Genomic DNA, 72089 nt, shown 5'->3' on the forward strand with positions numbered 1-72089 from the left:
ATGAAATAAAAAAATTAATAGTAATAATAATAATAATAATAATCCGAGGCACGACAATCCATTAAGGAGAATGACCCACCAGTCGGCTGCTGGCCTCACGTCCACATCTCTAAGCAGAGATGGACAATCATCCAACTAGAATGAAGATGATCTCCCCAGGTGTTATGGCTGGCTTTCGCAACCGGATTTCGCTACCTATCGTAGCTCCCCAAGTGCATCACGATGCTGGGTGGACACCGGTCCCATACACTGGACGAAATTAGACAAATTAGAAACACTTAAGTGACCAGAACTTAAATGCATGTTGTAGATTGTATTTTATATCTCTTTTAACAGTGTAAATCACACGCTATATGTTTTACGTAGAATACATCTTTCCCCACACCCAGTATGGACATCTGTTCCGGGATCTTCGGTGAAAGAAAAAGTCGCAGAACTTCAAAACCAATAAATTTCTGGCATGGAACTGGGTGCTTCTCTTCTTTCCAACATAATAAATGAATTTAGATTTAGGATCATTAACGCCTCATATTACACAGGATGTAACGAAGAAAGTAAAAACTTCAGGTATGGATTAGAGTGTGCACAACCGGTTACGGAAAATAGAAATTGTAAAGGCCTATTGCTATTGAACGCCTGGCGCTGTAGTCAGTATGCAAAGCACTTCCGTCTCGCAGAGTGTCTCAATATTCGGTTTAACGAATATTCGAGTTGTTTCTCACACTTTGCGGGTGGACGGCAAAGACAGACGCGGTGTGCGCTACGTCCATTAAGGTGCATCTACGCTGTTCAACTTATATTTCAGCTTTACGCATTCAAACAATGCATCCAAGATTGATATTTAATATATAGGCCTATACTTAGTGAAGATGACGTTCAAAACGGCAAACCATACAGACACAAAATCTACATGTAAGTTATCTTAATTGAACGAACGTTTCAATATTGATTCTTTCAATATTCTTGTCAGATAGCATGCGTACGCGCAAGGAAAATTGAACCGTGTAGCTGCAGCTTTAGGCCTATCTATATGTATTTATTTTGTATTGTACACGGCCATAAAATATACTAATACTAACAAGACTATAAACCATGGCCGAATTCTGATGTCATCAGTAGTTAGATTGTGAACAAACGTAACTGGTGTGACCACGCTCAATGACACCATCTCCCTTTGCTACGGGTACGAGGACGCCGAAGTTGCGTTTAAAATTAGCCGTGACTCGCGGCCTCTTTCAGTTGTATCTCGGCATCGATAATAGTTATAGATATTTACCCCCACTCATTTGATTTCCAATTGCGATTATTGTAATGTTCCAAAGTACATATATTTCCGTGCAGGAATTCTGCGTTATCATATGATGAAGGGTGGGTGGAACGGAGAAAAATTCTCTCTGGCACCGGGACTCGAACCCGGGTTTTTAACTCTACGTGCTGACGCTTTATCCACTAAGCCACACCGGATTCCTGTTCCGATGCCGGATTGAATCCTCTTAGTTTAAGTTCCACCTCTTAGTTTCCCTTTAGTAGTCAACCCTCATGCACTGTGTCACAGATGTGTGACAGTGGCACAATGCCCAACACACTATGTGCAGAGGTGCACTCATTACGAGTGACTAAGTGGCCAGGATCAGACGAAATGAGCGCCGTCTAAATCACTAAGGGTGCTATTCATAGACATTTCGCTACCCCGGGCTACGAGCGTGCTAAACAGGATTCATATCATATCATATCTCTGTTACTGGTTTATGAATACGAAAAACGTTAGTTCGCTGATCATCTACAGAAAGCCCGCGCTATTAATGTCTATGAATACGGCCCTAAGTGATTATTTACGCATATCATATTATTGTAATGTACAGAAATACATATGATATTTCCGTGCAGGAATTCTGCGTTTTCATATGATGAAGGAAGGGTGGAGCGGAGAAACAGGTATCCGGTGTGGCTTAGTGAATAAAGCATCAGCACGTCAAGCTGAAAACCCGGGTTCGAGTCCCGGTGCCGGGGAGAATTTTTCTCCCTTCCACCCATCCTTCATCATATTCTAATTGCGAGCTCTGCAATATTAAAATGATAATAGAATGTACGATACACTTTGAGTAAACCATAGTGAAAAATTTGTTGTGATGTGGGGCTAATCTCGGAGTGTCACTTCATATGAAGAAAAAACATATTACATGCCTTACATTGTTCAATTTTCTTATTATAGATCCATACCCTCTAGTTTTAAACCAAAACCAAAGTGAAACATTCAAATCAACACAACACGAGTTTCTTTCTCGAAACCAGTGGCGTAACCCACGTGCCGGTGTATCGCCGATACAGCGCAGATTTTTTTGTACATATTTTGCGTTTGTAAAATGTAATTACTTGTATGGCCTCTGAAGTCATAGGTTAACAGTTTTAATGGGTAAGGAAGCATTCTTATTGAATTTGGTATTCCCATGAAACTAGTTCGATTAATTAAAATGTGTCTCAATAAAATTTATGGGAGAGTCCGTATAGGCCAGCTTCTGTCTGATGCTTTTCCAATTCACTGCGTACTAAAGCAAGGAGATGCACTATTAACTTTACATTTTAACTTTGCTCTAGAGTCTAGAGTACGCCGTTAGAAAAGTTCAGGGTAATAGAGAGGGTTTGGAATTGAACGGGTTACATCAGCTGCTTGCCTATACGGATGACGTGAATATGTTAGGAGAAAATCCACAAACGATTAGGGAAAACAGGAAAATTTTACTTGAAGCAAGTAAAGACATAGGTTTGGAAGTAAATCCCGAAAATAAAAATATATGATTATGTCTCGTGACCAGAAAATTGTACGAAGTAAAAATATAAACATTGGAAATTTATCCTTTGAAGAGACGGAAAAATTCAAATATCTTGGAGCAACAATAACAAACATAAATGACACTCGCGAGGAAATTAAACGCAAAAAAAATATGGGAAATGCCTGTTATTATTCGGTTGAGAAGCTTTTATCATCTAGTCTGTTGTCAAAAAATATGAAAGTTAGAATTTATAAAATATATTACCTGCTGGCCTGTATGGTTGTGAAACTTTGATTCTTACTTTGAGAGAGGAACAGAGATTAAGGGTGTTTGAGAATAAGGTTCTTAGGAAAATATTTGGGGCGAAGTGGGATGAAGTTACAGGAGAATGGAGAAAGTTAGGCTACATAAGTCAGAACTGCACGCATTGTAATCTTCACCTGACATAATTAGAAACATTAAATCCAGACGTTTGAGATGGGCTGGGCATGTAACACGTATGGGCGAATCCAGAAATGCATATAGAGTGTCAGTTGGGAGGCCAGAGGGGGAAAAAGACCTTTGGGGAGACCGAGATGTAGATGGGAGGATAATATTAAAATGGATTTGAGGGATGTGGGATGTGATGATAGAGGCTGGATTAATCTTGCACAGGATAGGGACCAATGGCGGGCTTATGTGAGGGCAGCAATGAACCTGCGGGTTCCTTAAAAGCCATTTGTAAGTAAGTAAGACAACGGAAAGACGCAGGTAGAGTTCCGTGTTTTCATTACATCGGCAATAGTGTGATTTGTTGTGGTCGGCAACAATTTGCGACCGCCTTTTACCCTCCACACATATCGTGTATTCAATATGATAGGAGGCTGAGAGACCCCTCATCCTGGAAGTTTGTGAAAGAAAGAAAATTCGCTACCACACGGAATTGACATCGGAACCTTCCAGTCTAGGTATAGGGCGCAAACAGTTTCTCTAGTAATCTGAGACACCCTTCGGTCGCCTATATAGTACTTAGGGAAATAAAGAATTAAGTCTGAAATAAATGAGACTTAACTTACAGTATATCAGCGCGAAGAATTTTAACACGAAAAATATAAGTAAATCTTATGTTCTCTTACACAGCAGAAACATTCCGTATGTGTTATCTGAATTTATTTTTAAGTGATATCTTTTTTTCATACCGGTACGCTTTTTTTTTAAAGAGAATAAGAAAAGGGAAGCTTAATTGTTGTGTCATATTGACTGGAGAAACATAAGCAAGTATCATTGTAAATGTAATTCTTGTGTGTTATCTGAATTAATTTTGTGATATTTTTTTCTCATACGCTTTTTTTTAAGAAGAATAAGAAAAGAGAAGCTTAATTGTTGTGTCATGTGGACTGGAGAAACATAAGCAAGTATCATTGCAAATGTAATTCTTCTGTGTTATCTGAATTAATTTTGTCATTATATAGCAAGTAAAGCGGTAGGGTTGGAAGTAAATCCCGAAAAGACTAAGTATATGATTATGTCTCGTGACCAGAATATTGTACGAAATGGAAATATAAAAATTGGAGATTTATCTTTCGAAGAGGTGGAAAAATTAAAATATCTTGGAGCAACAGTAACAAATATAAATGACATTCGAGAGGAAATTAAAAACGCAGAATAAATATGGGAAATGCGTGTTATTATGCGGTTGAGAAGCTTTTGTCATCTAGTCTTCTGTCAAAAAATCTGAAAGTTAGAATTTATAAAACAGTTATATTACCGGTTGTTCTGTATGGTTGTGAAACTTGGACTCTGACTTTGAGAGAGAAACAGAGATTAAGGGTGTTTGAGAATAAGGTTCTTAGGAAAATATTTGGGGCTAAGAGGGATGAAGTTACAGGAGAATGGAGAAAGTTACACAACGCAGAGCTGCACGCATTGTATTCTTCACCTGACATAATTAGGAACATAAAATCCAGACGTTTGAGATGGGCAGGACGTGTAGCACGTATGGGCGAATCCAGAAATGCATATAGAGTGTTAGTTGGGAGGCCGGAGGGAAAAAGACCTTTGGGGAGGCCGAGACGTAGATGGGAAGATAATATTAAAATGGATTTGAGGGAGGTGGGATATGATGGTAGAGACTGGATTAATCTTGCTCAGGATAGGGACCAATGGCGAGCTTATTTGAGGGTGGCAATGAACCTCCGGGTTCCTTAAAAGCCAGTAAGTAAGTAAGTAAATAAGTAAGTAAGTATGGCATTTTATTCCTGGCTCCATGTTATAAACAATACATTTGAACCGAACAATTGTACATTCTAAAATTCATTTGCAGAACGAAAAGTTACATTTGCTGGGATTAAATTTCTGGACATTAAAATTACAAAACTGAAATTCTTTCAATACTTTACTATCATAATACACTGCTCTCTTATATTCACTTAGCATATTGGAAATTAAATCAATGACTTTCCTAAAACACGCTACGAAATATTTCATATAAAACAATTTTTATCTGGAAGAGGAAGCAAAAGCAAGTAAAATGTGTTACATTTTGTTGTTCGAAATGTTTCAAAGAATAACCCACTAAAATTAACGACATCACTTAGACTACTGTTCAACCTGTATATACCTATTCATTCATTCATTCATAGTGTTCTGTCTCAGGGCAGGTCTTTCACTGAAAACCAAATATTCTCCAGTCTTTCTTATTTTTTGTCTTCCTCTTAGTCTCCGCATATGGTCCATATATCGTAATGTCGTCTGTTATTAATGCCTTCTTCTGCCCCGAACTCGTCTCCTGTTCATCATTTCTTTCAGTGTATCCTTCAGTAGGCAATTTCTTCTCAGCCATTGACCCAGCCAATTCCTCTTTCTCTTCCTGATAAGTTTCAGCATCATTCTTTCTTTACCCGCTGTTTCCAACACAGCTTCCTTTCTTGTATATACTTATATACTGTATACATACTGTCTGAATAGCAGTTTACTATTATTAGTAAATACTAACTTACTGTCCACACCCATGGAGAAACGGTTAGCGCGTCTGGCCGCGAAATCAGCTGGCCCGGGTTCGATTCCCGGTTGGGGCAAGTTACCTGGTTGAGGTTTTTCCGGGGTTTTCTCTCAGCCGAATGTGAGCAAATGCTTGGTAACTTTCGGTGCTGGACCCCGGACTCATTTCATCAGCATTATCACCATCTCATTCAGACGCTAAATAACATAAGACGTTGATAAAGCGTCGTAAAATAACCTACTAAAATAAATAAAAAGATATCCTACCTGTATATTTTACCTACGTAAAAATGATTATTTGATTTTCATAGTAGAATTCGAGGCGTAGCTCGATGAATTATGCGATTATTTCTAACTAAAATGGTATTGGCCTAGGGTCCTAGGCCAATTCCATGTGAACAAAATCTTTCTAACAACTTGCGATTAGAATAAAATAAGGTACACATGTGGGTAATAAGTATAAAACAAGACAGACACTGTAAATCATGTTTTATTTAACGACGCTCTCAACTGCCGACTTTATATCAGAGTCGCCGGTGTGCAGGAATTTTGTCCCGTAGGAGTTAATTTATATGCCAGTAAATGTACTGACATAAACCTGTCGCATTTAAGCACACTTAAATGCCACCGACCTGGACCGAGATCGAATCCGCAACCTCGGGCACAGAAGGCCAGAACTACTGGCTGCGCTTCCAGGCCGACAAGGCAGATGTTAAGATATGCGTTTAAAATAAGGACACATACAGAAAACACGAGGAGAAACAGGAAGAAAATGTCTTAGTGATGAGTTCAAAATGCTAAGTAATCAGTAGGTCTGAAAAAAGCGTTGGTCATAGGCTAAATCAGGGATGCAAAACAATTGAAGCGGTGGACCATTTTATATTTACTTTATCTGTTTATTTAAAAAAGCAAGATATATGAAATGTAAACTCTAATTATTTTATTTAATCTCATCTTTAAGTTTACACATTATACCAGGATCACTTTTCTTTTTTCTGCATTGTTGTGCAGTATGTTATTCATATTTCTTCAAGTGGCTGCTTAAACACCTGCAGAGTTCTCACACATCAGTACAGGCTGTTACAAAAAACATTATAGTGCTTAAATTCCTCAAATGAGATATAGAAATTCTTATACATTCAGAAATTTAAAATGAATATTATAGTCCAGATACATGGTCTGAAGACATTAATTCGTAAATTTAAACACAGAAACTTAATCATAAACAAAAGTAAGAAAAATCTTTTGAATTCAATATTTTCTAACGTTAATAGAAAAAGAAAATAGTTCGGGCAAGTTTGGGGGGGCAGTACTCACCCACGCCCACCCATAACTCCACCTATGCTGAACCAGGTCTATTATTGAGGATAGTCGGATGTTCACTCTCTCTGCTCCTTACAAACAGTAGAGACATACGATAACGCGACGCAATTTGTAAACAATGTATATAGAAATTATTTACTACCCTGATATCAATATTTTTTTCAGCCTTAGTAATCAGTAATCATGCAGTGTGGAACCAGTTAAAGCTTTAATAAAAAATACAATGAACGAAATCGATAAGTGATAAGGATGCAGAAGAAATAATAATAGTTGATGTAAGATATACCATAATTTTAAGACATATATAAAAATTACAAGAAAACCAAAACGGTGCTAGAGCTTTCAGTAAACCTGAGCATAATGATAGTTATCATTAATAATAACTGACACTAACTTTCCATGATACGAACTTTAAACAGTGTAACACAGTAACAACTGTATTAAAAATAACTGAGAACTCTAATCTGACCTTGCGGGTAAGGGGAAATCTAAATTTAAAAAAATCTGATCTAGTAACAGACAAGAATATAATGAGTTCAACATTTCATACTAAGAATAGTCGATAATAAAATTAATATTTCTAGAAAAGATGATGTTGGAAATATATGGTCATGTCTTTTAGTTCACTACTTTGTTATATACTGTAAAAATTAAGAATAACGTCGTTCTTCCTGCAATAACTCCTATGTGACATATTTATCGATTTTCAGATTTTTGCTCTATTAAATAAATTGAATAGTGATACAGCAAGTAATAAATATAATTACATATAGGAGATTTTATTTTTTTCGAAAATGTAAGAATTCACATTCTCTTATGTACCACTGCCATAGAACAAGATTTTTTTCTTTTTTTACAAGATTATAATAATGACGTGGATCAGGTAAAATGAGTAAAACCGTGTGAAGGTGTTAAGTGTTTTAAATAGGAATGTTAGTATAGGGATTTTAATAATAGTTAAAATTTAAGAACGATATTTTGATACATTAAAAGACGATATATATACATTTATGTTAGCAAGATTAGAATCCTTGAAGGAACATAAGTGAGGATCGAACAGATGGTAAATGTTTAAGATCAATAAGGAGAAATTGACTGTATGGAGTTAAGTTAACAAGGATAGTAGATGAGGTATTAATTTAATAGGCTGTCGGGATTTCATAATAATTGTAAATGTAATAGAAAGTTATAGTGAAACCCGAATACACAAGTTGTGGTACACCACAGCTAATATACAAATGTTGATGACAATAAATCTATCTATCTATCTATCTATCTATCTATCTATCTATCTATCTATCTATCTATCTATCTATCTATCTATCTATCTGTCTGTCTGTCTGTCTGTCTGTCTGTCTGTCTGTCTGTCTGTCTGTCTGTCTGTCTGTCTGTCTGTCTGTCTGTCTGTCTGTCTGTCTGTCTGTCTGTCTGTCTGTCTGTCTGTCTGTCTGCCTGCCTGCCTGCCTGCCTGCCTGCCTGCCTGCCTGCCTGCCTGCCTGCCTGCCTATCTGTGTCTGTCTCTCCATCTGTCTGTCTGTCTATCTATATCTATCTATCTATCTATCTATCTATCTATCTATCTATCTATCTATCTATCTATCTATCTATCTATCTATCTATCTATCTATCTATCTATCTATCTATCTATCTATCTATCTATCTATCTATCTATCTATCTATCTATCTATCTATCCATCTATCCATCCATCCATCCATCCATCCATCCATCCATCCATCCATCCATCCATCCATCCATCCATCCATCCATCCATCCATCCATCCATCCATCCATCCATCCATCCATCCATCCATCCATCCATCCATCCATCCATCCATCCATCTATCTATCTATCTATCTATCTATCTATCTATCTATCTATCTATCTATCTATCTATCTATCTATCTATCTATCTATCACTGCCATAGAACGAATAAATGTGTTTTTCTTCCTACTGAAAAATGTTATATTTTGCACATAGCAGTTACTGGAGGAACAACGACGATAAAATTGTTACAACCAATTTCGAGTAAACTGCTGTTTTGTTGATTTGTGTTTTTACTTTCTCACTACATGAAATATAAAGAGAAAGCATTGTAATTTTTTTTTTTCATGATGTAACATCGAAAAATTGGTATATCATTTGGCTGACCGCTCAGTTTATGATCAGCGATCTCACCATACTTAATCATTTTCTTTATATGAAATTAAGAACACTATTGTTTCTTCCAAACATTTTTTTAATGTATTGCGTAGAATAAACTGTTAAATAAGGCTGTGAAATTACTGACTATTGAATCGATTTGCTGAGAGAAATAAATTATTATGTTTTTTTATTTTTTTATTTCTGCTTCTTTTAATTCTGAATGTTGTAAGTTGTAAAGCCCTCTTGTGAGGAAGAGGTCAGAAACTTCCGGTCAGTTGCTTGTTAAAAGACTGAAAGCTGTTTTCTTGTAAAAACATTTTTCTACGCGAGATACTGAACAAAAGTTTTAAATGATTATCTTTGTGTAAAAGTCTTAAAGATTTAAAATAAGGAAGGAGGTATTTGTTAACGAAATCCTGTCACTATCAGGATCTGAATTCTTTCATTTTTTGTTAAGAACATCTTGTTTCATGCTGATTTCATCAATGAAACTACTCTCATAACAAGGATTAACGAAATATATCAAGACTGCCTCCGTGGTCTGGTGGTCAGCATGCTGGCTTCCAGACCTGAAGGTCTCGGGTTCGATTCCTGGGGTCGGCTGTTGGGGCATTCTCCTTGAAGAAGAAAAGCTTCCTGGGTGTCATAGTGTCTGGAAAGTGTGTTTGCGAGTGTGCCGGATTATTAATTAACCAGCGTTCGAATAAAAACTACAATATATGAGGATTCAAAGGAGAGGGGCAGAAAACAAGAGCGTAACAGACCACTCGGCCTAATATTTGTTAGCATGATGATGATAATAATGATATGAGAATTGTCGCTGGGCAGAAACCAGAACACATGCTTCAGCTTCACAATATTGATAAGTAATGTCATTTATGAGCTCAACTAGAAAACACTAACAGATACTAGAGAGTTAACATTGGGCTTAAAAAATGAATCAACAATAAAGTTGTTTTATTATAACAATAACCGTAATCATAATGTTTCTGCATAAAACAAAACTATTGCATAAAGAATGAACTCTTTCAAATGATAGTAAAAGTATTATCAATGACGTCATAACTCGCACAACATTAGTCGAAATATATTTTGTCTCCATTAAAATATTCGTTTCTAAATACAAGGTTAGACATGTCTAAATTTTAGTCCGAAATCCTCTCATTGTATAATTACGAGTATTTACAATTTTATTATGCGTTGCTCTTGAAAATCTAGCATATATTTTACATGTATCGTATATATCGTATTTTGTAAGTACCAAGACATTACAAATGATTGTAATATGGAATATCTATTTTATGTAAATTTGCGCGAAAATTAATTACTTTACGTTCACTCAAACTGTACACATCATAAAATAAGTCCTTTGTCTTAATTATGGGATTATAAAGGACGCCTTTTAAGTGTGAATCATAAAACGAAAGTTCAATCTATTATAGGGCTGTATATTAAATGCTTTCACTTCTTTCAATAACAGTCAAGAAAATGACTTCTAAGTAATAATATGCAATTCAAGATGCAAAGGAATTGAATTCTTACAAGCTGCATAAAACGTATGAGAAAGCATGTGTCACCTTCTTCACTCCAGTTAAAATAATCTTTTTATTTAGTCAAATAGAGTCATTCTTGAACGAATTCATACCTATGTACTGAGTATAACAAAGTTCGCCCAATTGTTTAAGAGAAATTGCCGTTTTTAGACAGACGGTTTGCCACAAAAACTTAATATATATGATGAATGCTGCTGTTGACGAAATTTATTTGTGACAACGTTGAAATTTTTCGTATGCTTGGTGAAAAAAATAAAGCAAACAATAGAAGAAAGTTGAAAGACTAAAAAGAACTGTTGTAAGTATATGAATCCTAAAAAAGTCATTTGTCATAGTATCACAAATCTCTCGTAAAAAATGTAGTCAGGCTCTAATGGTATTCAGTTATGAAGAACACTTCGGTTACCATGGAAACTTGCCTCATGTCCTTAGGCTCTTTGAGGAGAAAATTAAGTAAGAATGCATGTATAGATAGAGGGAATTCTTATAAGGAGATATGGTCATCAAGATGGGATCTGTAACTAGTTCTGAAACGTTTGAGAAATCAAACCTCAATACGCCGTCGAAGAGTCCAAAATGTACATCGCAAAGAGCACATATTTGTTAGCACCTGTAGTATATATGAAGCAAATTCATCTCACGTGCCATCTAACACAAACAATACATTGAGTCATCATCAGTGAGTAATTCGCCTGAACACGTGTAGTCGATCACTTCTAAGAAGTAGGTGACTTGTCAGGAATTTTGCAGGAACATTGGAATGTAATGTAAACACATGTTACACAATATGTCCGGAACTCTTTTACATTTATATTTTACAACTTATTAATTTTATTTCACTATTCTTATCACTTTAATAGTTTACATTCAAAGGTACAATATCACATTTCGTAATTGGTTTACATTGTTACAGAGTGCTTTGTCTTAAGAGGTAGTTGGTGACGTAAGATTATTCTGTCTTGAAAATAAACCACTGTGAACTTCAAGGAATAAATACTTTACCTTATGTGTCGTGATAAGACATGTGAGCATTCTCATCCATATTTGTACACCATTGTCCAAAATGCAGATTGTTTTATTCATCAAATAGGCTGGCCTTGTACGAAGTGTAAGTAAAATTACCACCAAATTATATGCAAATAGGAAATGAACCTGCTTGCGCCATGAGGAACAAAGAGGTGAAGCTTTCAAGTGTACCTTATCACGGCAGGAGGAGGTGGCAAATATTTACCATAATGCACCTCCGTCATTACCAAAAGGAAGTACCTCGTCCCTGCTAGAAGTTAAGTGCCGATTCTGCCATCTGTGGTCAGTCGCTGCACAGACTGAGTTGAGTGATTTTAAGAAGAGGTGGCGTAGCTTGTTTTCAAGTGCATGCAAAAATAGTTTAAATTGTTTGCGGTGAACCTTAATAAATAAGCTACTTCTTCATGTAGGCCTATGAACTACTTACAGTTTCTCACCTGAAATTTATGTATATGTGACTTATTTTTCGTACCTTCGGTCGTTCGAAACATCCTGTTTCATTCAATGAGTGCAATATGATAGCTGACGAGCTCATAATATTCGGGAATTTGGGAGGCAAATGTAGTGGATAAAATGGAACACAATTAGAGAATATATTTCTACTTAATTTGTTGATTTTTGGAATGACTTGCCTGGGCTATTTAAGGATATGTTCTATACGGAAATTAAGATCGTTTGATATCAACAAAATTTCAAATCGTTGGTTATCAAGGTACTTTAGTTATCTTCATACTTATCGTTTAACCAGTGATATATTCAATAATCTTGAGTGAAAATGTACTGTATTCCGTTGGGTTTTAATGTTTTTGTCACAACTGTTAAAGAAGTGAACCAAATGAACCCGAGGTGAACGATGTTTTTGTTTAATGGTCCCAACTTCCGTTAGCATTTAAACAAAATGAGCGAGAAGTTACGTATCTTTGTTCAAAGATCCCAACTTCTGTTACAATGTTTAAACAAAATGAACCAAGGTTAGGCATCTATGTATGTTCAAAGATCCTAACTTTTGTTACCATGTTGAAACAAAAGGAACCAAGGTTAGGGATCTATGTATGTTCAAAGATCCTAACTTCTGTTACCAGGTTTAAACAAAACGAACCAAGGTAAGGGATCTATGTATGATCAAAGATCCTAACTTTTGTTACCATGTTTAAACAAAATGAACAAGGAAGGAGCTTTGTTTAAAAATTCTAGCATCTGTCACCACGTTTAAACAAAATGAAACACAAGTTAGGAATCTATGTTTAAAGGTCCTAACTTTCGTTGTCATGTATAAACAAAATAAACCAGAAGTTAGGTATCTTAAAGAATTCTCATTGATGTTACTATGTTTCACCTCAATAAGACAGAGACTGGGAATGATTATTAAAATATCTTCATTTCCGTTACTATGTTTAATTCGAATTTGGGTATTTTTTAAGTATATACATTCCCATTATTATGTTGTAAACGAATCACTAGGGATTATTTTAGTAAATCCGTATTTCTATTGAAATATTGCAATCAATTGAATCAGAGTTTGGAGATTATTGCTAGTGGGTCTATATTACTATAAAATATGTTTCCATTAAATTCGCCAGTTTGTCGGGAGTTTTTTTTTTTCTTTTTTTCATCAGCTCTTGTTGCTCATCACAATTATTGCCCCCCTAATGCAGATTCCTCCATAATTTTAACGCCTAGTAGAAAGCAATGGGGTACAGTAGAAGAGGCTGCTGAGTGTACTGGATGCTGTTAGGCTGCACGCGCACGTAGTTAACGGGGTAGCTCCTTGCCATGGGAATGACGCCGTACTTGGTGCCTCCCCTGGAGGGTCCCACCGCCACTGGCACGTGGGCGGGGTGATAAATATGCTTGTCGGTGCCCTCGTCGGAGGGGTTTCCTTCCTGTTGACCGGGTCCCTCCGGTCCGGGCCCCAGTACTGCGTCTGGGGGCACTCCTGCGATGGCCGTGGCGATGGGGCGAGCGATGGCAAGTCCGCCGGGGCCCACTACCGCCGTGCCGGTGGGTTTCGAAGCGGCTACGCCCCCAATGCCCGCGATGGCGAGGCCCACCGGCCGCACTTCTGCTACAGACGCAGCTGCAAGGAGAATGACTCATCAGGAATTCATAAAGTGTACTCGGGGACAAAAACAAGCAGTGGCTTTAAAATGACAGTTCTGCTGTCGCCAGCTCGGGGAGAAAAGCGGCTATATACACTCAGTTTTCAGATTGTATAAGAATTTAAAAATCTCTTATGAAAGTGAAAACTCTGGGCCTCATAAGTACACAGCTTTAACTATTATGAAATGTTAAGGGGTTATACAAAATCTCTCTCAACAAACCTTGTATTCTAAGACTACTACTACTACTACTACTACTACTACTACTACTACTACTACTACTACTAACTACTACTAACTACTACTCATCTCTGTATTCCTCATCTTTCACTGTTGCTACCTCTCGTCACTGGAACTCTCTGCCGCCTGAAGTCAAGGGTTGCCGAACATTGAAATCTTTCAAATCCAAGTTAGAAAATTATCTTATGAAGAGTTGCCAAACTAACTTACTATTATTTTTACTATTATTATTATTATTATTATTATTATTATTACCAATAATTGTCTTATTTTTTATACTTTATGCCTCATTTATTTTGACCTGCTGTTCACATTTTATTATGCTTTTTCCTTTCTTTCTGTATGTTATATATTATGTCTGATTTCTACTTATTTGTTTACATTATATTATTATCTTATTCAATTCTGTGTGTAAAATTGTAGTGTACTTTGTAAGTTTGTACTGTTTTTTATAACATAGTTTTACTCCTGGTTGAGTGTTAGAGACGGCCGTATGGCCTTAACTCAGCCAGGTTAAATAAACCATTATTATTATTGTTATTATTATTACTAACTACTACTACTATTACTACTACTACTACTACTACTACTACTACTACTACTACTACTACTACAACTACTGCTATTGCTGCTGATGCTGCTGCTGCATACACTACACTTACTGAAAAGGCTACCTATGTCGTCACAGAGTTTGTTCTCTTCATTGCGACAACTGTCATTGTCATAACCAGGGATAGGGATTTGGAGTATTATAACAAATGGTGAAACGTAGTATAGATATTCGTAGCTCAGTGACTGTCAAGCGAGCTGCATGGACGAGTACAGTTCACTTCATACAAACTTACACGCAATGTTCTGTAAACGTATTGCAGAATAAACATATGGAATAGTTTAATGACATATAGTGGCCTACATACATACTCTGCATTTCATTTTGTACTACATGTGTTTTTCGTGGCAACGCACAAGACACCAATAAACAACATTACAAATATACATAATTAAATATCAACCTCTGCGTCCTCGCGTGTCAATGGAAATGTGATGGTTGATAGAGAGTTGTCTTCTGTATGGAACTCGCCTCTGAATATGTGTGTTTTTCTGTCAGGAGCGTGTTAAATTAAAACCTTTATTTACAATACCATGAAATATGATAATATGTATACAACTTATACTACAGTATTTATAATATATGCAATATACCTCAATATTTGCAACATACTAGCCTAATACAGTATCATTAAATGTTGAACAAAATGTAGAACCAAACGAAATGGCATTTTCAATTAATGTTATGTTTTGTTGATGAAACAATTATTCCTGCTGTGCCTTGTTATAATAAATTGTAAATATCATTTTCAAAATACAATTTTGCTCTGTTGCAAGGAAGGAAATTTTTTAACATGGAAAAACTCCGCTCTACATCTGCAGAAACAATTGGAGAGTACTTGAAACAAGACACGTCAATTAAGTTCACATGCTGAATGACGTTATTGGGACACGCCTTTGTTAGTACATCTGAAATCCGACCTAGAATACTGTACCCATAATTTTTAATCAAAACTCTGTTCATTTTTTCACCAACACGTTTTCCTACTTCACCTACTTCTATTGCACTCAGTTTATTTACAATAGTCCTCACAATATTTATTTTCTCAACTAGTTCTACTCCTGACTATTCTAATCGAACAATGGCATCCGGTAAATATAAAAAATTTGACTTAATATCCCTGACTTCCTTTTAGATTGTTTCATCATTTAGCAGTTCCTGGTGTATTTGAATCGCAGCCGCGTCATCGGGATCGAAAGACTGGACCACTTTCTCCACAGATTGGAGGTGATGTGCGTAATAATTGCAAGCTTCTAACCATGACCCCCATCTCTTAAGAACTGGACATGGGGAAAGCGATAATTTGGGGAATTGTTTCCTGAATTTTGATACTCGATCTGAGCTTTTACAAATATAGTCTTTCAATTTTGTATTGTTAGTTGGTTTCACTTTCGGCTTTGCACCCGCACTTCACTTCTCTGAACTACAAACCTGCATGTTGAAGTTCTTATGCGACAACTGTCCCGTTCACCTGCTGTTGACGTGCAGAGATCTGCGAGTATGTCAAGGAGGGGAGGACTTGGTATAAAGGGTTGTAAACAAGTGACTGTGTAGATGCCAATACTAGCTTTTACTGCTCCAAATTCCGTTCCCTAGTCATAACATTTATAATAAACAAGATTATAATACAAAATTTTGCATAGGTCTACTGGACCATTACCGAATTTGTAACGTAAGTAATAAGTTGAGACCTAGTCACTTGGATTCGTTAGAACAGATACTTGGGGCCTTAATCCAGATATGTTCCAAGATTTACAGTATTCCGATCGCTCTTATTTTCGGAAAAAAATCACAAAATATTTTCGATCAACTGACACGTTGCTCACTGGAACTAGCTGCAGCTGACACGTAAGCTGGTGGAAAATGATCTCACGTTTCTAAATGTACTGTATCTAATATAATCAGTCATTTACTAGCTATTATTAAAAGCATGATCATTATTGAAAGAGTAAAACTTTTCGATTTTTGTTTATTTTTAAGCTAAGATGGTGCAACGCGATGGTACAGTGGAAGCACTGTGGCGTAGAATAATATTGATTTGGTTTTGTAGTAATAAATCAAAATTATCAAATGAAATTTCCATTATTTATTAAAAATTTCTTACTGCGAAAAAATAATTATCAAGATAAAATAATTAAAATCACACAAAATCTTCCCAGACGTAGGCCTATAACATTTTATATGTACCAATTTAAAAAAATAATAAATTATCCGAAAGATTATAACGTCGTCTTGATATCTTAGAAGCCCCAACTCGAATTCCAGCTAGTCCAAATAAAATGTTAGACTAATCTTTAAACATTTGTACTTAACTAATAATTTTCTAATACCAGTATTGTTTTTTATCACGGAATAATTTATGAAAATGTATTCCTAAATTATAGCGACGCAAACTTTGGGAACAAATTATAATACTGTACTATGTTCTTCTTCATACTCCAAATTGAGACAAGTGTATAGCCCGATTCATAATTCAGGTGTTTGCAAGACAAAACCATTTTCAATTTTTCCTTCTTAAAACTCAATGCAAATGTCCTGAGCTATTAGGTGTCCAATATTCTTATAGGGAGTCTTACCCTATGAAAAAATCTTTGGTAAATGTTGTGGTTGGTGCACTTAAATATTTTGATGTAGAAGTTTGGCCTAGTTCGCATAAGCGCTTCTCAGTGTAAGACTGGAAAGTGTAAAAACTTAGGCTAACACTCCATGGGGAACACTCAGAATTGTTTCTATAACGATTTCACTGTAAGAGATGATACTAGCAATCTACGGGCGCTATTCATAGACATTTCGCTAGCCCGCGCTACGAGCGTGCTAAACTAGCCCCGGTTATCGACTGATTACTTGTAGGGGATTCATATCATATATCATATATCATATCATATCATATCATATCATATCATATCATATCATATCATATCATATCATATCATATCATATCATATACAGAGTGTAACAAAAGTTTCTGTAACAGTATGTTAAAATTATTCTCTCTTATAATTCCCATTTTCTCAGGAACCATGACCAAATTTTATGGTGTAGGAGTTGGTACTACTTGATTGTGGTGTGATGCAAACCTTTATGGATAATTTGGCTGCAAATGTGATATTTACCATCAAATATTTGAAGAAAAACTAAAATTTCCACTGTACCAGAAACTTTTGTTACACTATGTATATCATATCATATCATATCATATCATATCATATCATATCATATCATATCATATCATATCATATCATATCATATCATATCATATCATATCATATCATATCATATCATATCATATCATATATCGCTAACATTGGTTTATGAATACGAAAAACGTTAGTTCGCTGATCATCCACCGGAAGCCCGCGCTAAGAATGTCTATAAATACGGCCCTACAAGTTTAAATCTCTGCTTAGATGGAATTTATTTAAAACTGTTTTTCATTTTAGTACTTTATTTCTTTGCGTCTACTGTGTAAAAACATCCTCAACTAAGGCTGGATTGTGAAGCCATGTTATGAGTTCAAGTCCCGCAAATGTTACGGATGTTTGTGATGTTTTTCCGTTTTCATTATCCACAGTCATTTAAGGTTGTAATTTTCATTGTAAGGCCTTACGGCACGCTGTGTAAAAGCATATTGGTCCTAGTTTTATAATTCGTTTTCTGTTTTATTCATCAGAGGACCCTGCAGTCAGATGAAGTGCTATCCTAGACTAGGGGTATCTCCAGTTGCTTGAGATCTTAGCCGTAGACATCAGTCAGCAAAATAAGGAATTGGTGGAACGAGTTGTAATTGTTAGTTATTTTACATACAGTCTTGTCATTCAAGAGGAGAGTGCCATAAATCTATGACATGGCATTCTCAACTTCACTTTTTCCTTTCGAAGGAAGTCGTGTTAAGATTGTATCAACATTTGAAAATTAATACATCCGGCCGCATTTGAACTCTAGAACTGCGGAACCTACTGTAGTAAGAAGCATGCTAATACTATTTAGACTACACAAGACGATATAAAAGTTCTTTCTTCATATTTTATAAATAGGCCGTAATATTTTTAATGATGCTTCTAAATTTAATTTCAGTGTTAATTTTCTGAAAATGAAACTTCTAATTTTTTTGCTATCTTTACTGTATATAGCTTTCGTGCCCTAAGTCCCACGATTCAGTATTCATTCTTTCTGTAGTTAAGCGCAATGTAACATAATTCTGAGAAAACCAATGCATCAAGACATTTATTCTCAATGTAGATAGAAACTTTTTGTTCCCACATGAGATGTAGCCACGTTTTTCTTCTTTTATCTTCGTAAATGAATATATCAAATCCTGTTTTGGTCTTGTAGAAGCTGGTAATCGAGTGTGATGTATTGGATTTGATGTTGATTTAGCAGCATAAGGTTAATCCGAAGCAAGGACACTTTTCAAATTCCTTAAACTTTGTTACAGTCAGTTTTACTTGTCACTTGTTTAATTTCAGTTACTTTCCTAACATTTGTTTTAAATTAACAAGTCATACCTTCTATACAACTGATGAATTGTTTATGCTTGTAAATTGAATTATTCTACTTGATACTGAGTTATTTGGTATTGATGGAATTGGTGAAGGCGAGATAAGGCCTAGGATTCACCGCGGTTTGCCCGACTGTGACGTACTTTTGGGTGGTGGCTGAATCGTAACGCTGTCCTCGCCGCCTTCTTCATCCCTGGGCTTCAGGGCTGGGGACAGTCCCAGGGTGGGATGGTACACCAGCACGTTGCCCTCTGCTCCCCCGTAGTAGGGAAGGTTCAACAGTTCGGTGTCGGCGGGGCTAGCTCTGTGCTCTGGTCTGTCAACAGAAATTAATCAGTGCTACATGACAACCCAAGAGTGATGGTGAAAAGGAAGGAGACAGACTGGAGTGGAATGGAAACGTGGACAATTAATAAGTCATCAGGCGCTTTTAACAAAAGATGGAGAAGAGTTGGCTAATGGCTTAAGGAAGGACGAAACTTGCAAGTAGAAGGTTGGGAAGACAGCACACAGTAGAAATAAATAAGAAAAAAAGTTTTAGAGTGGGGGAAAAATCGATAGATGCATTACCTTTATATATTAGGTACTGTCTTTACGTAGAACTAGGTGAGGATGCGATCACACGAGGGAAATATTAGGATAAGAAGAGGAATACAGGGAGAACAAAGAGAATGAAAGTAGAACAATGGATATACTAGGAGAACAAGGGGAATATAAGGAGAATAAAGGGAATATAACGAGAACAAGGGGAACACTGAAAGAATAAGCATACAAGCAGAACAAGGAGAATGCTAGAAGAACAATAATTGGAATACTAACACAACAAAGGCAATGTAAGGAGAACAAGGGGAATGTAAGGAGAATAAGACGAATGTAAAGAGAACAAGAGGAATAAAAGAGAACAATTAAAATACTAGTAGAACAAAGGGGATACCAGTAAAATAAGAGCAACGCAAGGCGAACAAGGGGAAGACAAAGAGAACAAGGGAAATTCAAGAAGGACGAGTGGAATTCATGGAGAAGAGAGCGAAGACAAGGAAAAGAGGAGATGTGGAGAATGTGGGAAATACAAGGTTAAAAATGGGAATACAAGAACAAGGATAAAAGTGCAAATACTATGAGAATAAGGAAATATGAGGAGAAACAGGGGAACAATAGAAGAAAAGGGGGAATACAAGCAGAAGAAGATGGATACATAGAAAACAGAGGGAAAATATTTTGATGAGACAACTCTCAAGTTATACCCCATATCCAGTACGAAGTAAAGACATTTATATGTCGAAATATTAAGGAACTGAATAATGGGAGATGAGAAGAAAGGAGGATTAAGAAGAGGAGGTAAGAGGACTATCAAAGAGTAGCGTAAGGTAGAGAAGAATACGAGGAAAATGATCAGAACGAAGAAGTGAAAAATGAAGAAGGCGAGAACAATATAGAGGAAGAGTAGAAGAATGGAAAGAGAAATGAAAGCAGCGGAAAAGAGGAAAACGAAACGGCAGAGAAAGAATGAAAATGAAAGAGAGATTGAAGAGAAATAATGGTGATAAGGACAAAGAGAAAGACGATAAACTAGGACGTAGAGAAAAGGTATGAATGAGGGTGAAAATAACAGAAGAGACGGCAGAATGCGGGAGAAAAAAGAAAGGTTTAGTAAGAATGGTTAATAGGGGAACAGGGAGAAAGGTAATAAACGCAGGAGAATATACAGAGTGTAACAGGACCTCACCGACAAACTTTGAGGAATGGTAGATCACACAGAGTCATTTTCTTAAAGAACATATGCTCGATGACACATCCTTCATGAGTTATTTCATCCTTTTTAGAAGCGCAATCCGCATCACGTATGTTGCATAACTGTGCGCCTTGAGTCCTTATCATCTCTGTTACACTTCTGTAGTTTGTTATTGGTCTGTCTGGTGCATCTTCAATCCGTCTCACCATCCAACAATCCAACACAATCTGCCATGCTTAACAGAGTTGTGTGATGAATGTTACCAAGGTGTCAAAAATGTTATGAGGTACTGTAACAGGGTATGTAATTTTAAGAGCTGTTGTAAATTGTCAGAACATACATGGAAAATTAAATTTAATTTCTGTAAATAATACTGGACATCTAACTTTTGGATGCGTAGTTTCTAAAGGACGTGTCATCGAGCATATCGTCATTGTTCATGCAATAACTCCTATGTGATATATTTATCGATTTTCAGATTTTCGCTCTATTAAATAACTTAAATAGTGATACAGCAAATAATAAAATCTCCTATATATAATTATATTTCTTTCTTTCGAAAATGTAAGAATTCACAATCTCCTATGCGCTACTGCCATAGAAGAATAAATATGTTTTTTCTTCCTACTGAAAAAAGTCATATTTTGCACATAGGAGTTATTGCAGGAACAACGACGATATGTTTCTCAACAAAAAATGATCCTCGCTGTGTGACCTATCATTTCTCAAAGTTTGTAGGTAAGATCCTGTTACACCCTGTATAAGGGGAGGGGGAATGTATGAGAGGAATAATAAAAAGTGAAGAGTGACAAGAAATTGACTTGAATGAAAAGGAAAAAGGGAGAGTATAATGTATGAAGGAAAAAAGTGGAAGGAAGGCAAAAATGTGGAAAATAAACATGAGGAGAGGAATGAACATGGAGAAGATAAACATGAAAGGACAAGAGGAGTGATGAATTGCAGGCATAGAGATTAACAAATAAGAGAAAAAACTGAATGTCTTGACACAAATAAAATTCAGTTGTTTGTCGATGGAGATGTGGTAGATTGGTAATGAGGAAAATTGAAGTATCCAATGAAACCTTTCCGAGCATCATCTCTGTCCACACAAACACCACTCGCTATCGCCGGGGTTTCAGTTTAGATCTCCTGAATAGTTATGATTTCTTTATACGACCATTCAGTTTTTCTTTGTTGATCGTGTCACTGATTTAAAGGCCCCGTCTGTGCCTCAAGTGCTTGCGTGCTATCTTCGATCCAGCCGACCTGGGTTTGATCTTCGTCCAGTTTGCGATAAAATTTGTGGTGGACAAAACACACGTTGATGAGAGTTTTCTCGGGGTACTCTTGTTCCCTTCAATCATACCAACAACACTCACCACCTCCCATTTCATCTATCGTCTGTAATAGTAAAAATACGATGGAGTGGAGTCCTGGGGGTAGGGGTTCCGGGCACCTAGGGCTTATCAGGATACTCGTGTGCTGATGGGATCTGGCTCTAACAGGAGTTGAGGCAAAATAGTCCAGCTGTCAGCCTCGGCAGATCAGGATATGCTTGGAGCCACGTGCCCGTGAGGCTGTCAGGCCACTCGTCCATAAAATGGGATCTTGCTCTATAAGGATCAGAGGCTGGATGGGTCATCTGTCAGTGTCGAATTCGTGAGTGCCACCCAGACCATCTGTCGGACTTCGAAAATCATCTAATATATACAGGACGCATAATGGGCTGAAACGTGCCCCTCGTAAAAGCCAAGCAAAGCCACTTATTTAAAGTCTTTAATATCCTGTCATTGTCCGATAGGGTGTGAAGAACAATTTGATGGACGCAGTTCGAAACTGGCTCCTGTTCGTTTCGTCCTTGGAAACGAGGCGTGCTGAATACGAGTCGTTCTCAGATGCTGATGATTAGTTCCGACTACAAGGCCGGCTGTGTTCATCACCTGCATGACGGAGTGCTAACACTGTACTTCCGCAGCCATATCTCTTCCTGACTCATCCGACCTTCCGTGAGAAGAACTCTTTTACAACGCACAAGCATCAGCTGATCGAGCGTTGCCACGTCTCAACAACAAGACAAAGAACTTTGACAAATCAGGAATGACGCGAAACAAAACACTGCACAGAACAGGAACAAATCTCTTCCTCTTCTCCTTTTTCTTTCTCTTCCTTTTCTTTGAAACGAAGCTGTATTGGAAAGAGTGGGTAAAAATGAATAATGCTGAAACTGATCACGAACAGAAAAAGGAATTGGTTGTGTCACTGGCTAAGAAGAAACTACAGTGGAAGCTCTTAAGTTCGACAGAAAAACAAGTTCGACATTCTATAGTTCGACTGCTTGCGTAAGAGAATTAGACACGCCCCTATACGGGCACTAAGAAATGGGTTTGCCATTTGAATGGAATTTGATTCTGTCTTGTAGTAATACTTTTGTTAAAGGAAAACAGAATATTTTATTGATTAGGACATCCATATTTAGTCAATTATTTTAAATTAATGAACTCGGTTTTTTCTATTTGAGAATTGTGCCGTTTGTGAGACGAAACTGTCGAAACCCACTGTGGTACTACTGTCCGTTACTCAGGAGAAGACGAGGGGCAAGAATGTGACCTTCTTGACTATCGCTGTTGATTATTATAAACATCGCTCAGATAAGCATCCCAGTATCCAGGTTATTACTCGTGCAGGAAACATGAGTAACAATGCGTATGGAAATTAAAGCTAAGTTGAACAGAAGGAGACCTAATGTTTCCGCTTACTACATTACAAATATTGACGTGTTGTCGTATGTTATCTGTTCACATCCCTTCCCCCTCAGTCCGCTCTCGTCTTCTCCTGAGTCACCGACAGTAGAAGCGCATACACAAGTCTCGGGGCGGGCAGGAAATGCAAGTACAGTACTGTATTCGTTGTTGGATAACCAGTAAGAATTTGTATTAATTTCACCTGCCACACCTACTACCCTTATTGAACTGAACTTTCAATTCTGTTCAGTCGAACTTAGGAGAGTCCACAGCACCTACTTTAGGATGCATTGAAAGAAAAGGTGAACGGGAAAAGAGTTCGGGGCGGAAGAAGATATCAAATAATAGACATTAAGATATATGGATCATATGTGGAGACTAAGAGGAAGGCAGAAAATGGGAAAACTGGAGAATGCTGGGTTTGCAGTGAAAAACCTTCCCAAGGGCAGACCACTATGAACAAATGAATGAATTATGCCAAGATCATGGTTTCATGGTTGTTTTTCTTTGTCAGTGCAAATAATCTATGCATATTTATACAGAATTACTTGTGTTTGTGCAAGAAATAAAACAAGGAGAACAAGGATATTATAGAGACAACAAGGGAATTCAAGAAAAAAGTGACGACAATGAGAGCAAGGAGAATATAAGAATAACAAGAGAAAGACAAGGAGAACAAAAGAAGGATGAGTAGAAATAGGAGAATACAAGAACAAGGAGACTACAAGGAGAACAAGGGGGATACAAGGAGAATATACCAACAAGGAAAATTCAACGAGAATAAGAGTAATGCAAGAAGAACAACATTTTTACTGAATGAAAATTCTCAAGTTATCCCTCATAAGGATGACGTAGTTATTGTACATCAAAATTTCCTTGCCTAGGAAAAGTCTGTTAACAGTGTTATTAAAAAACGGACAACAAGAAGGGAAAAAAGGAGCAGGAGGCGTGCGAAAATGTGAGGGTGTAAGAAGATACAGAATATGAATACAAATCAAGGGGTAAAGGAAAGAAGACGAATATGATAGGAAAGAATACTACTGGGGAAAGGAGAAGTGGACGGGTAAGTGAAGGAGGCAATGAAGATAAAAGAATAGAAGTGTAGTAGGAGTAGAGAATGAATATTTTATTTATTAACTACAAATGGACTTTCATCCGATGGTAGTTACAGGAAAAATAATTATTATGTATAATCGGCCTGGGTGGCGCAGTCGGTAGTGTACCGACCTTCTTTGCGGGTTCGATTCCGGCCCAGGTCGATGGCATTTTAGTGTGCTTAAATGCTACAGGCTCATGTCTGTAGATTTACTGGCATTAAAAAATTTCTGCGGGACAAAATTCCGGCACACCGTCGACCCTGATGTAACCTCAGCAGGTGCGAGCGTCGTTAAATGAAACATATTTTAAATTTAATTTTAATGATATATAAAGAAAGACATACTGAAAGTAATAATGGAGTTTGTGTAAATGAAGAAATATCGTTACATGAAGATAAAAATAGAGAACTTGGGGGAGAAATGAAGGGAATGAAATAGAAGAGGAAAAATTACACATAGTGGAGGAGGGAAGGAAAGTAGGCCGAGAATAAAGACAAGATGGAAGATAAAGAAAAGGATACTTAGATGAAGAAATAAGATGGAAGGAATAAGAGAGAAGAAAAAGAGAAGATGAAGAAATTGGAGATTATTGAGAGAAGTAGAAATAAGGAACATAGTGGAGAAACTGAAGAACAGGAAAAAGATTGTATAGAAGAGGGAAGAAGAAAAATAGGATGAAGATAAAGACAAGTTTAAAGAGAGAGACAAGATGGTGAGAAGAATATAAAGAGAAGAAGTAAATAAAAAGTTAAAAGGATGAAAAGATTAATCAAGGAGGGGGATATCAAGAAATACTGTAAGTCGGCTTTGTGTAAAAAAAAAAGCGTTTTTAGGCTTTCACGGTGAGTGTGATCAGAAGTAAACTTTTTGGTATTCCACCGTTGCAGAACTATATACAGGTTCCATCATCAAGGAAGATGGGTATGACCAGAGGAGTTGTTTACTCTGTTCTGTTCGTTATTTCTGACTAGTTCAGACGACTGAAATTGATGATCCTTCACTATTTTTTTATATTCAATCATTCATAGTTTTGTACCCAAGGGCAGGATCTTCATTGCAAACTCAGCATTCTCCAACCTTCACTATTTTCCACCTTCCTTTAGTCTCCATGTATGATCTACATATCGTAATGTCCATGTTTCTGTTCCATACAGTGCCACACTCCATACGAAGCACTTAAGCAGTCTCTTATTTCTTTTTCCAGAGATCCGCAGACGATGATCCATTGTTTACACATATAAGACAATTCATTGCCGGAGTCAAATGAGATTATGATTAATATAAATATGTATTAAATGTATAAATAAAAACAGGAAATTCATGTGGTTGATAGAGAACGACATTGGAAATGAAATAACAGACAAACAAGGAATACTACACAGATGGCCGAAATATGTAGAAGAGTTATATGAGACAAGGAATCGTTCAGATGACTTAGCTATAGAAGACGAAGAAGCCGTTTCAAAAGACGAAAAAGGATTTTCTATTTTAAATAATGTTTTTGTAATAATAATATTGATGTTAATGAATAAAATACAGTTAAATAATGTTTTTGTAATAATAATATTGATGTTAATGAATAAACTGCAGTTAAATAATGTTTTTGTAACTTTTGTGCTAACAGATATTAGCAAAAAATATAGATTCCGCTTCATTTCCACGCACGGTCGAATCGACCGTGCGCGAGCCATGACGTAAAGTTTACAGGCGCGAGCTCTTTAGGGTTAAGAGAAGTTGAACTAGCGTTTAAGGAAATGAAGAATGGAAAAGCAACAGGAGTTGATACAATCCCCATGAATTAGTTAAATGCTTGGGTGTAGACAAGAAGGAAATTCTATCATTAATGCAACGAAATATATAAGAAAGGCGAACGGCTTAAAGATTTTACGGAGACAGTGTTGACTCAAATACCGGAGAAAAATAATACCAAGGAATGTAAGGAGTTTAGGACTATCAGCTTGATAACACACTCTGCGAAGATTCTCTTGCGAATATTGAATGGACATGTTATATTCTAAGATGGAAGAACAATTGGAAGAAGACAGTTTGGCTTCAGGAAGGGAACAGGTACGAGAGATGCAATTGGACTACTACGAACAATCTGCGAAAGATACCTAGAGAAGAATAAAGACGTGTATGTAGTATTTGTGGATTTAGAAAAGACTTTTGACAGAGTGGATTAGAATAAACTGATCGAGATCCTAAAGAAAATAGGTATGCATTGGAAAGAGAGAAGGCTGTTGTTATAGTAATCTTCATATGAAACAACGATAGAAGAAGAAATGTCAGAAGGAAGTGAAATTTGGAGAGGTGTACGTCAAGGATCCCTTTATCACCTACCATGTTCAACATATACTTGGAGGATTTAATAAAGAACTGTTTTCAGAGCATAGGAGGAGTGATAATAAATAAATAAATAAATAATAATAATAATGTATGTATTTATTTACACTGCAAGTGGGCAAGCACCCCGTGGCAGTGGTATATACAATATTAACAATACACAGTTAAAATGATAAGCAATACACAATAAAATTTACAATACATAATAAAATTTACAACACATATACAATTTTATACACAATACAATAAGAATACACAATACAATTTAACACAATAATAATAATAAAACATAAAATAAAATACCTCATTTTACAACACAACCTACATAATTATATATAGGTCCTACATAAGTTTCAATAGTCTTTCACTTTACTCTCATCTCATTCCCTGTAGTGGCACTATGACGCATTTCACTGACACTTTAGCACACATTTCACTGACACTATAGAACACATTTCATTGACGCTGTAAATTATCACTGATCGGAACTGTTCACTGCACTGTAAAACCATAACTTCACTGACTCACCTCGCTTTACTGATACAACAGTTCAAATAAGTCAAATAATTGCATTCTTATGCATACTTATAAACAGAGAATAATAATAATAATAATAATAATAATAATAATAATAATAATAATAATAATAATAATAATAATAATAATAATAATAATAATTATTTTAGCTGGCAGAGTTAAGGCCGTAACGCCTTCTCTTCCACTCAACCAGCAAAAAGTATACATACATATGTATGAACTTACAAAGAATTCAACAATTTGATTTAGATAATAGTTACGTGTATACAAGAGTTATTTGCGAATTAAACAACAAAATATACTATGAACTATTAATTAAATACTGAAATACAAAGTATGTAGCAGAATTAAGCTAAAATACATAGAATGTTAATATATTTCAAATAATGTTAGATAATAGGCAGAGATTATTAAGAGACAATTTTGAAAATACAGCGCTATCAGGATGCATGTCTAAAGAAAGGAGTAACAATGTAGTCAGTGAGAGTTTAAGTCAGTACGATTGGAGTGAAATGCTAAGAAGGTCATCTTTTAAGCTGTTTTTAAAGTGTTTATTGTCTTGCAGCCCCTAATACTTTGTGACAGGGAATTCCATTGTCGCGAAATGATACTGTAAAAGATTATGAATAACGAGATGTTCTATGATATGGTGAAGAAGAATAAAATGCATAAGATTTGGTGATGATATGGCGATATTTGCAGATACTATGATACTATGATGATGATACTATGGTATATGATACTGGAGCTAAATGACAGCTGTGAGCAGTATGGGATGAAGATACTGTAAATACAAATGTGACGAGGACCATGGTCATAGGAAGAAAAATAAAGAAGGTAAACTTGCGAATTTTAAATGAGGCATTAGAGCAAGTGGACAGCTTCAAATACTTGGGGTGTACTATAAGCAGTAACATGAGCTGCTGCCAGGAAGTCAAAAAGAGGATAGCAATGGCAAAGGAAACTTTTAATAGAAAATGAAGCATATTCTGCGGGCCTCTGGAAAAAGACCTAAGGGAGATATTAGTGTAATGCTTTGTATGGAGTGTGGTATTTTATGGGGCAGAAACATGGAGATAATGACGAATTGAAGAGATGTCAATAGAAGCATTTGAAATGCGGATATGGAGAAGAATGGAGCGTGTGAAGTGGACAGACATAATAAGAAATGAAGCTGTGTTGGAAAAAGTGGGTGAAGAAAGAATGATGCTGAAACTGATCAGTCAGAGGAAAAGGAATTGGTTGTGTCTCTGGCTGAGAAGAAACTGCCTACTGAAGAATGCACTCGAAGGAATGGTGAACGGGAGAAGAGTTTGAGGCAGAAGAATATTTCAGATGATAGACGATATTAAGATATATGAATCACATGAGGAGACAAAAAGGAAGGCAGAAAATTGGAAAGATTGGAGAAAGCTGGGTTTGCAGTGAAAGATCTGCACTGAAATTTATTTATTTATTTATTTATTTATTTACTAGCTGTACCCGTGCGCTCCGCTGCACTTATTAGAAATAAATACCGGTATAAAGTAATTACATAATTAAAATAGAACATTGAGTCCAGGGAACATTCGTGTTTGATAGAAGAATAAATCGTTTAATATGCTACTTAATTTAAATTGTATTTAAATAATTAAAATGCCATCATTTTGGTCCAGAGACCACTCATTTGGCGCAAAGATAATTCGTTTAACATTTTTCAAAATTAGTCTCGAATGCATCCTTTAATAAATCACTCCAAATTAATAGAGTTGATTGTGTACGAAGATCATTTTTATGTTAACCTTACTGTGCTTCTTTTTTTGTTAAGTTTATTTTATTCACGCCTTGTTGAGTTTGTGTTTCTATTGTGTTTTGTAGATGGCTTGTGTTCATGTAACTGATTATAGACTTTGATTAATGTTTTTGGTATTGGTAATTGAGGCGGTGATGAATAATGGCATGTATCTTTCCAATCCAGCATTTGCCTTTATGACTAAGGGAAATCATGAAAAACCCCAGTCAGATTATTCGGCCACGGGGTTTGAACCCGGGACCCCCGAATGCGTGTCTCAAATGCTACCGCCTGAGCCAACTCTCTCGGTTGTATATCATTGTTTATGCAAACAAAAAAAATTAGGTATCCTATATAAATATTATTTTAAGAAACACAGGAAACGAATATGGGTAAATTATGAGCGCAGGAACGCCATTTCATGACACCTTTTAAAATAATTCAGCTCCAGTGATCTCTCTGGTAAAATGAGTGTATAAAATTAGAGTATTTTATGTGGACCAAATAAAGTTGCAATAATCAAGTTATACAATATGTCGACAGAATATCAAGTTTTCTGTGCGTACAGATTTCTTTTCATCTTAGCTCAGTCCTCATTTGTAGCATTGCATCCATCTAGAGAAATTACAAATTTCAAATACTGAAGGTTAATTAGCTTCTGAGATTACTTCATATAAACACACAAAATATTCTCTGCATATTAATATTGATAAACGTCAAGGCCGCCTTAAATAGACGGAGTCATTTGTTTTGATTTTATTGTAGCCATCGTCATCGTTCCTGCAATAACTCCTATGTCACATATCGATTTTCAGATTTTTGCTCTATTAAATAACTTAAATAGTGATGCAGCAAATAATACAATCTACTATATATAACTGAATTATATTTCTTTCTTTCGAAAATGTAAGAATTCACGATCTCCTATGCACTACTGCCATAGACTGAATAAATTTGTTTTTGTTCTTACTAAAAATTTTAATATTTTGCATATAGAAGTTACGGAACAATGACACTATAACCTGAGGCAGCGGTGGAAATGTATTGTATTGTTATTTTAAAACTCTTGTATATCCTTAAATATCAGTTCTATCAAAATTTTGCCTGGGATAAAACTTATCGGAAATAATGTTTAAATAAACTCTTGTTATGTAACATTTTTCACAAAAATCAATAATAAGCGAGATATTTCGGTTTATTTAATTCAGGCCCCCTTATAACTCCCCTTTTAAATAAAGTATTTTGAATGCCTTATAGCCTAAAATCTAAGTTACAACGAACTTAATTTATATTCCAATTTTCATCGTATCCGTTCAGCCATTACCGCGTGAAAAGGTAACAAACAGACAGACAGACAGACAGACAGACAGACAGACAGACATACAAACAAAAATTTAAAAAACGCGATTTTCGGTTTCAGGATGATTAATTATACATGTTAACACCAATTATTTTTGGAAAAGCGAAAATTACCAGAAAAATTTTGCTTACAGATTTATTATTAGTATAGATTTATTTATTTATTTATTTATTTATTTATTTATTTATTTATTTATTTATTTATTTATTTATTTATTTATTTATTTGCTAGCCGTACCCGTGCGCTCCGCTGCACCTGTTAGAAATAAATATAAAGTAATTACATAATTAAAATAGGACGTTTCATCCAGGGAACATTCGTGTTTGATAGAAGGATAAATCGTTTAATATGTTACTTCATTTAAATTGTATTTAAATAATTAAAATGCGATCATTTTGGTCCTGAGAGCACTCAGAAGTTACTGTAATAACATTACAGCATTATGTCCATCTAGAGAAACTACACTTTCCAATGGTGAAATAATAATTAATTATACAAATGGGTTAATTTAGCTTTCGATATTACTTCATACAAACACAGAAACATTCTGTGTAGGCTATGTTTCATAGCTTTCGATTGTTGTTGTCCAAGGCCCCTTATAGACGTAGTCACCTGTTTTCATTTCATTACACCGCCTTAGATGGCATTGTATTTTAATTTTAAAACTCATTATCTCATTAAATATCAGTCCTATCAAAATTTTTCAAAGAATAAAACTTATCGTAAATCATTTGTAAATAAAATTTTGTTATGTAACATATTTCACAAAAATCAATAATAAGTGAGATATTTCGATTTATTTAATTCAGGCCCCCTTATAACCCCCCTTTTAAATAACGTATTTTGAATGTCATATAGCCTAAAATCTAAGTTACATCGAACTTAATTTATATTCCAATTTTCATATAAATCGGTTCAGCCATTATCGCGTGAAAAGGTAACAAACATCCAGACAGACAGACATACAAACAAAAATTTCAAATACGCGATTTCCGGTTTCAGGGTGGTTAATTATATATGTTAGGACCAATTATTTTTGGAAAATCGAAATTACCAGAAAAATTTCGGCTACAGATTTATTTTTAGTATAGATTTATTTATTTATTTATTTATTTATTTATTTATTTATTTATTTATTTATTTGTTTATTTATTTTATTGCTAGTAAGTTTGAAATGAATACAAGTTAATACAATGTAAGATAAACTAAGTATGGAAAAGATAACTGTGAGTAATATATACGGGATAAATAATAGTAAGGTAATTTCTTAGTCGCTTTGATTAGCCAGACGTAACGAGGCCAACAGAGTTGACAATCCATCGGATTATACCTATCTGCCTTGATGACGGAACCTGTAAGTAGTTCCGAAACATTGGAAATGTCAAGTTCCAGGACTCGGTGGACTGCACAAAAGTCTATTTCCTATGAGATAAGAAGAATCTAAAAAGTGAATAGAGAATACCGAAGAGGAAAATAAGAATATTGACGTTGACATGAGAGAGTTGTTGCGTGACACAAATTCAAGTTCGTTCGCAGAAGCGTTCATTCTTCATAACAGCTTCACTTGCACCACATGACATTCGTGTCGGCTTGGCGGTGCTTAGTGAAAGCACGGTGCATGAGTGATGTCACAATAATCAGTCATATGACTGATCCGCGGGTTGCATTTCCAATGATTCCCACGAATTTGGCATTGCACAGCCTCAACAGCAGCCAAGTGGTGACATAACCGGCCAACGCCCAATGCCACCTGCGCATCTTAACACTTCGATGGCCACAGCATTCGTCAATATAAATATGGCAACATTTGGTTTCTGGATATTGGCGAATGTGAAGTCGTTACCAATCCATTATTTGTAGAAGGTGTTAGAATTGTCTTAATTCAAAATTTTACACAAAGTATATGAAAAGGAGGCTCATAAACGTTTTCTGAGTTTTATAGAAAGACTTTTAGAAGAAAAGGAAAGCTATTATCGGATATACAAGGAAATATTTGAAATGTTGTTTTCCTATTTGCTTAGATCGAGATAAAATTTTTACTTTAAGCTACAGATGGTGTTAATATCGCAATTTCTAAAGGAAAAAAGAAATTAATTGAATCGAAAGTTAGGACCTACATAGATTTAATATGACTATTACACTTTTACTACGTCATACTTTTTTTTTACTGGGTTATTTTACGACGCTGTATCAACATCTAGGTTATTTAGCGTCTGAATGGAATGAAGGTGATAATGCCGGTGAAATGAGTCCGGGGTCCAGCACCGAAAGTTACCCAGCATTTGCTCGTATTGGGTTGAGGGAAAACCCCGGAAAAAACCTCAACCAGGTAACTTGCCCCGACCGGGATTCGAACCCGGGCCACCTGGTTTCGCAGCCAGACGCGCTGACCGTTACTCCACAGGTGTGGACTACGTCATACTACTTTTGACCAATAAAACGGTATGAAAGGACGTCTTTCAATCAATCATGGCTGGATATTGCACAATTTTATCGCGTCGCTAGCATTTGTGTAATTTTATCTCTTCCCTAGCACTTGTTTGTTTTTATAACTACCCTAGCATTTGTTTCATTGTTTGCCAACATTTCAAACTGCACTGGTCTGGACGTAAAAAAAAAAAAAAAAAAAAAAAAAAAAAAAAAAAAAAAAAAAAAAAAAAAAAAACAGAAAATTACAAACCACTCCAGTCGATGCACAGCAGTTTCAAATATGACTCGCATTGGCATTCAAGAACAATAATTAATCAAGATCACTGGTCATTGTTATGCATCATCCCTGAAACCCTATTTACAAATAAATGAAGAGCACCATTCGGAAAACCTGAATAAATTGAGGAATACACCATGTACATCAACGAGTTCCACTTCTTTTACACACACGTCCAATATGGCATAAACTGAACCACCAACCACTAAAACATTCAAATTTGAAAATTGTACTCTCAATAATTGTTTCTTTTAAAATTATTCATGTTTATTTTTTATATCATCATCCTTAATCAAAACTTCACTTGCTTATTTCATCATCCCTAACTAAAACTTTTCTGACAGTTGTTTATATTATTTAGGTTATGTTATAGCTTATGCTATATGATATTATGGATAGTCACGTATCAGAGATTGTTTAATACTAAGATTTATTGAAAATCATTTGTCAAGTGACGTTGATTAAGGCCTACTGGGATCCGGATAATTGAAGTAGAATGCAATTTATTATTAAAAATGAAACTGAATCAACAAAGCCTTCTTGACTAGTAACCGTCCACAGAGTTCAATGAAGATTCCATAGTTGGCACAACTGATAACAAGAAAACAGCTAATCATAACACACTTTTGCCATCTAGCGTAATATTTATAATTTTGAGATGGTACAATAATACATTTGAAGACAGTTGTATTTTCGTAAGTAAATTAATATTTTATTGTATTGGAGTACTTCGTTACTTCCAATCTTTACATAGTTTCTTCTAATCGTGTGATAGTCAATTAAATCCCACTCTAGATAAATCAAATCTTCTAGTGAGAATACTGTTGATAATATGCTACATATTTTCATTCATATCCGTGGGTGTTATTACCTGTCCACAAGTGTTTAACTTTATTATGCTGCATTTATGTAGAATAATGTGTGGATCGTGCAAGAATTGAAACAAACAGAACAAGAGGAATAGAATGAGAACAAGGAAAAGACGAGGAGAATGAGTGGAAAACAATAAAAAGGAAAGGCAAAGTAAAAAGAGGAACACAAAGAAAACAATGGAAATAAAAGAGGAATAAGGGCAAGACAAGGAGAACGAAAAGACAAGGCAAAGAATGCGAATACAAGGAGAAGAAATGGGAAGCGGAGAACAAAGGGAAAAAGGGAATTGAAGGAGAACGAGAGGAAGACGAGGGGCAAGATGGGAATGTATGGAAACAAGAGGAGATTGAAAACCCCTTCCTGATAAGCCGACGTTGACAGGTGAGCCATCCTGTCACAGCTCCTGATGGAGCCAGATTCCATCCGCACACGAGTTGCCTCATAAGTCACATGGAGCCCAGGGTCCCAAGTCCTTCCCATATGATTATCAGAAACCCGTACTACTCTCAACACTTCACCTCAGCCAATTTTTACTATTGCAGATGATAGGTGAATTGAGAGGATAGAGGGTGTTATTTGAATAATAAAGGGAAACGGGAGTACTCAGAAAAAAATCATCTGCAACGTCTGCTTTGTCCACCACAAATTCCATCACGACTTGGTCGGGGATCAAACCCCGGCCGCTTGGATGGAAGACAAGCGCGCAAGTACTTGAACCTGAGGCTTTCACAAGCATTGTTATTGCTTACTTACTTACAAATGGCTTTTAAGGAACCCGCAGGTTCATTGCCGCCCTCACATAAGCCTGACATCGGTCACTATCCTGTTCAAGATTAATCCAGTCTCTATCATCATATCCCACACCCCTCAAATCCATTTTAATATTATCCTCCCATCTACGTCTCGACCTCCCCAAAGGTCTTTTCCCCTCCGGCCTCCCAACTAACACTCTATATGCATTTCTGGACTCGCCCATACGTGCTACATGTCCTGCCCATCTCAAACGTCTGGATTTAATGTTCCTAATTATGTCAGGTGAAGAAAACAATGCGTGCAGCTCTGTGTTGTGTAACTTTCTCCATTCTCCTGTAACTTCATCCCTCTTAGCCCCAAATATTTTCCTAAGCGTCGACCTGGTTGGCAAATTGGTATAGCGCTGGCCTTCTATGCCGAAGGTTGCGGGTTCGATCCCGGGCCAGGTCGATGGCATTTAAGTGTGCTTAAATGCGACAGGATCATGTCAGTAGATTTACTGGCATGTAAAAGAACTCCTGCGGGACAAAATTCCGGCACATCCGGCGACGCTGATATAACCTCTGCAGTTGCGAGCGTCGTTAAATAAAACATAACATTTAACATTTTTCCTAAGCACCTTATTCTCAAACACCCTTAATCTATGTTCCTCTCTCAAAGTGAGAGTCCAAGCTTCACAACCATACAGAGCAACCGGTAATATAACTACGCGTATTTTATAAATTCTAACTTTCAGATTTTTTGACAGCAGACTAGATGACAAAAGCTTCTAAATCGAATTACAGGCATTTTCCATAAATTTACTCTGCGTTTAATTTCCTCCTGAGTGTCATTCATATTTGTTACTGTTGCTCCAAGATATTTGAATTTTTCCACCTCTTCGAAGGATAATTCTCCAATTTTTATGTTTTCATTTCGAGAATATTCTGGTCACGAGATATAATCATATACTTTGTTTTTTTGGGGATTTACTTCCAAACCTATGTCTTTACTTGCTTAAAGTAAAATTTCCATGTTTTCCCTAATCGTTTGTGGATTTTCTCCTAACATATTCACGTCATCCGCATAGACAAGATGATTATTGTATTGAATCTTTGTTATTACATTTATTATTATTATTATTATTATTATTATTATCATCACTGTTATTATTATTATTATTATTATTATTGTTGTTTAGTCAACTGTCTGAAGACAGGTCTGAACCTTACAAGTGATACCAAGAAACCACCATTTATGAGGCAACTAGGTCAGGAGATAATGGAGTAGGGGGTCAGTTCCTTTCCCCCTCCATTGCATACATCGCCACCTAGCTACATATTACCCTTGTCAGACCAGATGAATTTTTATTATTAGTACAGTATTATTATTATTATTATTATTATTGGTATCGGTTTGGGTGGTGCAGTCGGTATAGTTTTGGCCATCTGTGCCCGAGATTTCGGATTCGTTCTCTGCCCAGGTCGATAGCATTTAAGTGTGCTTAAATGCGACATGCTCATGTAAAGGTACCCCAGCGGGACAAAATTCTGGCACACCGGCGACCGGCAGTTTCAAGCGTGGTTAAATAAACCATAATAATTTAACAATTTGATTTAATGTAATATTACACTATTTATTAGTGAAAATTTAATAATTGACGCACATAATCCTTATTCAAACATTAATGGAAGATGGAGTGGTAGGATGGGATCCTCACAGACAAACTCAATAGAAAAGATAGAACACAGGGCAGGAAAATACATCAAAATGGGGAAGGAATGTGGTCAAGAGATAGTAAAAGAGTGAATATTTCTGGAATGACAGACATAGCGTAGGTATTGTTTAAGGCAAAAATGGGACACAAAACATGGGGCGACGTCAATACTAGATTAATGAAACCATCATATTTTGGCAGGGCTGATCATATTATGAAGTTTAAACTGCAGAAGCCAAAGAACAGAAGAGGCAAAATTTTCCTTTGTAAACCGCACAGTAGTAGATTGAAATAGCGTACCTGCAGCAATTTTCCAGGTTGATGCTCTTAAAATAAATATATTTAAGGAAAGGTTGAAAAAATTAGGCTGAGACTTAAAAGTAATGTAGGTGCAATGTAATTATCTAAATTAATATTAAATTATTTTGTCCACTCCTGTGGAGTAACGGCTAGCGCGTCTGGCCAGTTGGCCCGTGTTCGATTCCCGGTCGGGACAAGTTATCTGGTTGAGGTTTTTTCCGGGGTTTTCCCTCAACCCAATATGAGCAAATTCTGGGTAACTTTCGGTGCTGGACTCCGGACTCATTTCATCGGCATTATCATCTTCACCTCATTCAGACGCTAAGTAACTAAGATGTTGATAAAGCGTCGTAAAAATCCTCTAAAAATTATTTAATTTAATATGTAATTAAGTTGGGGTATAAATAAGTTGGCATCGATTAATTTAATTGACTTTTATTTCATTAAGGTTGACTTGTAATATTAATTAAATCGACATTGTTTGGATTAATAGAAGTAGGTTTAAGAGTTTCCGAATCATTTTTTCTAAGCAAAGTACAGAATATCTTGAAACAACTTGGCAATCCACTGACTGAATTTATATCTACTTCGCTAGTCTGGAGTAATTATATAAAAATGAAGTGAGCTGAACTTCAGCAATCGGAAAAAAATAAATAGGTCTACAGGACTGACAATGTAAATACATGTGCTATTTTATTTTGAGGCAAATTGCTTTACATTTTAATTGACGATACTAGAACCATGGACAGTACATTAAATTCTCAAACAGTTCATGAATCGTTTAATCTACAGTAATCTCAATACAGGTTTTGATTTATCTGTAGAAAATTAAAAATCGAGTGGTATTTAATTGGCTATTACATGCTTAGAAGAAAGTATATAAGATTAGAAGCTAATATAATAAAATATTTATTGACATACTGAAATACTAAACTGTCTTGAAAATGTATTATTGTACTATATCATCATCACAATTATTCCGCTAGATGGCAATAGTGTGTTATGATTAACTGTTCGCTTGTTACCAGTTGTGCTAACTATACAATCTTCATTGAACTCTTTGGAATATTACTAGTCAAGAAGGTTTTGTTGATTCAGTTTCATTTTTATTCAAATATTTGCATTCCACTTCAATTATCAACATATAATAAACAAACTCTGAGAGTGACTATCCATAATCTCATACAGCAGAAGCTATAACCATAGATAGGAAGTTCGTACCAAAACAGTAGATTTCAGTTGAGTACAGCGAGGAGTATAGATGCAACCCGCGCTTCGACCTGCTCCCGCTCGCTACAGACGATACATAGTACGTTCACATACGTATTGCGGCGGGCTGTGAAGCTGCGTAGAGTCGTGAATAGTTTGAACAATATTGTTAATTTATATTAATATATTAGATTGTGAACAAAGTGACCTATTCTGTTATTATTGTATTAGTTACGTTATGTTAATATTATATAGGATTCCATAAAAGAAACTCATAGCCTATGTTATTAAATAATATGCAAACAGAAGTGTGTAACATGTTTATTTTTTCCGGATTATTCTTCGTTAAGTGTTGAAGTCTCGTGCTGCTATGCATTCGGTTGCGTTACAGTTCAAGTTCAACATCGGAATTTCGATACGAACTTCTTAGCTGTCATTACAATAGAAATGAAAAATTTTCTTGAAATCAATTATGGGTTTAATATTAATTGCCATATACAAGATATCTACGCTATTATATTTACAAAATACTTGTTTACGTGATGGTAGTAAGATATATTGTATCATATTTCAGATTTGTCCCAGTAACGTCTTGCGACGTAGGCCTACATAGAACAAACATTTTCAGAGTACAAATATTGTGTTTCTTTTTCTGAATATAAAAGGAGTATTTCATTTGATACAATTAAAATCTTCATTGCTATTTGTTATAAAGAGACTACAATCATAACTGTATAGGCTACTTTGTATGTTATTGTTATACGTATGCGTAAATATTATAGTCTCGGGGTTACGAAGTTTATAATTACAAATTATTATTTTTTTCTATTATTCTTTTATTATTTTCTTGTTCTAAGGCTGTGTACGATTGGAGCACATGTTTGTTTACCGCCCAGCTGCTGACATTGAGAGATGCGCTGGTGACGATGATGTGCTATTACTTTTCATTCGGTAGAGATATAGTCCAAGGCCACACAACGGTGATAAGTAGAGACGAGAATTTCATGCACTATAAAATCCCAAAATATGCATGCATTCATGCACTATCCAACTATGAAACATACACGATCAAGCGAGAAATACATTAAAATTTCTAATTTCATTTCGATTCTTCTTCTTCTTCTTTCCCAACAACTTAACAGTTTCGTACCAACTTCCTAGTTCTGACTATAAAATAATCTAAATAATACAAACAAGATAAATGATAGAAAAGTTTTAATTAAAGGCGATGAATAACATTTCTAAATTGGTTTCTCTGAGTTTCCTGTGCTTGTCAGGCAATGTGTTTTTATAGGCAGAGAATGACCTCTCTACATCGCAAGAAGTTACTGTAAGGATGCAAACTTGAATGAACATATTTGTGACAGTGTCATTAAATAACATACTAAAAGCCGCTGAAATATCCAAAGTTCATGTCAACTTTTGTTTAACAGTGATTACTTACGATGCCATCAAGAGATGTAGAATCAGGCTTCGATACGACATGCATGCTATCAGACGAATTCGAGACGGTGTGAAGCCGGGCGCACGTAAGCATCACCAAGTAACGACATCCGGCATAATGGTCGCCCGCCGACTGATCTGCATGACGCGTTACGAATCACCACAAGGTCAGGCTTCTTCAGGGGTGCGGCCAATACTGCACTCCTAATAGCCAGTTCCTCAGGAATGCAAGAACTCTTTTGTAAATTGAATCGATCGTTTGTAAAACCGCATAGATCATAGGACGTTAGTTTGGAGGAAAGGGTGAAAAACTGTCCATAGTGAATAATATGTTATGCTGGGTTGCCAAATGTCCCGATTTTCATTATAAAAATCCCGAGGCGGGACACAAAAATTCCCTCCTTTAGAAAATTAACATCACTTGTTTAATTTTATCGTTACTTAGTAACTATTTTCTTTTACCCCTAAATAATTACATTAAATTTAAATTAATTTTCTTAACAATGTAGGTTTGCACATTGGAAAAAACGAATATTTTGTGGCAGCGAATTCAGTAGTGAATATGACGTTCATCAGAAATGCATGGTACAGTTTCCCTGGAAAAGGATGAGACGATTGAATATTCCTAAGTCTCAGATGTAAGATACTGCGCATGATCGGAGACCAGAGCACTGATACACAAGATAACGAATATTGAGTTACTTAAATGCAGGCTATTTGGTTTGTTACTACCATCGTTCCGAAATTTACTTCAAATACTGCAAAAAATATGATAATATTACGTAAATAAAATATAAATATATACGTAAATCGTGTAGTTAAATCGACACTGGACCTTCATGGCTAGCTCGACACTCCGCACAGAAAGGAAACCTTTCGTGTCGTTTCAATAGCTCAGACGCTAAGACTTCTGCCTGTTGTGTAGAAAAGAGCGAGTTCGATTCTCAGTCTACATCAACGATTTTTTTTTTGTCTAAATAATGTTCAATAGCTAAGTAACGTTGAAACAGAGTTTTACAAAGTCCTGAGATTAAGTGTTAATGATCACAGACAATGCAAAATTACAAGTTATAATATTATAATCGTTAATCTAGTGAATGCATTTATATACACACATATACAATGTAAATGCATATATATTAAAAACTAACAATTAAAATGAAATTTAAAAATATTCCTAAGCCACACAGACAAACTTTTACAAAGGTTTAGAGTCCTTAGGCTATGTCATTTGCTGAGTAATTATTACAATATTTTATTAGTAGCTTTCCCATATGTGTAAGAAATGCACTCGCACAAAACACTTTTTGTTAAAAGTGTGGCTTTGGATTAGTTCATTCTCACCCCTTCAGTTGATTTTAACTATTTTATCTACGTGTTTCCAATAGTGTTTAATTTAATGTGCATTCAATTTTATTCATGTTATGATTGAATGAAAAAGCAATGTTGCAGTTATTGACTACATATACAGTATTAATACTAATTATTAAATGCAACTGTTAAGTAACCAATTGTAGTATCTTTTGCAAAATCTTTCATGTTTAAGTTGTCAATAATATTTCTGTTCCATATACTATAAGACGTTAAAAGAATTTGCAATAGATTTGGAATCCTCTGCTTAATAATCACTTGTTTTAATGAAAAAATATTTTCTTTCTTAGAATATCTACAAGTTTAACTTTGATAACATTCCGAATAGCTTTAATTGCATTATCTGAATTTTGTACTTTATTCAAATGTATTCTATTTCCCTCTTTCATAATTTTTTATAAATTACACTGTACTTCTTGTAGTATTTAAGAACATGAGGATCATTACATTGCAGCTCATTACATAGAGATTCTTCTTTTTAATACATGAGATTTTTAAGTCCCTGCGTTATCTACATTTTTTTAATTTTAAATTTTTTCACAACTTTGAGTGGAGAACATCCACTGAAGTGATTCTGAAATTAAGTGAAAGATACAATACATTTACTCTTAATATCAGTAGTACCAGTATCATATACGTTTTTCCAAGATTCATTTTGTAGACATAAATGTAAATAATCACTAGATACAGCATTTACGACCCTTTTTTAATTTTTAAATTAATATTTTGAAATTATTCAGTGACATTGGAAACACTTAGGATTTGTTTATCATGTTCAGACAAGCCATCAATTATAGATTCTGTCGAATAGAAATTCAGTCTAATTCTGTGTACAAAAATTTTATCAATGACTGTGCTACTTAAGCTTCTATGCTGGTGGAAAAATTACGCTACGACTAAAATGTCAGTTTCAAGGAGTGAATTTAATTTACTTTTACGGAAAAGTTCCGAGAGATAATCTATGTTTATGTCACTACAGAATAGCCACCTATGCCCACCGACGCCCTCGAAAGCGAGACGAATTGTGGAATCACGTTGTTGACACCTGGGAAGATCTAGCCGGAGATCAGAACCTATTCCACAATCTCGTGACATCCATGCCGGATTGACTTAGAGCTGTAATAGAAGCTGATGGAATGTGGACAAGATTTTAAGTTAACAGGTCTCTTTTTGTTTCTTATGATTATTGTTTGAGGAAGAATACTAATTTTAACTTCCAAGTAAGATATTTTTTGACGAAGTTCATCCCACTTGTAAGACCCAGAAATTGGGCATAAATTATTTCATATTTTTCGACAAATTAGACAGTCGAAGGAATCTGAAGAAATTAATTACACCTCAATAAAAAAAAGTTTTACCTGGGATCGAACACGAGACGTTTCGGTTATACAGTGAAACCGACACGCTACTATATGAGCTACCGAGATAAGACAGCGACAGTAGCAGTCCAGAATGTAGATCCCATAGCAGGCATTTGCCATTCGGTACAGAGAAGCAATGATATTTTGTGACTCGAGCAATGTTGTGAAATCGTGGCCTTAAATGGCTATCTTCTTCGTGATTCTTATTCTGGTCCTTGTCCTTGTTGTGGTCCTTGTAACAATTCTTGTTGTATATGTCATGGTATTTATTGTTAGGCCTACGTCGATATCGAGTGAACCGCGCTGTAGAACTTTAACTTCCGACGACCAAGAGTCGTCTCATTCCTTTTAAGGGTAACTGTACATAAAATGGAAAAAGCTTATTGAAAATTCTAAAGTCCATTGTTACATAAGTATGTATATAAACTCTTAAAATGTATACTGTATGTTAAACGATAGGTTTGGAGCACTAATTTGCTAAGACACAAAATAAATATGGATTTAGATATAAATAAATTTTATGTCATTGTAATCAATTAATAAACATTGGAATTAAAATATTTTGTCATAGGTATGTGATGTATCTTTTGGAATTTGTGCTTTACTGTTAATAACAACGGCTAAGGAAAATTCAAGGGTTCAGAGCCATAGTGGGCCAAGCGCCATTTATTAAAAACGGAGAAAGCAAGCAATAAAGTTAAGTGAATACCATAGTTTAATAAAGATTGACATATCATTTAGTTTTAATGTGTATACTTCATATTACTTGCTATATGTTTCCATTGAATTATGATAATAACTTCGTTTTAACCCTTGTTTTCTACGGTTTTAGTAAAGGCGCTTAGTGCACTATGGTCCTGAACTCTTCAATTATGATACAGAACTACTATTGAATCATTAAGTTAATAATTTTGCATAACATATTATTGCCACAAGCCCTTCAGAAAGACGCCAGAGAAATGCGATGTAACTTATAGCCAGATAAATATTGTTTTGTACTCGGAAACCTGTATATAAAATTTTGTTTTTTTATTAAAATTGCAATTTTGAAATTCATAGTAGTCACTTCAACTGCAAATAGAGGGATAGTTTTATTCCTTTTTATATTTTTAAACAAAACGTAAGTGCTGTATATGATGGGAGAAAGATGTCTCTGCTTGGTATAGACTATCTAAAATCTGGCAACTAAATGCTTTATTACAGAGGAGATTGATCTGTTTATCTAATTAATGTGTTCGATATGTTTTTATACTTGAACACGCGTTGTTTTAACATGAATAAATTACAAATTATATTAAAACGCCATGTAACTTCGTTGACATAACTATTAGTATTTCTCACTGTGTCCTGGAATTGCACGATTCCTCCAATCAACCACTCTACATTATAGTGTATATTTACGTTCCGCGCCGTAGCGTCGTGGTCTAAGACATCATGCGTGGGACTTGCGTTATGGAATGCGCACTGTTCGAGTCCTTATGGGGAAGTAACTTTCTCATGAATTTTCGGTCTGTATATTGGATCTGTGTCCACCCAGCATCGTGATGAATTTGGGGAGTTACGATAGGTATCGAAATCCTGTTCCGCAAGCCAGCTATAACGGCTGGGAAGAACAAAGTGCTAACCATACGATGCCTCCGTTCTGGTTGGATGATATTTCATCTCTGCTGAGGCACGTGAACGTAAGATCAGCAGCAGGCTAGTCGGTCATGGTCCTTCATGGGCTGTCGCGCTTCAGATTTATTTATTATATGGTATTATGAGTGCAATAAATGTAGATCCACCGCCTGTGGTACACTCTGTATAGTCCTTGATAAACTAAGTGGTCCACGCTTTCGACACTAGCGATATCTGTGAGCCACAGTCTGTACCTTTTCAATCTCAGTTTCGGAAAATATTCAATTATATTATGAGAAAGTGTACTTATACGATTTCGGAGGATTTAATTTCAATTTCGGAAGTAGTAATATATTATAATAATAGTAATAGTTCGAAAAAAAAAATGAAGTTAATTTCAGAAAACGGAAATTCAATTTCGGAAAAAATAAACCTCATTTCCGAAAGTTCAATTATTATTTAAATTATATTGCTTTCAATAATATTAATTAAATTAGATGTAGTTACAATAAATGAATATAAATTATGATGGTCGCAACTGTTCTTATTACCATGTAAACGAATATTGTGAATAAACATTGCTCATTTAATGGCTGTGTGGCTGCAATATTTCTGTTCTCTACAGAGAATATAGAGAATCAGTTTTATTTTAACATCTACATAATAAACTTATATGTATATATAGTCTTATTTTTTATATAGCTCAAAAATGAGAAAAATCTTAAACATTTAAATTAACTTAATTCTTTTCTGAGTTTGGTATCATTTGCAATACACTATTGAATGTACATTTGAGATCAGCTTTCCCGAAATTTAAATTACTTACTTACTTACAAATGGCTTTTAAGCAACCCACAGGTTCATTACCGCCGTCACATAAGCCCGCCATCAGTCCCTATCCTGTGCAAGATTAATCCAGTCTCCATCATCATATCTCATCACCCTCAAATCCATTTTAGTATTATCCTCCCATCTACGTCTCGGCCTCCCCAAAAGTCTTTTTCCCTCCGGCCTCCCAACTAAACTCTATATGCATTTCTGGATTCGCCCATACCTGCTACATATCCTGCCCATCTTAAAAGTCTGGATTTCATGTTCCTAATTGCGTCAGGTGAAGAATACATTGTGTGCAGTTCTGCGTTGTGTAGCTTTCTCCATTTTCCTGTAACTTCATCCCTTTTAGCCCCAAATGTTTTCCTAAGAACCTTATTCTCAAACACCCTTAGCCTCTGTTCCTCTCTCAAAGTGAGTGTTCAAGTTTCACAACCATACAGAACAACCGGTAGTATAACTGTTTTGTAAATTCTAACTTTCAGATTTTTTGACAGCAGACTGGATGACAAAAGTTTCTCAACCGAATAATAACAGGCATTTCCCATATTTATTCTGTGTTTAATTTTCTCCCGAGTGTCATTTATATTTGTTACTGTTGCTCCAAGATATTTGAATTTTTCCACCTCTTCGAAGGATAAATCTCCAATTTTTATATTTCTATTTCGTACAATATTCTAGTCACGAGACATAATCATATACTTCGTCTTTCCGGGGTTTACTTCCAAACCTATCGCCTTACTTATTTGAGAAAAATTTCCGTGTTTTCCCTAATCGTTTATGGATTTTCTCCTAACATATTCACGTCATCCGCATATACAAGAAGGTGATGTAACCCGTTCAATTTCAAACCCTCTTTGTTATCCTGAACTTTCCTAAAGACATAGCCTATTCTAGAGCGAAGTTAGAAAGTAAAGGTGATAGTGCATCTCCTTCCTTTGATCCGCAGTGAATTGGAAAAGCATCAGACAGAAGCTGGCCTATACTTACTCTGCTGTAAGTTTCATTAAGACACATTTTAATTAATCGAACTAGCCGAAATTTAAATTAGCTTTCCAAAATTGAGATTAGGTTTTCCGAAATTGAGGTTGAAAATTATGGAGTCGGGACAAATAACTGGAAAATTAAGGTCCTTGCCATTGGAAGGGGGAAGTTTATTTTACATGGTTCGAAGGGGAACACTTTTTTATTTCCTGAGTACTACCTAAAATTACTTAGGCCTATAATTTGACATGTCCTCGAATAAAATGGCTTCTCCGCTGAATTCTATATAATATCTTCATCTCTGTGATTTAAATCAGAAACATTTGTTAATTTCCGAGAAATTTCTTTTGCGCCTCTTTTGATATATTCTACTCTTTTTCTGAAGAATTCCACCTCATTCGTCAAGTATTTTCTTATCATTGATACGATCTGTCAAAGACTGACTGCCTTATATCCCAGATCACATATCTAACAGATTGCTCATCCCTATGTTAAAATCGGTAGCACTTTGAAGAGAACAACCGCCAGGATCGCCACCCGTCCACCGTAAACGAACACTAGATGGCAGTACAATAGCTAATGCAATTTAAATGGGAGTTATGACGTGACTCCTTATATAATAACTAGATGGCAGCATAGTAAACCTGACAAAAGTTGTTACCGTTAAAGTCTATAAGGCCGAGCAATCTGGGTATATATGATCTAGGCTTTTATCCGCATTTTTTTTTTTTTACAATTCATTTTAATATACCAATATGCCTGGTAAATTATTAATAAGTATTTAATGAATTTCAATCTTAAGGCATATAAACTTGCAAATGTTTATTTGCTATTTAATCACAATATATGAACGTTTTCGCCGTTTAGGGCATCTTCAGATATAACAATACATATTATCTGGACCTATAATAACATATTATGCAAATAACAAGGAAAATAGAGAACAATATATGTGGTACATGAAATTCATGAGCTTTATGTAGATATAACATGAAACAGGATGAATATTAAGATAATCTTTGAATTTGAACTTAGACTGGACGAATATTTTATTTATACATATAGCTCATGTTACAATTAATATACAATGTTTAAAATTTGTCAATTATGTTAATTTTAAAAATTTTAAAATTTACAATGATAATAAAATATTTCAAGTAGTCATGGCTGAAAGTTGTCATAAGTTGCAAGGTAGTATGCGTAGTTAATGTTCTTGTGTTTTGTAATTATTTCGCTTAGAGAGGCCGTTGGCATTTGAATGTTGTTTGACGTTGATGACTACTTTACAATTGATATAGGGTGATTAAATTAGTCAATGTTAAAATTTAAATTTTATAATGAAGGTGATAAAATATTTAGAGTAATCATGGCTGGGATTGTCGTAAGTTCAAGATAGTTTTCGTAGTTGCTGTTGTGTGTTTTGTAATTGTTTCACCTGAAAATAGAGATTAAGAGATAATAATAAATGCAAAATATAGACAAGTTATTATATAGAGACGCAGATAATTATTATTATTATAAGATTACTTGTTAAAAATGTTGTTTATGTTAAAGAATTACTGTTGGGTGTAATTAGTTGAGATATTGAATAAATGCTCGTTGATTGTGAATGTAGTGGAATGTACGATAAATTTCGTAAATAGATAAGTCATGAGTTGGGTATGATTTTTAATCATTCATTGAAAATTAATAGAAAGATCAATATAATAATTCGTAATAATTAGATGAGCTATAATACCAAATATATGTAAACGATTTTCGGCAGCAGTAATAATTATTATGAGATTACTTACTTAGAGGTCATTGACTTTGAAATGGCTACTCTGATGTGATGACGTACTATTACGTGTTCTCAGGTTTATTGAAGTGTATAATGAAGAAGTTCTATAACAAAGAATATTAACTATTAATTTACTTTCAATTTTGATATGGGGATATAATTGTTTTAATGAATTTCGACGGCATTCGAATACTTACATTTGTATGTACTGGTGTTGATGTGTTGGAGGTTTTAAGAGAACTGAAGCCTAGATAGTCATGTGTATTGAGGCATGTAACGGCGCAAGAATATGAAAGGAACTATTTGAATGGCGTATTAAGATCAATGTGAATAGGTCTGTTTTAAATTTTATAACAAGTAATCTTATAATAATAATAATTATCTGCGTCTCTATATAATAACTTGTCTATATTTTGCATTTATTATTATCTCTTAATCTCTATTTTCAGGTGAAACAATTACAAAACACACAACACCAACTACGAAAACTATCTTGAACTTACGACAATCCCAGCCATGATTACTCTAAATATCTTATCATCTTCATTATAAAATTTAAATTTTAACATTGACTAATTTAATCACCGTATATCAATTGTAAAGTAGTCATCAACGTCAAACAACATTCAAATGCCAACGGCCTCTCTAAGCGAAATAATTACAAAACACAAGAACATTAACTACGCATACTACCTTGCAACTTATGACAACTTTCAGCCATGACTACTTGAAATATTTTATTATCATCATTGTAAATTTTAAAATTTTTAAAATTAACATAATTGACAAATTTTAAACATTGTATATTAATTGTAACATGAGCTATATGTATAAATAAAATATTCGTCCAGTCTAAGTTCAAATTCAAAGATTATCTTAATATTCATCCTGTTTCATGTTATATCTACATAAAGCTCATGAATTTCATGTACCACATATATTGTTCTCTATTTTCCTTGTTATTTGCATAATATGTTATTATAGGTCCAGATAATATGTATTGTTATATCTGAAGATGCCCTAAACGGCGAAAACGTTCATATATTGTGATTAAATAGCAAATAAACATTTGCAAGTTTATATGCCTTAAGATTGAAATTCATTAAATACTTATTAATAATTTACCAGGCATATTGATATATTAAAATGAATTGTAAATTACTCAATGTCAATCAGACAACTTTGTATAAACGCTATCTGAACCTAAAGAGTAAGTTACACAATACCAACGCAAACATTTGGTTTAACAAACAATGTTTGAAAGAAAACTTAGTACCCAATTATGCAAAAATCAAAATTAAAAACAAAACCCAATCAGCTAAGAGAACAAAAACTATGGCTCAAACAATTTGGATCAGAAACGAAATTAAATTCTTACACAAAAAAAAAAGATGTCATGATTTCTAAGTTATATGACCTTCATCTACAAAATTCAAAAGCTTCAACTACTGCATGGCCTATTTTAGATCAAATAATAAATAACAAAATAAAGATTTTAATGGAGAATAAGTATAAAACATTGAATAATAAATTGCAAAAACTCAGGTCCAATTTGTCACAATCATCAAGTAATACCCAAAAACCGATGAACAATAACAGATTTGTCAACTTAACCGATACACAATTCTCAAATGAGGATATTGAAATATTGAATAAAGGATATAAACATAATTATCCACAGACAAGTTTAACTAAAACAATAGAAAATCTAGTTATTGAAACAGAGACAGTCATACAAAACAGTAATCATGATAATAAAGATTACTTACGATACAACGCCGCTAAAATTATCAAAAATTATAAAGCAAATCCTAAAACCAAAGAACAGTTTCACAAAGCCAAAATAGAAAAACGTAAAATCAATAACCTAAACCAAAAAATGAAAGATAATAATCTTATACATGTTAAGGCTGACAAAAATAATGCAATAGTCATTATGAAGAAAGACCAATATATCGACAAAACTATTGATTTTCTAAATAATAATCAAATAACAGAAATGCAATACAATCCGACAGATAATTACCAAAAACAAATAAAAGATACATTAAAAGTAATACCAGATATTATTCCAAATTCAGATAGGCATAAATTCATAAACCAAAATCCAACAATCCCCACTCTTAGAACATTACCAAAAACTCATAAAAAAGATTTAACAATGAGACCCATAGTTAATAACATAAACGCTCCGAACTATAAATTAAGTAAATTTTTAGACAAATGGCTAAAACAAACATTACAATTAAAAAATCAATACACCATTAAAAACACAAAGCATTTAATAGACAATTTGAATAAAGTAAAAATCAGCAATGAATCAAAATTGATGTCTTTAGATATAGAGAATTTGTATACAAATATCCCAATTCAAGAAACCATACTTATCGTTAAAGAAAAGATACAAAATTTACAAATAGCAGAAATATAATTGAGCAAATAACACGATTGTTAAACACAGTTATATCTCAAAATTACTTTATCTTTAATCAGAAAATATATAAACAAAATATTGGCCTAGCTATGGGCAACCCCTTATCAGGAACTCTTACTGAAATCTTTTTACAAAATATAGAGGACAACAAAATCAATGAAATTCTAAATAAACATAACATTAAATCTTACTATAGATATGTAGATGATATAATCATAATTTATGAGAACACTACAAGAGACAATTCCATTCTTGATTCATTTAATAAACTACATAAAAATCTAAAATTTACAGTTGAACATGAAACAAACAACTCGATTCCATTTTTAGATTTAAAAATAATAAAACATAAATTTGAATTGAAATACGATATCTATAGAAAACCAACACACACAACACATAGTATACCCGCAGATTCAATACATCCCCAAAACCAAAAACAAAGTATGTTTAATTACCTAATAAATAGATTAACACAAATACCATTATCCAAAAATAAATATAAAAAAGAAGTACAAAGAATTTTAGACATTGCAAATGATAACGGATACAGTAAAACTCTTATTCGGAAATTAATTCGGAAAAAAGAAAACAATAAACAACGACAGACAAACACTACCTTAACAAAAACAAACAATAATAAATCAAAATTTTGGTCAACACTCACTTACAACAAATACATATCTAACAAATTAAAAAACTTCTTTAATAAAGAAAACATAAACATAGCATTCAAAACAAATAATAAGTTAAACAATAATATCCATAACACAATAAATCCTATAGATAAATTAAATAGCAAAGGCATATATATATGCTTAAATGTCACACATGCAGTAAGAAATACATAGGCCAAACTAAACGCAATATAAAAACAAGATATAAGGAACATGTCAACGATTTAAAAAATAATAGAGAAAAATCAAAATATGCAACACACTTAATTAATACTGGACATGAATTAGGTCATCACCAGAACACATTAAGTATCCTAAAAACATACAATGATAATAAATTCATAAATGCAGCAGAAGAATTCTTCATTGCCTACTACCATAATAAAGATCAAAATATAATCAACGAAAATTTATTAAACTTTAAAAATCCACTGTATGCAATTTAAAACAGACCTATTCACATTGATCTTAATACGCCATTCAAATAGTTCCTTTCATATTCTTGCGCCGTTACATGCCTCAATACACATGACTATCTAGGCTTCAGTTCTCTTAAAACCTCCAACACATCAACACCAGTACATACAAATGTAAGTATTCGAATGCCGTCGAAATTCATTAAAACAATTATATCCCCATATCAAAATTGAAAGTAAATTAATAGTTAATATTCTTTGTTATAGAACTTCTTCATTATACACTTCAATAAACCTGAGAACACGTAATAGTACGTCATCACATCAGAGTAGCCATTTCAAAGTCAATGACCTCTAAGTAAGTAATCTCATAATAATTATTACTGCTGCCGAAAATCGTTTACATATATTTGGTATTATAGCTCATCTAATTATTACGAATTATTATATTGATCTTTCTATTAATTTTCAATGAATGATTAAAAATCATACCCAACTCATGACTTATCTATTTACGAAATTTATCGTACATTCCACTACATTCACAATCAACGAGCATTTATTCAATATCTCAACTAATTACACCCAACAGTAATTCTTTAACATAAACAACATTTTTAACAAGTAATCTTATAATAATAATAATTATCTGCGTCTCTATATAATAACTTGTCTATATTTTGCATTTATTATTATCTCTTAATCTCTATTTTCAGGTGAAACAATTACAAAACACACAACAGCAACTACGAAAACTATCTTGAACTTACGACAATCCCAGCCATGATTACTCTAAATATTTTATCACCTTCATTATAAAATTTAAATTTTAACATTGACTAATTTAATCACCGTATATCAATTGTAAAGTAGTCATCAACGTCAAACAACATTCAAATGCCAACGGCCTCTCTAAGCGAAATAATTACAAAACACAAGAACATTAACTACGCATACTACCTTGCAACTTATGACAACTTTCAGCCATGACTACTTGAAATATTTTATTATCATCATTGTAAATTTTAAAATTTTTAAAATTAACATAATTGACAAATTTTAAACATTGTATATTAATTGTAACATGAGCTATATGTATAAATAAAATATTCGTCCAGTCGAAGTTCAAATTCAAAGATTATCTTAATATTCATCCTGTTTCATGTTATATCTACATAAAGCTCATGAATTTCATGTACCACATATATTGTTCTCTATTTTCCTTGTTATTTGCATAATATGTTATTATAGGTCCAGATAATATGTATTGTTATATCTGAAGATGCCCTAAACGGCGAAAACGTTCATATATTGTGATTAAATAGCAAATAAACATTTGCAAGTTTATATGCCTTAAGATTGAAATTCATTAAATACTTATTAATAATTTTATCCGCATACTTTGCTTCTATGATCTGCATTTTACTATATAGACTTTCACACTACTATAGGTCTATGTACGTATATTAACACATTGAATACCTTTTCTCGTTTCTCAATTTTGACGAATGCAATCGTTGTATTGTATTATAAATATGTTTCACAAGGTATTTCTGTAGGAAAGCATTATAAAACAAATTAATAAAGAAATAACATACCAAATTTGAAATGATGGGTAGTTTGATATCATGATCTCTGAAGAATATACCATTGTTTCATAATATAAATTTTATGGCACAAGTTATCCCGTCGTAATAGAAATCATTACGTTTTAGTTGGCATTGTAATATTTTACGCCCCTGGTACAATAATGTCACATATTGTGACCGATTTTGGTTAGCAATAATGGCTGTCGATAATGCTGGTATACAAAAAATTCTTTATGAAACGTTTCGACGTAGAGGGGAACTCCATTTCTAGTTTCACAAAGTTTAGTTGTGTATGAAACCACAAAACGAAATCTGGATGATATTGAATCGTGGACCCTCCTCGAAGCACTTGGATCCGGGCCGTGCTGTATGTCGTGACGGCAATAACATTTGAAGAACGTGCATTCCTCGCAGATCAGTGACGACAGCGATGTCGTTAACCTTACAGAACTAGCAGAATGCTAACCGCCACCTGCGGGGTTAGAATGAAGGAACACAAAGCTTCGTGCAGCCATTTTATTTTATACTATTGCGCACATGTCATATTGAAGTTCCAACATGATACAAGATAGAATATTATGTAAAAAAACACACAGTATGCCGTGCAGGGAGCAAGAAGCTGCTAAATTCATTTTATCACACTTTGAAAAAACTTGACATTGAATTTAGTGTTTTCTTATTCCCTTTCGATATGAAACACGGTATAATCACAATCTAGTACATACAGTCACGAAGCTCAATACATAGTAAATATGCATCCATAGATAGCTGCTAACCACTAGGACCGCTATTATCGCCTCATTACAGACAATGTGAAATAGTACCTGCACAGTCTATTGTTCCCAGTACTCTCAAAACTCAAGCTTCGTGACTGTATATACTAGATTGTGGTATAATTATAAATAGTTTACAAAACTGATTACGAGTCTAAAATATTATTTTTTGTTAAATATGTTTCTTCGCAGGATATTACAGTTCTTGGAAAAACATTTTTGTACTTAACAAGTAAGAGCTTATACAAATACAGTAGGCCTATATGTATCAATTATTATGGACAACATATTTATTTCCATGAGACATGGGGGAAATTGTCGAGTTAGAACACATAAGAAATCAGAGGGCATTATTTTCATTCTTCAACTTGTGAAAAATAAAGCATTCAGTCTTCAGTGTTAGTTGTATAATCTGGCCTGCGCTGTGAGGTTAATTTTTGTACATGAAATAGGTAATACATAATACTGATTCAGAATTTTAGTCTGTAGCTTACATACGACGATATTTATCTGTCTCAGGTAATACATTATATAATTATTAGTACCTTCGATATTATTGCTGTCATTCGTATACAAAGATGTGGGTGGTTTATGAGCCATTCCGTAATGTAGTTTATTGTTTTTCATGACGAACGAAAATCTAACCCTATATTAGCTAACACCCCTAGTATAGCCAAGTTTACATTCATTTATTTCACTAAACTATTATTATTATTATTATTATTAGACCTATTATTATTATTATTATTATTAGGCCTATTATTATTGTTATTATTATTATTATTATTATTATTATTATTATGTAAAAATATAATATATATAGGATGGGCAAAATAAAACTGGCCCGGAAAATCTGCAATATTTAAATTTATATATATATTTATAGTTATAAGATTGTTTAAGACTGACCTTTGTTAATGAACATCACAGAAGATGCATCGAAATCTCGGTTTCCTGCATTGTAAGGGTCATTTCCGCGCCAGTCTTATACATATAAATTTATATATTTCATATATATTTTCCACGGGCCAGTTTTATTTTGATGACGGAAGAGTGGAACAGAGAAAAATTCTCTCCGGCACCGGGATTTGAACCCGGGTTTTCTGCTCTACGTCCTGAAGCTTTATCCACTAACGCACACCAGATTCCCATCCCGATGCCGAATCGAATGCTCTCAGTTTAAGTTCCACCTCTTGGGTTCCCTCTAGTGGCCTACCCTAATGCACTGCGTCATATATGTATGACAGTTCCATCATCATATGATGACGCAGAATTTCTGCACTGAAATATCATATGTACTTCGGTACATCGTAATATATAAAATAAACACTTTGTGATTTAGACGGCGATTATTCCGTCGGATCCCGGCCATTTAGTCACTCATAACGAGTGCACCTCTGCACATGTGTGGACATTGTGCCACTGTCATACACCTATGACGCAGTGCATGAGGGTAGACCACTAGAGGGAACCCAAGAGGTGGAACTTAAACTGAGAGGATTCGATCCGGCATCGGAATGGGAATCCGGTGTGGCTTAGTGGATAATGCGTCAGCACGTACAGCTGAAAACCCAGGTTCAAGTCCCGGCGCCGAAGAGAATTTTTCTCTGTTCCACTCTTCCATCATCATATGATGACACAGAATTTCTGTACTGAAATATCATATGTACTTCGATACTTCGTAATACAGTTTTATTTTGCCACCCCGTATATGAAGTCTGTTGAGTTGACTGAAAAATCAGATATTGCAACAGAAAGTTGAAATGAGTGGTAGGGCTAGAAATAATGTTATTAGATTGCTTAATTGTTGAATTTATGCCTAAAGTTTATCTAGATCTTTTGCTTGAAAGAGTGAGGCTATAGATTCATTATGTGAAAATTATTGTAAGCTCTTGAGCCAGCAGTAGTATAGTAACTGCCTTCTCATGTGGTGATCAAGTCACAAGGACACCGCTTGAGAAAATAGAGCTCAAGCATAAGATAGACGTAACACAATTCCTGCGAGAGGGACAGAAGCCTCCACTACTTGTCAGGAACCAAACCCAGTTCCGTTGGATTTGTAGACGGAAGTACTAGCACTTGAACACAACAAGTGTGGCATATAATTCTCACTTATGTTCTTAATTTCTAGTTTAGACAAACATTTCTTTTGTTTTATATATACCTATTCTCAATAACTAATAAAGTAAGCGAATCCACTTCAAATTGAATTTGTATTTAATAGAACACATTTTGCAAACTACTAACATAATTTTAACAATGTTAATAAAAGCTAAAACTTATTCCGTATTATTCTTTGTGTTCTGATTAATATCACTTTTATACTATTACATTCTCCAATGACTTCTTAGTGTATGAGAAATAAACCGCATTTTATACTACAGGACGCTCAACTATTGAACATTAAAACAATTGATTGTAAACTTGATTAAGCTAAACAAGACCTACGCCCTTCATAATACACGTTTCAGAGCTTGAAGAAACAAAATTCAAGCCAAAATTAATTGATAACCAAAGTTGATAATTTTCAACGCATGACTGGGTGCTGTTAATGTGAATAAAAAGTAGATCATGCATTCTGAAGGTCGTGTGAATCTGCCCGTGACATCAGTTGCAGCAAACACGTTTTGGCAGAGCTTTCGACGCCTCGAGGAAGGTTATAATCCATCTGGAGTAATAAATAGCTTTGCCATAACTCGAAACGTAATTTCTTTGCAGTTTTTGTTTCGAAAGATTAGAACTATGGGAGACGATGTGATACAATTTGTGCCTTGAAATAACCAAATTAATACTTTAGACATCTGCTTAGATTTATCTAAGTGATGAGCTTATTAAATATTCTGTTCTGCAGATAAGTTATTCTAGAACGTGGTATAACTCAAAAGTTTCTCTCTTTATTTAAAGTTGTTAAGACATATTTCGTTAGGAAAACTGAAATACCTATGTAGACACTTTACGTGAATTTATACCCCTATTCATTCTACTTAGTTCATGTTGGTCGTGCTTTATAGCCTTCCAGAACAACACGAACCATTCGCGCTTAAGCAACGTTGCCTAGTTGTAATGTTAAGATTCAGTTGCTGTTAGTTATGGTAAGTTCAATCTTGCATGCTCCCAGACAAGATATTGTAGTTATGGAGAAAATTAAACCTATGAGCTAAGTCACTTGAAACAATTATATTAACTATAGAGGGTGTTTCAAAAGTGATTGTAAAAAATTTAGGGTTGAGAAGTAAAAATGAGGAGAAGCAAAAACATTTCAGTAAACATAGGTCCGCAAATAAACCGTTCACGGGATAATGTCAAGTTTTTGCTGGTTGGGACCGCCAGAAAACCGAGTACCTGGATATGGTATAGCCGCAACATTCATGGTTCGTATGTATACCGCACTTTCCGCATCCTATTTCCTTCTAAATGTGAGATGGTCTCTAATCAGACGATATGGTCAACGGTGGATAGGTAAAGGAGGACATTTATCTGGATCTCCGGATTTAAATCTTTTGGATTTTTGAGTTTGGGGTTATACAAAAAAGACTAGTTTACATAACAGACTACCGGATTGTAGATGCCTTCTAACAAATGAAGAATGGCACTGGATTGCTCGAGCTCATTCTTGGGTGTTACTACTTCAACAAAATTAAGATTAATGTTCTTTAATTTTGCAATATCGCATGATAAATTTCCATAGCTTTACTTTAAGTTAAGAGTCATCAGATTCCTATGTCACTCCAGTGTTTTCATTTTTGGTACAAATGGTCATTGACTGTATATCGTATATTCTGATGATGCAGTAAGCTTTGTTCTTCTGTTTTAAACATCAGTACAGGAAGAATTTCTTGGCAGTTATCATAGTTAACTTATTAAGGGACACATTTCCCTCGTAGATTTACATCTCTAGTAAACGTTTGGTACGATCGTCCGAAGATGTATGAAAATTTATACTACTCATATTTGAATATCCCATTGACTTCTATACTACGTTTCTTCCCCTAAACCAGTGAGCATTGTGTAATCAGAGACGAAGCTATAAAAACTGTACCAAGAGTTCTGTTTAAAATGGAATCAGTGCTATATTATTAGCATGGAAACAAAACTTAAATACTGAGCGTGATTTTCCATCTCAGCAGAACTCAAATACTCAGCCTAGCTGCATCTCTGGGCATCCCTCAGTCTTCTGGAATACTACAAGTCTGTACAATTGTATGAAAAAACAAAATAATATTTATATAGGCGGTACTGGACACTAGTACCACAGTTGAATGTTCTTAATGTCCTATTTCCAAGTACAATAATCTACCCAAAATCAAAATTAAATATAACTCTCTTAGAAAATATGATATTGATCCTAGTCTCTGTAAGTCGAATTTAGTCGGTTATATAACACACAATTCGAAAACATGTAGGTTACAAATAGAGAATTTCAAATATCAGAGTGAAGTTAGCCGTCTGATCAAGTGCAATAAAATTAATGTGTATGGAACATGAAAAATAATCCATCTGGAAATATGGGCAGATTCCTTCCATATGGTGCTATTTTTTTTTAAGAACACCGTGTTATGGATTCAGAAAATCCAACGTATCGGCTTCATTATCAGGTAACTCAAGGAGAGAGGAATATATCTGTTGACAAACTGCAAAATAGCTTTCGGTAACTGATCTAGCAGATAAAAAGCCCTCTTTCCTTACTTTCCCTGACGATGAAGTCTGAATTTCTATATGTGATGGTATTTTTGTCATGGTATAACAGAGACAGAAAGTGATATTCTTTTTTGAGTTCAAGAAGTTATACGATTAGGAGTAGTAGTGGTCTAAACAGCCTTATTTACGGGTCTGAGATTTCAGTGCGTTTGGAATACTGAAGTTTTGTATTGTGTACGGTTTTCATTTACTCTGATTCAAGCATCTAGTTTCCAGTACCGCCCTGCAAAGTCTGTAAAGAAACACCGAACTGTTTTTTTCACTTCATCACGGTTTTTCTGTCTGCTGAGGTGGCAGATCTTCTAGATATGAAACGAGGAGATCAGCATGGGCATCTGCAACCCCACCAGGGCCGACGACAGCTACCGCATCGGGGTCGAAATGAATGTTCACCTCTTGACCTTTCCTGACTACAGCGCGGGATATAGGTGCTGCTATGGCGACGCCTTTTGACCCCGCCACCGCCTTGGCAACCGGTTTCAAAATGAGAGTGGTCGCTTTTTCCGGTTTGCTAGCGTTCACCACCTCTCCGACCTCCTCTGGTATATTCTCTACGGCTTTCTGTATCAGTTTCGCCTGCTCTTCGTCATCATGTAATCTCTTGGGCGGTAATGTATCGTAATTGTTTCCTGCCACGCTCAATGTGACTTGCGGAAGAATTTGAGGAGCTTGTGGAGTCACAACCGGTTCCAGATTGTTTTGTATTTCAGTAATCTTCAAATTCGGTACCCCGTTGAAGATGTCTGTTACGAAGGTGTGATTTAGGGGGCTGTTGTGGAAGAAAATCGGCCGCGGCGGTTCTTCGACTGCGTTGTGGACTGGCTGAAGCCTTGATGCTTGCAGGAAGGGATGCGGGCTGTATACGGCAGGCGTGAACGCGAGTTTTGTCTTGTGCTTGAGCATGGGTTTCGGTGCCGACAGCCTGCCGTTGAACACCATGAACAGATTGGACGTCGGCGGAGGCATCTTGAGCAACGGAAGACCAAAGCTGAAAGACGGATGGTGAACGGTTAGGTGGTTGACTCGAAGGCGGTCTGCCGCCTGGTGGTGCAGCCATGAGTTGGGAGGGGTGTGCAGAGAGGGTTGTGTAGACGCGAGGCGCAGATGTGGGGTGAAGGTGGATGTCAGGTAGGCCCACTGGTGCGGCGAGGACACGTACCTAGCAGAACACACAACGCAGTCCACTCTTAACCCTGATTATTTATAATTGCACACTTCATGTCTTTCTTTAATTTACTGGGCACTTCTCTTTCGAATGCGTATAGAGGTGGGTTTGTTACGAATTTCTGTCTATAATTATTCAATTAAAATACTTAGAACGTGACAGTTCTTTGTTTGCGACGAGTTCTCATGGAAACTGAATGTATAAACTAATCTGAAGTCATTACATTATACGATATTACAAAATTTTGCACCTTAAGTATGATTCGAGACCTTTATGATGTTACCGTAATGCAAGATTTTTAGATTTTTACACCATTTCGTACAAACATCCAATGTTTCGGTGCTAGATGTCGGCTTCATTATGAAAGAAGACAACTAATGGACAGGGAAACCTATTTATTGAATTGTTTACAAGAGATGCTTTCCTTAAGCGTTTCATTTTACTCTTGATCTCTCTGATGTTGAAACCAATATTTAGGGTCGAAACTTTGAGCGTTTCTCCTGTGATATGGAGTACAAAATCCACAAACTTTAGTTGTTTTGACTGCATCCAACATTTTCCGCACGAGATTTAGCTTTTTGTTATATTCAGTGATTTTTTTTTTTGTGATTTCCGCATTGTCTCTCATGTTTTTGTGTACGTTTTATAAATGTATAACGTGAGAACACTTGTTTACCATGTGTTTAATACCTTTTACGCATTATAACATAATCGTCAACAGTATCGTCATTATGGTTTAGACAATTTAGACTCTTCCATCTTCTGCGTTTAAGATGAAAGGAAGCTCATCTAACTTAGAAAGAAAGCAATGATGTGTTATTCAGAAGTTTGTTTCTTTTTTTTTTAACTTTTGGCCTCATTGTCATATGTCACAGATAAGTAGCCTATTGTAGACTAACAACAACAGCATGTAGGACGCTTATTTTACTTGGACTTACATATAAATCCACCTAATAATTTCTAAAATGTTGTTCAGCAACATTGCTGATATTGCTGACTTAAATTGGTTGTGAATGGTACCGGTTATTATATTTGATTCTGTGTTCATAAAAATTCAGTGTTATAACATCTTTAAATGAGAAAAAAATGTATTATGGAAGCATTAAATTTAATCTTGTGGGTATTTTGCGTTATTTCTATTTATTTAGTGGGAAATCGACTTTGTTTCTAGAAAAAATTGCAACATTGCCGAAAATATAGTAGCATTTTCTAACGCAGGAAAGCACCCCTTCTCAGTTTAAAAGGTAATTGGCTGAGGACTTTTTTTATTCATAATATACTCAGGATTCGTCCCTTAAATGGACTCTCATTGAACAGATTCCATCCTGTATACAAAAATTAATTAATTTAGTAATTCGGCTTATATAGTGAAAATGTTTTAGTTCTGTGTATTATAGGTCTACCATTTAAGTAGTTTTAAATATGTCATAATAACTTGAAAAATTTATGTGAGGACCGTGTGAACTATTGCAGTTTGATTTGCGCCTGCTTTAGGATTTGTCACTACTAATTTGAACTGTCATGTCCGACTAATTTTAATCGAAGTGTAATACATTTTACTAGACAATAATCCAGAAATATTTATCTCCTTTTCCTGTATTTATATTGAAGACTTTGGCCTACACAATGGGTGTCTCCATTATTTTTAACAAACATTATGCACAATTCATCAGTATTCGTCATGCAACAGATTGCGTTGTGGTCACTAAGAGTGAAGTGGAAAAAAGATGTAATAGGTTAAACGGCGAAAAGGATTTCTTTTTATGAACAATGCAGAGAAAGACACGAGTGTAGAGTGCAGTCCTGAAGACAGGTCAGCGGTCAACTTGATCCTCTTGACTCCCAATATTCTACAGAATGCATCAAAGATAAAGTCAATCGTGACACAGCATCTGATTTGTTGCAAAAAATGGTAATATCATTTTCTCTGAATTCGTCTCCGTTTTGAAGTTGCACTATGGTAATCGTTCCTTTGATTTTCATATTCTATGAACCCGTTTACTGTTTTATTTCACTAACAGTAAGTGTTGTCTGTTGTGATGAATGTACTACATTCTTATAGCCTAAATTCGATTTCCCGAACTTGTGATTAGGGGTAGTTCAGTTTATTGACCGGCGTGGTCTCCAGACTTGACGATCACTGAAGTTTTTATCAATGGGGCTCCATGAAGAAACGTGTCTACAGTCCTGAGATGTCAAATAAAGATAATCTAGTCGCATAGATTTACACCGTTGCAGCGGAGAAACGACAGCAGGAAGTGTATAACTTCCAACGCGATATTAGGCTTGTGTGCACGTGAGAGCGGAAGATATTTTCAACATCTACTCCGATATACTCTAACGATATAACAGAATACTTTATCCTTATTCAAGTACATACCATGATTATTTAGCGAAATGAAATACCGAATTGGTCCATAGAGTATGACATTCATAGAAAAGTTTCTTTTATGCAACTCAAACATATTTTGGAACAAATCAGGTCCTCCGTCAAGTCCTAAACGATTGACCTTACCTTTTGATATACTATTTATATGATATTTGACATTTGTAAGATGTCCTTTTATATACAGACGTATTCTTACAGCCTAATACATCTTCACAGAATATGAAATAACTAACACACAAGTTTATTCCAAACGTGTGTGAGGCTATTATGAAAGTCTTTCAAGGTCAAATAAAAATAAGACTGCATTGTTAATTATTTAAGAGATTAGGAGGCAGGAAATGGAGCTGCTGCACATGCGCCAAGTTTAATACAGTATTTATCTGTAAGAGATACTGAATAGCCTGATTTTTGTATTGTAGACAGATAATAAACACTGTAATGGGTACACTGTTTTCTAGACATTCTTCTTATTTACGATCGAAACAAACCGAAAGTATTTATCAAAGTGGTGCTCATTTTAATGGTTGTGAATTTGAAAACAAACTGATAATATCATTACATCCTTAATTGAGGATGATACAAAATGAATAAACTAGCTTGATTCTTATTTTTATGTGTAGGCCTACTGCTCTAATGTAATTTTGTTCACTATCATCTGTTAGATAAAAATGTGGTAATGCTGTAGTAGGTAGAGATAGTACGTACTGTATTATACTTGCTATGGTATTGTTTTACAGGTCGTTTCATTTTAGTAACATGTAAAGATGAAAGCAGCATAATCATAGACGTACACAAAACAAGTAATTTAGTAATTCTGCTTATGTAATAAAAGCGCTGTAGTTTATTTGTTAAACCAATTAAATATGCAACCATGCCAGCCACAACTTCACCGTTTTGTTCCGATCGTATGTTGCACTTAGGTATAGGCCTGGTATATTTCACCCCCCCCCCCCAATCTAACCATTGCTGGCCTCCATTTTCCTATAATTTCATACTACTTTACTTTGATCTGGGATTCTGTTTGGACTAATCGCCTTTCTTGGAGAACAAACGGGAACCGGGTAAATGACTCTTCTTTCTCGTTATAGACCTCTTTTCTTAATTTCAAAACCAGTCATTACCATTTGCTTTTTCTATCTTGTATACTTTAGTATTCAGGATCGGGACATTTTGTTCTCGTGTTTATTAAAGTGTGTTGAGTCAAATAATATATAGGGTGTTAAAAAGTATCCAATATTTTAGGAGGTGATAGCATGCATCAAAATAAGAAAATAATGTCTAATAAACATGGATCCTTCAACACATACTTTCTGAGATCTGAACACTTGTTCATAGGAAGTGCTCAATGTGACGTCTAAGCTGGAAGGATAGTTGGAAGAAGAGCAGTTTGGCTTGAGAAAGTAAGAAGTACGAGAGATTCAATTGGACTGCTACGAACTATCTGCGAAAGATAGCTAGAGAAGAATAAAGAAGTGTATGTAGTACTTATGGACCTAGAAAAGTCTTCTGACAGAGTGGATTGGAATAAACAGATGGGGATCCTGAAGGAAATAGGTTTGAACTGGAAAGAGAGGAGGCTGTTCAGTAAGCTTCGTATGAAACGAATCAAAGTCAGGATAGGAGAATAAATGTCAGAAGAAAGTGAAATTGGGAGAGGTGTACGTCAAGGATGTCCTTTATATTGTACCATGTTCAACATCTACTTGGAGGATTTAGTAAAGAACTTTTTTCAGAACATAGGGGGAGTGATAGTAGGAGAAAGAAGAATAAAATGCATTAGATTTGCTGATAATATAGCGATATTAGCAGAAGAGGAAATGATACTAAAGGATATGTTACTGGAACTAAATTACAGCTGTGAGCAGTATGGAATCAAGATAAATGCAAATAAGACGAAGAGCATGATGATAGGAAAAAAAAAATAAAGAAGATAAACTTGCGAATACTAAATGAAGCAGTAGATCAAGTGGACAGCTTCAAATATTTGGGGTGTGCTATATTATATAGTAACTTGATCTGCTGTCAGGAAGAGAAGAGTATGATAGCGATGGCAAGGGAAGTTTTTAATAGAAAAAAAGAACATCTTCTGTGGAGCTTTGGAAAAGGACCTATAGAAGACACAGTGACATGCTTTGTGTGGAATATGACATTTTATGGGTTAGAAATATCGGTATTATAATGACTTGAAGAGAAACTACTAGAAGCATTTGAAATGTGGATATAGAGAAGAATGGAGCGTGTGAAATGGACAGACAGAATAAGAAATGAAACTGTGCTAGAAAGAGTGGGTGAAAAAAAAAAAAATTCTGAAAATGATCAGGAAGAGGAAAAGGGAATTGGCTGGGTTGCTGGCTAAGAAGAAACTTCCTACTGAAGGATGCACTGGGAGGAATGGTGAACGGAAGAAAAGTTCGGAGCAGGAGAAGATATGAGATGGTAGACAACACAACATTAAGATATACGGATCTTATGCGGAGAGTAAGAGAAAGGTAGAAAGAAGGAAAGACTGGTGAATTCTGGCTTTGCAGTAAAAGACCTGTCCTTGGGCAGAAAACTGAATGAATTTATGACTCTTATATGTTAGTTTTAAATTTTATTTTCAATGTACTAATTAAAAGAAAGAAAGAAAACCGAAAATAAATGCAGTGGTTTCTGACTTGTCGTGTGTTTTGAGAGGCCCTATAGCCGCAAGCGTATTTTGAGTTTAAAGTGACAGTTGGATATTTGAAATCTTCTGTCGAATTCTGTCTCAGTAATGCTGAATTGTACTGTTTCAACTTTAATACAAACTAGTGAAGGATTCTTCGTATGTCTTTGCATACTATTCCATGAGTTTAAACCCCACATGTTAGAGCATTATTGACAATGGAGAGTAGAATTTTCCTGTTAAAATAATGGGTATCTAATTTGTATAACATAGCAGTTAAAGTTGATTAAATTTCAGAAATTTAATGTAGTAATTCCACAAGACTTTAATCCTACATTGCATGTTCTTTAGGTACCGCGTTGCAAATACATCAGACATTAACTGCAATTAATTAAAAAAAATTACTGCTTTGTTATTAAGTAGAGGTCCAACACCCAGGAAATAGATGATATTTTAAGTCACTTCTGTGTTCTTTGTTTTTATATTTTTAAAGCCTGCTTTGACTGCAATATTTTAATGCAGTTTTTTCCAATTTTCATTTATTTTAGGCGCCCCAAATCCATTCCATGTGTCTTAATGTAGTATACGTTATCTAGTAATTATATTTATTGTAACTCCATATTTCAGTACAGATGTCTGAGTATACAAGTATACATATTTCACTCTTCGTCATATAGCTACTAACTCAAAAAACTGCAGTATTAGGAGGACATTAACATAGCAGATAGCAGTAATTTAAGGTGCAATTTGACAAACATGAAAGGACTAAATATTGTACTGGATGTTTTTACATTCTCCTCTAACAGTCCATTGCTGTCGTTTCTATTTATTACTAAATTTGATGCAGATTTATGCAATATAACATAAAGAGTTACTTTTTTACGGAATTCAGTTTTTTGTTGGTTCATTCATTCATAGTATTCTATCCAAAGGCAAGTATTTCACTGCAAACCCAGCTTTCTTCAATCTCTCCTATTTTCTGCCTTCCCCTTTGTCTCCTCATATGATTCATATATCTTAATGTCCTCTATCATCTCATATCTTCTTCTGCCCCGAACTCTTCTCCCGTGCACCATTCCTTCCAGTGCATCCTTCAGAAGGCAGTTTTTTTTTCAACCAGTGACCCAGTCAATTCCTTTTCTCCTTTCTGATCAATTTTAGCCTCCTTTTTTTATCCACTCTTACCAACATAGCTACATTTCTTATTCTGTCTTTCCACTTCACACGCTCTATCCTGCTTCATATCTACAGTAGTCTACATTTCAAATGCTTCTAGTCACTTCTCTTCACTTCTTCTTAATGTCCATGTTTCTGCTTCATACAGTGCTACACTCCACACAAAGCACTTAACTAGTCTCTTCCTTAGTTCTTCCTTCAGAGATCCGCAGAAGATGCTCCTTTTTGCATTAAAAGCTTCCTTTGCTGTTATGAGAGGAAAAATTCACTTTTAAAATTTAACTAAATATTTGCAATGAAAACACGAATATACTTCAGAACTCTCACATTTTTGGACAGGAGCGAAAATTGAGGAAAACACAAGCGCATGATATATCTGGAAATGTTACCAACAATTTTACCTGTGCTGTATTGCATATGTCATACGAAGAAAAAATGTGATTAAAAACTTATAAAAGTCACAAAAAAAATTAACTGATAATATTGGAGACAACTTCAAGATGTAGTTCAGTTTTCTTAATATTCTAGGAATAGAATAAATGTATGGAACACATTTCCCTTACAAATCTATTATATGAGCAACATGAATTTGAAATTTTAAGGAATAAAGGCAGAAAACAATTGAAATTAAATTTTCCATCCATAAACAAGAAATACACTCCACTAACAGGAGATTAGGGAAAAGTCTGGTAGAATTGAAAAAGTTTACAAAAATAATTTATATATTTATAGAATGGTGGAAAAACAAAGGGCCTATAATAACTCGACAAAAATAAGGACGTTGACAGAGGCACACTGAGACTTTATTAATGCGTATGATGATGATGATGATTAATAATAATAATAATAATAATAATAATAATATTATTATTATTATTATTATTATTACTGTTCTGATGGTGATGGTGGAATTGTATTCTTGGTTTCTAACCTGTATCTTTGTTTTGTATTGTAAAACAAACGACAGAATTGGGTATTGTAACATTTTATGTGTAACTTTGTTTAGATATAAATTCTATCTTAGGTATTTTATTATTTTTGTTTGATGTTGGTTTATAGTACAATGTATTTCATTAAAATAAATAATTTACGTAGTGAATACACTGAAAAATTTCGTCTATATTACGTGACGAACTCAATTTATTTTAAAATAAATTATAAGAATATCAGTAGAAAAAAACACTCACATATCAACTTTCCCTACTAAATCTCATAATTCCACAACTAACAGTGTGAAATTCTGTGAGGTACATAAATATTAGGACTGCTTGTGGATTGGTATTGCAGGTGTACACTAGTTGAGAAACATAAGAGTGCCATATTACAAATTTAAATAATTTATTTATAATACTTGACAATGTTACAACACTGAGACAAGCAATCTTATAAATAAAAAAGCTAATAATAATTTAACTGTCTTGCAGCTGCAACCAATGCTAATTACATTAAATAAATAAAGCAACAAAACAAACCACACTTTTAAATTGAGACATTGGTGGAAATTCTGCAGTTTCATACGCGAATTATTACTTAATAGTTCCATAATATGATGCCTTATCAGACTTGGTACTAAACACATTAATCACTTTTCATAGTTCATTTCAGTCTGAAATTGTTCTATAACAGTAAGTTTTTGCTATTATTCATTTAATATAGTAATTGAGAAAAATATTGTGTTTCTTCTTGATCGATTTATGAGAATTGTAATTTCTATAGTCGATTTTGTGAGAAGTGTGGACAAACATTGGTCATTGTACAGCAAGCGTTCATTTCATAGCCTGCTATGTTGAAGGAACATGTTCCGAAAACTACTATCAGTTGTTAATTGGTTGGTAAAGTAATCAGGTTTAATTTACCACGCCCAGCATGTGTTTAATTTACTGGCCACCGTATAGTTTCCTTAGCCTCACTGGCGTTTTCGTATAATGCCGCTACCTAGCGGAGAATCTATAAAACCGAACGAATGAACGTCACTTTCACATACGTCTGCCATCTATCGTGAGTGTCCTAAGTTACTCGGGTTGATGGTAGTAAACGACGGGACCTGTCGCGACAACTCTGCCACCTGGCGGAACGCTGAAGACTCTAGGAGTGGAGCCCTCTCCATTGGCGTTGGCAGCCGTCACTTGGCTGGCGATCACGGAGAGGTCTGTCCCACTAGGCAGCCCCACCACCTTGCCGCCTGGCCCCACGACGGCGAGACCGTTGGGGCTCGTGTAGGCGACACCTCCGGGACCCACGATGGCCGTTCCCCCTGAGCCTGCAGTCGCGATCCCGCCAGGACCGGCTATAGAAACTCCACCTTTCCTCACCATCAGCCTCGTGATGTAGGGCCCTGCATTTCCGTTTCCTCCAGACTCCATGACGATCTCAGTGTCTTGTCCGTCTTTCTTCTTTCTATCTTCCTCACCGGTGGCTTCATCTGAGTCGCCTTCCTTCTCGTCCTCAGGCACCTTCCTTCCCATCATGACGGGATTTCTGTTTTTCCCGATAGCCCTCCATCCCTCGCCTTTCATCATGAACACGCTGCCTGGGACGCCGTCTTCAGGCTTCTTGTCATTGTCGTCATCCAATAATATGTCACTCCGGCCTTGTCTACTCCCCTTTGCTTTCTTACAAACGTCTGCCTGAGGGCCGTACTCCACCATGTTCGTGACCATGCTATACATACTTAAAAAAGGGTCTTTTATTACGATTGGAAAGTAGTCTGCAAGAGGCCACGATACTCTGGAAAAAGCCTGAGGGCCATTGTATAAGAGTCTGGTGTTAGGCATATTAGGAACAACTCTGAAGGGATTTGACTGAGGGTATTGAGGAGGGTATGTTGTTGAGGGTGACGGAATAGAAGTGCCTGAGACTCCAGTGGTAGGCATGGTGTACATGACTGATGCAATGGCTGGATAAAGAGTGAGAGTAGTAACAAATCCACTATTGGCATCAGTATTCCCTTGATGCATATCGTTCCTGTTCATATCGCTTGCTTGGAGGTTGTTTTGTCCCTGAAAGTACCCGACCGTGGGTTGCATGTTACTGGGAGGAGGATACGCGAAGAGCTGCGTGCCGGGGGAGCCGAACTGTTGTTGTGCGATCGGCTGCTGTGTTTGGAAATTGGACGGGTTTATTCTTTGACTTTGTTGTTGCTGCTGGATCAGGAACTGCTGAAGATACGGATTCGGGTTTATGAATGTTTGTTGATGATAAACTTCACGTCTTATGTCATTTTGAGGGGAGTTTTCGTTGTTTTTTATGTTTACGTCTAAGTTGTTACTGTTGCTATCTGAGGGTTGGTGCTGAGTTAGATAGGTCAGGATCGGATTTTCAAAAGGACTTGCAAACTGTCTGCCGCTACTTGTAGTTCCGTCATTGGCAATTACAGACCCGCCATTGTCTTTTTCGGGTGATGTCGCCATTGTTTCCTTTCCTACGATTTTTTCGAGAACTGCAGAAGACTGGTCTTGTTTTAAATGTTCTTCGGCTGACAATATCATTTCCTTGTCGGTCGGCTGACTGCTAGGTTTTTTGCTCGCATCTTTGGTCTTGGATTTGTCGAGCTGTTGCTGCTGTTTCGTGTCTTCATTGTTCCACACTTCTTCGCGGTTTGATTTTGATCGCACATGTGCATTCTCGTAGTTGTTTGAACCAGTGGGCGAAGAGACCGAATTCTGAACATGTTCGTTTCTTATAGCAGCATTGAGATCTCCGCGTCTGTTTTGCGTTGCTGCCACTGGAACCTGTTGGGCTGGAGCATGCTGTCCGCCAAATTGAACCGCCGGCCTGTCAGAGTCGCCATCAGAGAACACCACGTGAACGGGAATCCTGTGTTCGGCGTTCGCTTGCTTGTCGTCATAGCCCTGGGACACTCTGCAAATAAAAATCACTCTGTATTCCCCACATAGAAAATGAATACACAGAGCAAATCGGCAGTGCATAATTTCAAGCCAAACTCGACAAATATGCGAAAGAAGAATGAAATTTAAAAAAAATTGTTTTTTCCTTGAATCTAGAGGGTATTTAAAATAAATTGTAGACGGATAAAGGAAAATATTATTCAAGATGCGCTAAATATATTTTCAAGAAAATAGGAGTATAGAAACTGCGTAATTTAATCAAATGTATTATTATTATTATTATTATTATTATTATTATTATTATTATTATTATTATTATTATTATTATGCACCTATATTATTGTATTGTGCATATACTGCCATTTTGAAGATTCGTTGTAGGTTTTAAGTAGATGCTTAAGTAAGCCACTGCAGTTTGGATTGTTTCATGAAGTCTTTTTCTCCAAACACTAAGCTAAAAAAAGTTACATGTATTTTAAACAGTAAATTTCGTAACAGCATTGTTTTTAATTTTGTACATTGATAGATCAGTCTTTAGGAGTAAAATAGTGCATTATGGACCCAACATATTGGATAAAATATGTAATGAGATTTCAGCAAGAACAGCTAAGTATAGTTTTACTACTTTATAAATATATGTCCATTATGATACATTAAATTCATAAGGAACCCGGAGGTTCATTGCCGCCCTCACATATGCTCGCCATTGGTCCCTATCCTGAGCAAGATTAATCCAGTCTCTATCATATCCCACGTCCCTCAAATCCATTTTAATATTATCTTCCTATCTACGTCTCTGCTATTATTATTATTATTATTATTATTATTATTATTATTATTATTATTATTATTATTATTATTATTGAATCTCCAACATTTACAAATAACCTATTGCACCTAATGTATGTTAGGGTTGTAGATAAAATGAATAATAAACTAAGCATAATATATAACAATTCAAATATTTTTACAATCTTTTAAAAATATGGCAAGTGAAACTGAGAAAATCTTTACAATAGCATGGCTTAACAAATATTTTGAAAACAGGAGGATAATATTTAATGTTTCATTCATATAAATATGAAGTTAATTTATACCTTTCTGTTCAGAAAATTGGCCAATCAAATAGAAGAGGATAAACAGTCTATAATGATCCGTTACATTCGCAGAGATATTCGTTTTCGTTATTAATGTGAAATCTTAGGAAATATGAACCAAATTTACCGTGACCCGATACAAATTTGGTAACAATGCAATTCGATGCCAGTAATTTATATTTAACCCTATCTGAAACCGTGGGGTAAATCAGCTGTTTTGCTATTTTTTTTCTGCCCAACTTGACCAAATAAAAGTCGCGTGAGTAGCCAGTCAAGTATTTCGCTTGCATGTGGAAACGCGTCGCCCACTTAAAATCTCCAGTAATGCTTAACATTATAGCCTCATGGGACAAATTACGGTGCCTATTCATAAATGAATAAATAAATAATTTGGTTTTAGGGGAGCGTTATAAGAAAAAGAGAAAAAATAAAGAGATACTTGATTATGCGGAAATGTTATTTTTTACACTAAAAGGAATTAATTACGTGGCTATAACCAAACGCTACCCCTAGTTATAGAATAGTCATCGGATTCTCCCTCTCTCTCTCTTAAACTGCAGATGTTAGTCATACTGTAGTTCCATGTAATTTTTATAGTGTTATAATGGATAATTTATCAATATTTTAGGATAAGAGTGCATATTTATTCACTAATATATACAGTGTGAAAAAAAAATATTTTCGAATTTGCATATATGAATGTGACTGCAGATATCTCAGGAATAAATTATATCAGGTGTTTAATATATTCCTGGTAGTTTTTAATAGGGTAATAATTAAAATAGGCTATTATAATAATAAGTCTATCTGTTTTAAGAACATGGGAGGCTGATAGTAGGAGGAAGAAGAATAAAGTGCGTAAGATTTGCTGATGATTTGGCGATGTTAGCAGAAGAGGAGATGATACTAAGGGATATGTTACTAGAGCTAAATGACAGCTGTGAGGAGTATGGGAAGAAGATAAATCCAAATAAGACGAAGACGATGGTCATAGGAACAAAATAAGGAAGATAAAACTTGCGAATTTTAAATGAGGCAATAGAGCAAATGGACAGCTTCAAATACTTGGAGTGTACTGTAAGCAGTAACATGAGCTGTTGCCAGGAAGTAAAAAGGAGAATAACAATGACAAAAGAAGTTTTTAATAGAAAAAGGAGAATCTTCTGCGGACTTCTGGAAAAAGAACTAAGGAACATACAAGTGAAGTGCTTTGTACGGAGTGTGGCATTGTATGGGGTAGAAACATGAACATTACGACAGAGTGAGTGAAGAAAAATGATGATGAAACTGATAGAAAGAGGAAAAGGAACTGATTGGGTCACTGGCTGAGAATAAACTGAGATGATAGAGAACATTAAGATATATGGATCATATGAGGAGACAAAGGGGAAGGCAGAAAATAGGAAAGATGGAAGAAAGCTGGGTTTGT

At 35.0% G+C, this 72089-nt stretch overlaps 2 protein-coding genes across 2 annotated transcripts in view; both read right to left on the minus strand.

Moving 5' to 3' along the window:
- Positions 1-11571: 11571 nt before the first annotated feature.
- Positions 11572-39992, minus strand: LOC138713522 (uncharacterized). The gene is made up of 3 exons (XM_069845693.1): positions 39809-39992; positions 19389-19561; positions 11572-13874 (listed from the first exon to the last, which is right to left on the minus strand). Exons 1-3 carry the CDS (start codon positions 39847-39849, stop codon positions 13474-13476), a joined length of 615 nt encoding a protein of 204 aa, XP_069701794.1. The 5' UTR covers positions 39850-39992; the 3' UTR covers positions 11572-13473.
- Positions 39993-67036: 27044 nt separating this feature from the next.
- The window catches only part of LOC138713521 (uncharacterized), an 82778-nt gene continuing 77725 nt past the window's right edge, over positions 67037-72089 (minus strand). Inside the window, exon 3 of the mRNA XM_069845692.1 lies at positions 67037-69576. Coding sequence (XP_069701793.1) covers positions 67728-69576 — 1849 coding nt within the window. The 3' untranslated portion in view covers positions 67037-67727. The remainder of the gene's footprint in view (positions 69577-72089) is intronic.

Source organism: Periplaneta americana, chromosome 14, assembly GCF_040183065.1.
Source record: "Periplaneta americana isolate PAMFEO1 chromosome 14, P.americana_PAMFEO1_priV1, whole genome shotgun sequence".
Lineage (NCBI taxonomy): Eukaryota > Metazoa > Arthropoda > Insecta > Blattodea > Blattidae > Periplaneta > Periplaneta americana.

Excerpts from the sequence above, each read along its gene's own strand:
- LOC138713522 (XM_069845693.1), bottom strand. The coding sequence starts at position 39,849 with ATGTCGTATCGAAGCCTGATTCTACATCTCTTGATGGCATC. Across the intron at positions 19,562-39,808 it reads CTACATCTCTTGATGGCATC|ACCAGAGCACAGAGCTAGCC; the intron begins GTAAGTAATCAC and ends TTCTGTTGACAG. Across the intron at positions 13,875-19,388 it reads GATTCAGCCACCACCCAAAA|CTGCGTCTGTAGCAGAAGTG; the intron begins GTACGTCACAGT and ends TTCTCCTTGCAG.